Source organism: Balearica regulorum, chromosome 2 (assembly GCF_011004875.1).
Source record: "Balearica regulorum gibbericeps isolate bBalReg1 chromosome 2, bBalReg1.pri, whole genome shotgun sequence".
In the NCBI taxonomy this organism is placed as follows: domain Eukaryota; kingdom Metazoa; phylum Chordata; class Aves; order Gruiformes; family Gruidae; genus Balearica; species Balearica regulorum.
Genome location: NC_046185.1, coordinates 164,768,007 through 164,837,942, shown reverse-complemented (window position 1 = coordinate 164,837,942; position 69,936 = coordinate 164,768,007). Strand labels below are relative to the sequence as shown.

The 69,936-nt window shown below is 40.7% G+C and overlaps 1 protein-coding gene across 8 annotated transcripts; it reads right to left on the bottom strand.

Annotated features, from left to right (window-relative positions):
- Positions 1-13,784: 13,784 nt before the first annotated feature.
- Positions 13,785-57,465, bottom strand: NKTR (natural killer cell triggering receptor). Of its 8 annotated transcripts, none has more exons than XM_075746819.1 (17): positions 57,350-57,465; positions 56,862-56,950; positions 48,545-48,619; positions 42,457-42,564; positions 40,858-40,902; positions 39,003-39,090; positions 29,900-29,929; positions 28,866-29,011; positions 27,403-27,625; positions 26,674-26,829; positions 25,431-25,518; positions 22,317-22,462; positions 18,360-21,299; positions 18,025-18,120; positions 17,637-17,696; positions 16,967-17,065; positions 13,785-15,357 (listed from the first exon to the last, which is right to left on the bottom strand). In XM_075746819.1, exons 2-17 carry the CDS (start codon positions 56,917-56,919, stop codon positions 15,279-15,281), a joined length of 4,437 nt encoding a protein of 1,478 aa, XP_075602934.1. In that variant the 5' UTR covers positions 56,920-56,950; positions 57,350-57,465; the 3' UTR covers positions 13,785-15,278. The 8 variants fall into 8 exon arrangements, with proteins under 8 accessions (XP_075602934.1, XP_075602939.1, XP_075602937.1 ...); XM_075746824.1 differs by lacking the exon at positions 57,350-57,465 and adding an exon at positions 40,518-40,545 and having other exon boundaries at positions 56,862-57,263; XM_075746822.1 differs by lacking the exon at positions 57,350-57,465 and having other exon boundaries at positions 16,967-17,062; positions 26,674-26,826; positions 56,862-57,027.
- Positions 57,466-69,936: the final 12,471 nt, after the last annotated feature.

The following is a 69,936-nucleotide window of genomic DNA, read 5'->3' as shown; positions in this document are numbered from 1 at the left end:
ACAGGCTCTTCCCGCCGGCGCTGGGCTCCACCAGGGCAGGAGAAGACCCATGAGGTGCCCAGCCGAGGCTCATCGGGACGGTGACCACCTCCGAGACCCACTTCTGCCCCCACCATTCGTGCAGACCCCATCCAAAATGTCAAGGGCAAACGAATTCCTTTCTACCGCCCCAAAAGCAGAGGAACACAACGGCTCCAAAGGCCACGGCCAGCGGGGCTGGGGGTGTCCCCGGAACCCCCAGGCTGCTCCATCCCACCTTCCCGACTCTTTTCTAACCACTCCCTTTTGCAGACATAAATGTGGTAACGTCTTGCACTTGTTTAGACTCTGCTTCGGTTGCCGTGCGCAGTAACTTCTTCCAGATGTGTACGGCTCTTTGCATAATGTTGCCGTAGCCACGTCCTGCCTGCGCTGGATTTATTCAATTTTTTTTTTATTTTTTTTTTTATTTTTTTTTTTAAAGCCCTTTTTTGCTCTCAACCCTGCTCTGCTCTATAGGAAAAAATCCTGGCCGATGCCGCCAGCACCTCTCCCCTATCAGAAAGCTTTTTGTGAGATGAGTGTTTGGCCCATCCAGCATGTCTCCTACCCTGGAAACACTTCCAAAAGCTACATAAGCTCCTGGAAAAGACCCGGCTGACACGCAGCCAGTGCCGGGGTGAGGGTGAGATGAGGCCAGAGGTGGGAGCCAGGGATTTAAGCTCTGCCCAAATCCCTGCAGCACCTTCGTGGATGTGGCAGAGGGGACCAGGGAGCTCCAGAGCTTGGAGCCCTTGTAGCTCTGAAGCACGCAGGTCTGGGAGGGTCAAAGCCCTGATGCTCCTCGGTGGGCTCACCATGAGGTCCTTGCCCTTTGGGAGATGCCGAGCCCACCCCTCACGTGGAGACCTGGCCTTTGCCATCCGCAGTTTTTCCTTCCTGGTATGGAAGAAGCTGTTCCCGTGGTGGCCATTGCCACCAACGCAAGGGGGAATGTCCTCGAAGGGGAAGGGGCACAACAAATCACACATTTGGGTGAAACACTTTGTTTTGACGAGGGCGGCTACAGCAACGTTCCTAAGAGATGAAACGTGATGTTTTGTTGGCCACAACTACCCACGGGCTCACGGGGAATTTGCCGAAACAACTTCCCAAAGCTCGCAGCAAATCCCACCCAATCCGCTTTGGTAGGATCCCACCCAACCTGGTTTGGTGGCTTCGTTGTATAGGACAGGCAAGTTGGTCTTGCATGTGACCCATGCAGTGCAGGGGCTGTCCTAACCCACTTAAACCACCTCTTCTGCTCCTCATCCCACCGTGCAAAGGCCAACCAGGGTGAGACGTGAGACGCTTCCATGTAGGTCAAGGTTAATGGGTATCTCTGCACTGGCACGCGGACAACTGATCTTTCGTGGGAGCTTTTTTTCTTCAACTCCTGGGATTTCTGGAAGGGGGTAACTCCAAAGTCTCGGTGCAAAGATCTGCAATGTCTGGATTCTTCCTGGGAGGGTGTGGGCTGGGAGATGGCTCTGCCATATCTTTCACAACATCATCAACCAAAGAAAAGGGAATGACCAAGGAGAGGGTAATGGGGTCCAGCTGACCACAGAGGGATCTGGAGGTCTGGAGTTCAGTTGCTCTTGGGGAATGGGTGGGTTCTCCAGCAAGAGCTCTGGAGAAACTAGTAAATGAGGAGCACATGGAGGGAGGCCCTGGTGACACAGGACAAGTGTTAGGTCTCCTCCCTGCCTCTTTCCAGCAGTGTGGTGCCCACAAAAGGGTTATCTCCTGCAGCTTTCCCTCTTCCTTTCTTTTGCTGGGCCATGAGATAGCAACCCAGTGACTCCACAAGGTCATAAGGGGTCTTAAAATGAAGGGCCAGCCACAACCATACAGGGACTGGAAAATGTTTAGGGAAACTAGGAGAGGTTCATATTTCCTTGGTATAACTGATCCCTGATATTTCAATTTGCATTTCCATAGCTTCAGTCTTCTCCCAGAGAAGCGTCAGCAAAGACAAGGGACGAGAAAGCTGATACCCTGCAATAGCTCACACAGCTTTTGAGTTTGTGAGGACCCACGCAAGAGCTGGGAGGTATTTAAGACATGTAGACATGGTGCTTAGGGACATGGTTTAATGGCGGACTTGGTAGTGTTAGGTTAACGGTGATCTCAAAGACCTTCTCCAACCTGAATTATTCTATGATTCTATGTAGAATCAAGTGGACCTGGAAGGGTATCTCTGAGGTGGTACCATGCCCTCTCACTGGCTCTGCCTGCCGGCGCTGGATTCACTGCTTTAAGTGCACCAACCATGCTCTGCTGAGCATCTTCTACAGGCTGGAAGTCCCATGGATAGATGCTCCAGGAGACGGTGAGATGCGCTTCCTTGATGTCGACCCTTCCTGAGCCAGCGCTGAGCCCCCAGCATGTCAGGGCATGCAATTGCCTGGGTAAAGCAGGAGGTGGAAGGGCCCTTCAGGTTGCCATGGCCTCACCCGTGGGACGTAGGATGGAGGCTGGGGACATGGTCAACCCTTTGGGCTTGGCAGCTGGTTTCCATTTAGCAGCTGCTTTTCTGAGCAGGCGTATGGGTCATGGAAAAGAAGGGATCAAATCAGGCCAAGAGAGAGAGAAAGGAAAAAAAAGAAAAAAGGGAAAGCAAGAACATTCCTGGAGGCTCTCTGGCCTCTCTCCCTCCAACCTCCTGAGAGGAGGAGGAGGACGAGGAGAGAGACAAAACAAAAGGCACCAGAAAAGAATGAGCCAAAGCTTTAACACGAGGGTTGCGAGGTCCAAAGCAAGCAGCGTCGTGATGCAACAGGGCAGGCCCCTTCCCAAAAGCCCGTCAGCTTTCGGAGGACGTGGGGGTCCTGCAGAAGATGCTGCCCTTTTATGGCCAGGCGAGGAGGGCCGTGGCACGGGAGCCTGCCCTACTAAGGGAAAACGTCTCCCGCTTAGTGTTTGCAACGAGAACACCCACAGCGTGAGCACAGACAAGCTCTCAAAGGAAGACTGAAATACTGCTGCTTCATGTTGACCCCAATTCTTCTTTTTTTTTTTTTAATTTCCCCCCCCCCCCCCCTTTGATTTATCACTTCTGCCTCCAAACTGGGAAAGAAAGAATACATTTAAAGAAAAAAAAAAAACCCACAACAAAAAAGAAAAGCGGTTATTCAGGCAGGGCTGGCTGGTTTCAGGTGACACCCTCACATCATGGTGTGGGGATCAGGTTCAGAAAGGTCGTCTGAGGACACGGGTGAAGTCCCCCGCGCAGGCAGACCTTCGCACAGAGGATGGTCTCCTTCCCGCAGGCAGCTGCCGGCAGGCGAGCGGCGGCCGTGCCGGTGTTTATCCTCCCCTGCGTGGTGGAAGGGCTGGGATCCAAGCCGGGGAAGACGTCGTTACTCTACTCTTAAAACGCGACGGCGCGTGCCAAGTTCATCCATCCGCCGCTGCAAATCACGGGGCCCGGGCTGACCCGGCGTCTTGCTGCCCGAGAGGGAACCACCGCCCCCCAAAGCTGCGAAATACGCCTCATCCCAAGTCAGACGGTATCTGCCTTTTGCGGGACCGCAGTTCCACCGGGAATAGCTTTTTCTCTTTGGTGGGCAGAGGCAGGGAGAGGAACACACGTTGCAATAAGACCCTGACCCATCAGAACGGCCAGGGAAGCTCCTGAATTTGTTTTTTCCGTATTTTTTTCACGCACCTAGTAATTTGCCCACCCGCAGGTATCTGCTGGATCCAGCAGGAGCCAGGTTTTAATTCTCAGAGGACCTCGTATTGGATTCCAGGTCCTGTTTTCTACCAATTTTGTAGTAATCAGGTTTAATTCTATTTGTGGTAATACAAACATTAGGAAGTTCACTTACAACCCTTGAATTATAGCACAGTGATGAGAAGATCCAAGTATTAAAGAAAAATTACTCGGAGGAGGAAGGCGGAGACACCACACACACCCTTCCAGATTCCCTGCAAAATATTTAGCTTAATTTACCCCTAGAAAAGAATTTATTATGGATTTAGGGTGGGAGGGCTCTCCAGAGCTCACAGGGTTCAGTGTCTTGCTCAAAGCAGGGGGTTTCTCATCTTTGTATTTCCTCGCTGCTTTCCCAGTACTCAATCCAAGGACGTGAACCGAAGAGGAGCCTTAACGCGTGTCGTTCACAGCCCAAACATCTGCCCTGCTGCTGAACATCGAGAAATAGTTACCAGGTACCAAAACCCATAGCGAGGTGAGGCTGTGCTGTGGCTCTTCACGCCGCCTGGCTCAGCGCGGCTTTAACGTCTCCGCATCCCTTGCGCGATGTCGGTGTTGATAGACGTCAGCTCATTAGCAGTGGGACTCGTTAGAATCGGTGCTGCAAAAACCCACGGCGCCAGAACTGGTGCCTTGGGGTATTTTTTCCAGGTGGGTCACCTAAATGTGTTATAAAGGAGGAGAGCGTGGTGCAGTTGACATTATCCTGGGTTTTTTTAGCTGGTCCTACTTGTCCCTGGGATGAGTTACAGCGCAGGAACAGGTCTTTGTTTTGGGGGAAAAAGGGCTTATTTTGAGTGTTCCTTAACAGCAGGCTTTAAGATCGAGGCCTTTGCACTGGATGCATCAAGCAAGTCCAGCCAAGCAACCCAAGCCAAGTTGTCCTCACTGCTGTTGCGTTGGAGAAACAATCTCTATTAACAACTTGACTTGGCAGTTTCAACATTTTGGGGAAAGAAATATTTTTACTCTCCCACCAGGCCTTTCTCCAGCCATTATTGGCTACCGCTTTCCTGCATGAACAATTTAACTCCTGTTATGTTCAGGGCACCGGACAAAAGTAAATTCAATATAATTTAACCTTTTCCATGAAAAAGCACGTGGATTCTGTGTTCTAGGTAGGAAAACCACAGGATTTCATAAATACTTTTGCTTTTTGGTGGTTTTTTTTTAAAGCCCTTGACAAGATCATTAAAGAAACTGAGGTGTGACAGGACTGGAGGATAGATCTTTTTACTGCTCAAGAACTGGTTAAAAGACCAATAGCAAAAGGTATGTCTTTAACGGTCACTTTTCAGGATGGAAAACGGTCCGAGAGACCGAGTCTAGCGTTTTTCAACATCCTCATTGGCCATCTGGAGGAGCAAGAGCAGACCCACGCCTCTGCGTTCGCAGGTTAGCTCTTCCAAGCAACTCCAAGGGTCTCAAAAAAAAAAAAAAAAAGAAAAAGCAGAGAAGAAAGTTTCAAATGAGCTTTGGTATAGGAATATATAGAGTCTGGAGGAAAAAGGTCTAAACCACACTTGTGCGATGCTGAGGTCGGAACCAGCAGCTAGGGCCGAGATCTTGGATTGCCACCAGCAGCTCTGAAATCGCTGGCTCACTGTGCGGCCAAGGTGCATTCAAGGTGGCAGCCAAAAAAAAAAAAAAGCCAAGAAATTGTTATTTCTCTGCCTTCCCTGAACACATCCAACGCTCAGGGCATCACTTTGCTGCTGCAGAAAACCCTGGTGCATCCGCATTTTGAGTACAACGTAGTCCTGATGTCCAAGAGGAGTACGATGGTGCTGGAGAAGCAGAAAGAACTAAAATGACTAGTGGGATGGGGCAGCTTTACCAGGCGAGATGCGAAGATCAGGACCCTTCAACCTGGAGAAGGGAAGGCTGTTGGGAGCTTACGAGCAAGGTGCAGCAAATCATGAAGGCAATGAATACGGTAAATGCAAAACTATCACGCAAATGAGTAGCAGATCAGTTTGAAGGACTTTTTGTTTTAGTCTGGCAGCTCACCCCAAGAGCCAAATACATTAGTGGATTCAAAGAAAGGCTGAAGAAATTCCCGGGCAGTAGGTCTGCCAACGGGTGTTAGAGGGAAGCGGCAGGCTGGTTCCCACCACCACCCACGATGCAATGGTTGCTGATGCTGGGAGAGCAGAGGGGAACAAACCGAAGAGATTTTGCCTTGCATATTCTCCTGAAATAGTATCTCCTGTCGTTGCTGGAGAAGACTATTAGGCTAGATAAACTTACAGGCAAATGGGGCAGTTTACTGGACCAGATTCTCTCAAATTCCATGAGAAGTACTTAGATTACTACTTATTGCCTCTAGACTTCATCAAGAACAAACGCTAAGTTTCGCTCCGTATCCAACCCATAGTAAAACTTATGTTAAGGGGCTCCTGCATTGCGTCGTGCAAAGTTAAGGACCGAATTTCGGCGATAGCTCAGGAATGCTTCGGTGTCACCTACAAGTCACATTCGCAGCCCAGTGATGGGTTTGCTTGTTGACGAGCCAGGTGTGAAAGCTGCATGGGTCTTCCCAGCACGGGGCTTGAAGTTCAAAGGCATCTTTACATATCAAAGGATAACGCGGCAAGAAACAGCATTTCATTAGTCAGGAAGTGATAAATTGATATCTTGATTGAAATAATTATCAAGAATTACAGGAAATACCTGGAGATGCATTTATATTCAAGAGAGTCTTCAGGGAGTAGGGGAAACTTTGCCCCAAATAGGAGTTTCTGTTCAGGGATGCCGCACATCAAAATGAAGTCCCGCCTTTCAGACCCACCACATCAGTCCTGCCTTTTACCTATTTTCTTAGAACAAACCAGATTCTTACTTTTTTCCCTTAGGTAATCTTGGGTAAGGAGTGATTTTTGAGACTGCTGGGGAAATGCTGGTACTCGGTGGAGTTGCAAAGCAGATAACGTGTGAACCGCACTGATTTCAAAGGATCTTCGCTCCCCTCCAGCTTTTAGGTCCCTGGAATCCACAGGAATCTTTCCATCCCGATTGGGGTATAAATTGGTAATGTGAAAGACAAGAAACCATCTTATTTAGTAAATACTGATACACAGAATAAACGGGGAATTTTCCTCCCCTGTGTAAGCCATAGAAAACAACCCCCCAAACAACAACAACAACAAAAAATCCAGGGTGAAGATCACGTAGAAATAGTCTGATTTATATTAGTGCTACAGTATTAGATGCTGGTATCTGCGCTGGTATCCTCAATTCAAGGAGGATGCAGAAAGATACTCAGCAGAGAAGATCGCAGGAGTAAGGTGGAAGCCTGGAAAAGATGTCTGGGGGTGAAAAGCTCAGAGAGCGTGCGCCGCCGCTCTGTTTTTCAAAGATAAAGTTACAGGGGGGGATTAGAAACACAGTCTCCAAGGGCAACTATGGAAAACAAGCAACGGGCACCTTCAGCCAAGGTTTTGTAAGGCTCAACATCCAGAAGCTCAATCAGACAAGCTGAAGTTCAAATTAAATTAAGACGCCAGCCCCTTCACACATCGCCGCGTCCCCAGCGCGCTGGCGTGGCTGGAGGAGGAAAGATGGCAGGGACAGATGACACGAAGCCGGAGGAAAGCAGTGCTGGAAAGAGGGAACATTGCTCGGAGGCATTATTTATGATCCGCTGGGAAACCAGAGAGATACACAGCCTGGGAGTCCCTGGGGATCTGTCCCAGGCCTGGTACTGCTCAAAATATTTTTTTAATAATTACTTGCATGAAAAGAAAATGTGCTTCTTACAGCTGCAAATGATACCAAGCCGGGAGGGACTTCAAGTACTTGGGAGGATGGGCTGGAACTTCAAAACAATCTTGACACATTAGAGAAATAGCCTGAAAAAAAAAAAAAAAAAAAGGCTGCAATTTAGTAGAAACAAAGGGAAAACTTGCTGCTTGTGTAAGAAGAGCCGAGCTGCAGAGCACGGTGCGGGCAGGGAGCGCGTGAGCCGGGATGCGGCAGCGCATCCCTGCCTGGACGCGAGCGGCCCTCCTCACGCTGCTGCAAAAGCAGCAAAGCACAGGCAGGGACACGTAAACATTGTCTGCAGGACACGTGGAGCGACGCTTTAGATCCATGTAGCACCGTGAGGCCTCGGCTGGAGCATGTTGTCCTCTGGGTATGGTGATTTGGGGAGGTTACGGGTCGGTGGCAGAGTGCAGGAGATGGTCAGATATAAGAAGTTGCAAAAAAACCCCACGACAAACCCCAACCAAAGCCCAGACCCCCCCAAACCCCCCCAAGAAACCAAAGGACTTGGAGCTATTTAGTCCAGAGAAGACTAGATTTCGACAAGAGTTAGGACAACCCCTTTTCAAAAATATTTAAGGTGGCCTTTTCCCTTCTACTTAAACGTTTTAGTAGAAGGAAAAAAAAAAAAAAAGTAATTCTCTTCCTCAGTAACTACGAGAAGTAATGATGGGCTTAAGTCGCAGCAAAGGAGCTTTAGCTTAGCCATCAGAAAATATATTTATTTTTCTAATAGAGTGGATAGTTCAGGCAATTTTGATTTTGGCACTTGAACTGCTGAATCTCAGCGCTGGCAATTTTTTTTACAGGTAGGTTGGATAAGAACTACTGTGATTTATACGGATAGAGTTGATCCTGCCTCTGGGAAGGAGGAAACTGTGCTGAAAAGGTTCCCTTTTGCTCTGTTTTCTGGCAAAAATGTTTTCTGAAAGGTGTTGGTTCGAAGCTATTGATAGAAATGAAAGATGATGGTGGAATCTGTGCAGTTTCCTGCAGGAAGTCTACGGGAACTCCATCACTAATGCTGGGTTTGGGGTTTTTTTTTGCAGATAGGGCTGTTTCAATTAAAAAAAAAATTAATTTTTTTTTGGCTTTGTTTCCCTCCTGGTTTGAAGGAAAGAGAGGCGTGTATCACACTGCGCAGGAAATCTAAAATCAGACTGAGTAGCAGAGGAGCCGGAGCAGGGAGGCGCAGCGAGGCAGCCCGTGTTTTACGTGATCGGCTCGTGTTCCCCGAATTCGCTGCTGGTGACCAAATTACCCCCAGACGGCTCTCATTTCTCTCATAATCAATCCTGCCGAGCTCAGTAGGGAAACGCACCTTCGCGTGAGCTCTTGAGAGCGCAGAGCTGCCCCAGAGGACGCAAGAAGGCTGTGGTGGTACAGAGAAACCAACGTCCACCTCAAAGTCTTAGATAAGGCTCTGCTCACCGCAGCGTCTCCCCACAGACTAGAACATCAAGTACTCGATATCCTCCTCCCCCTTGGTGGTGTTTGGGGTTGGTTTTTTTTTTTGACGCCTTAAAATGAACAACTGCCTGTCATGAGGAAGAGATTTACCCTTTGAAGAAGGGAGAGATAAGGTCCAAGGACAAGAGAGCTTCGGAGCACAGGCTGAAGGGTCTTGTTGTTCAGCTGGAGTTGCAGGTCCTAGCAAAGTCAGTGGAATATGAGATCTCTAGCGTGTTCCCCCAAATTATGTCTACACCTCGGTGCCAAAAGGCAATGCTGCTTGCAGAGCAGCCGCTGCTTTTACCTTTGCGCCAGTGACTTGAGCGGCCGACGCGGAGGACCCCCAGGCAGCACCGGTCATGGTACGCTAAGGACTGAGCCATCTCTACAGGGAAGACATTGAAAATGAGTGAAATGAGGTGACCGGGGAATCATGACTTGCTATTTCTCTCAAAATGAGAGCTAAGGACACTCAGTGAAATTACCAAACTGCACGTTATAGTAGAAAAATTGAGTTCCCCATCCCCAGTGTTATTTCTTTCAAAGGTGGAAGCCATCATGCTGCAGACCTCAGAAGCCTAAAGCAATTAAAAAATACAAACAAATCCACAACTACTTCTACAACCATTATTAAACACAGTGGTTCACACGCAGCCCTTGCAAAAGCCTGCTAAGTTTACTGAGGAAGGATCGTGGATTTGTCCTCTGGTTTTTTCTTTTCTTTGTGCACCTGAATCTTGGTTCTAACCACCACTACGCTACTTTTATTCTGGGACCTCACTTCCGTACCGGAAAAGCTTCGCGGCTGGTTCTGCCGGAGCCCGTGGAGCACCCGAAACAGCAGTGTTCCGGGCGTGAGGCCACCCCTCCGCCCGAGCGGGTTTTCTGACAGGAAGGCTCGTCAGGATATTGCTTTAACGCCAAACGAGCGGTCCTTGGTTGGGCCATGCGGAGGGGCCACAGAGGGTGGGGCTTTGCCAGGGCAGCACTCGCCTCCCTTTCCCTTGAAGTTCTGTGACAGCGAGTGTAAACACCTAAAATGGACATAGAACCACAGAACAGTTTGGGTGGGAAGGGACCTCAAAGCCCATCTAGTTCCAACCCCCTGCCATGGGCAGGGACACCCTCCACTAGCCCAGGTTGCCCAAAGCCCCATCCAACCTGGCCTTGACCACTGCCAGGGAGCCAGGGGCAGCCACAGCTTCTCTGGGCAACCTGGGCCAGGGCCTCACCGCCCTCACAGGGAAGGATTTCTGCCTCCCATCCCATCTCCATCTCCCCTCCTGCAGCTTCAGGCCATTCCCCTTGGCCTGTCACATAGCCACGCTGGTTTTAAGAGAGAAAAGGGTTTCTTCATGCCAAATATCAAGCCTTCTCAATAGAATGGGTTTGCTTTTTCATTTTTCCATAAACATACTTCTTCCAGCAGCACCTCACGACCCAAACGCCTCTGTTGAGCGATTCATCTCCCTGGGACGTTCCCGAGTGTGGGGCGTAGCACCCAGCCCCATCGCCCCTTCCCAATCCTCCTCAGGCTTTTCACAGCTCATTTTCCAAAACCCATCAGGGAAGACGTTAGGCAGATGCTGCCCGAATGACAGGCCGGGCGGCTGAGGCACGAGGAGAGGAGGAGAACTCTTCCTCCTCCTCCCAGGCTGCACGATGAGCTGGAAGGAAAAGCAAGCCCAAGAGGAAGGGCAGTCGCAGCCCCTTCCTGACTGAATTAAGGAATTAATTAAGGAATTAATTAAGTAATTTTGCAGCTTAAGGCCAGGACTAGGACACACGGCCAGGGCGGGGGGGGGGGGGGGTCGGAAGCTGCGCGGAGCTCAGCACCCTCCTGTCGGCCCGTCCTTTGGGCAAGGCCGGTGGTTTTCTTGGGCTGCACCGCGCTCTTTTGAGGACAGATACACATCACAGCAGAAATTATCAATTAATACCAAATTAATGCCCACCCCCTCTTTGTGCATCTGCTGCGAGTCTGAAATCTAACCTTCATTAAAAAAAACCAACCCAGAACTGCCTGATTTCCCGCAAGCGATCCTCTCGACTTCAGAGGGATTACCCGGACATTATTAAATTCAAGACTGGGTCCCTTTAATTGTTCGTGTAATTTTTACACAGTTTTAAGAGTTAAGCAGCTAAAGCATGTTAAAACCAGGTGGGAAATCATCACTGTTTCACAACCATATTAAAAAAAAAAAATATTTATATGGCAGTTAAGTAGGGGCGGAGCACACAAAGCTTTATCTTCTCATGATTTAAATCCCAGGCAGCGTTCAGTTTGGAAATTACACCAGATGGATTGCAGAGTGCAGCTCAAGGTCATCTAAATACTGTGTTCTGCTCCAAACTGTAAGCATGATCATCACGAACCACACAAAGCCATCAACAGAAATTTAATACGCTGTCAGATACTCGGTGATCTTCTGAAAGAGCACTTTAAATGCTTCTTACCCTCGAGTGCAAGGACACAAATAGCCGTTGTTTAAAAGCGATACAGTAGGAAGGAAAAGTCTCTGCGTGGCGGTATCGTAGGAAAAGCGCTTTTACGCCGTTGCTTTGTAAATACGTGCTTTAGAGGAACGAGCGGGTGGGTGGCCAGATGGTTCATTTAATATTGCCTTATCCTGGACACGTCAGGTCACTCACCTGCCGCCGGACGCAGAACGCTTGCTCTTACCCTTTCCTGTGCGCTACGCGGTGGGTCAGCTATTGCCAAAACAACCCAAGACAGACAGACCCAACCCGATTTAAACCCCCCCTCCTTTTTTTTTTTTCTTCCTCTGATAAAACCATGTACTCAAGTAATTTTTTTACTATATGGCAGGATTTAAAATTTAATAGAAACATATTGCTAATGAGTAACACACAACCGGGCATCAGCCGCTCTTATTTTTAAGCGCGTGCTCCAGCACAGCACCCCGGCTCAGCACCCCCTGCCCTCCGGCACCCTGCTCAAGGGGACACGGCCGGACCTCTGCGACAGCAGCCCCGAGCACCTGAGCACAGCCCCCTGATCCCACCTTTAACTTCTAGCACAGGATATGGCTTTTTAAGCACAGAAAAAGAAAAAAAAAAGCAACATTGTGCACTTAGAAGGCAGGTTGTTGACTACCCCTAACAACACAGAGTGGTTTACACTACAGTGCAACGCAGAGGTTGTCCAACATTTCTTAATACTATTATTTTTGTCTCCTTCCCCTAAATTACCATTTTTTTTTATACTTTTCATCACTCCACCTGGAGTTCCTGTTTTTCTTGCCTGGGATTTCTCGTGCCTCCTCCTCGAAGGCAGTGCTCCCACATTTGGGAAGTGCCAGGTTAGCTGGATCACACTCAAGACCCAATCGAACAACAAGGAAACACTTCCACGTGTCCTTTTTACCTTCGACCGAGGCAATTAGCTTTTCCATTAGGACAAAGCTGGTATTTTCCAATGAAATTCAGTTTTTCTGGAACAGAAGGGCTAAAAGACTAATGGATTAGACTGCTGAGCCATTACATCTGCTGACTCCAACTAATACCGCGTTTCCAATATGCTACGGAAATGATGTGGGAATGTGTATTTGGGAAAAAATATTTAGCAAAGCAGTTAAACTCAGCACATTTAGAGATTTCCACGTAGATCTGTTAAGTGTATCTTTTCACAAAGGATAGGAACCTTTTCTATGTCTTGAGGAAATGGCAAGACCTCAAATCACTTGGAAATTTCAAAATATTTGTTCCTCCAACGACTACTATGTAAACCCAGTACAGCGTCTTGCTGAGGAATCATTCTCTATGTAGGTCAGGAAAAGGAAAGGCAACTCGTATGTAAGTCTTGCAGGGGACAAAAGCGGATGCAGAAATTGAACTATATTTTTAATTTTCCTGCCCATTTCCCCTCAAGCAGCAACAGATTTTTCCAGATGTAGAGAAAACAGCATTCGCAGATATGTACAAAAGTTTATTTTACAAATAGCAACTGCTTTTGAATAACAAAATTGCAAAAATGTAGACCAACATTGGAAAACCTGCCCAGGGGTGGTGTGGGTTTTTTTTTTTAAATCTGAAGCACAATTTAACAGAATTTACTAAGTAAAAATATTCCCCCCCCACCCTTCCCTCACACCCTTCCCCAACCATCTCCCAGATGGAACTTCTTTATAAAGCTTTAATTTGAGATACGAAATAGATATTACTGCAATGTCACCGATTTTGGACAACTTAAATTAATTCATTGACCATATTTCTATCACCTTTTCCCAGTCTTAAAAATAAAAGTCAACTCAGATCTGAAATATGACAAAGTCCGATTCCGGAACAGTATTTTCTCTAAAAAGTGTTGAATGGCAATGCTTGTATCTGTGTATTTTGTTACACCACTAACCCACTAGTTCTATTTTCTCAGGGGAAAAAAATCAAGTTACATTTGTACTTAAAACTATGAAACTGCAACAAACATTATCTTGAGTTAGCAATGAAATCTTTGTTCAGGGCTCTGAAATGGCTGCTACTGTTAAAAACGTGTCTGTAACTGTATACTGACTTGAGTAATAAATGTACTTAATGCGAAAAAAACATCAGAAGCTTACAAAGTAATTGATTTGAAAGAATTACATGCACACACTTTTTCATTGAACTACAGGAGTAGGAAGGGTGTAAGTCCAGAATTTTGGGTTCTTATAGAAAGTGAACAACCTGAACACAGATTCCTTAAACTGAATTTGTTGTACAAATGCCTTATTCAGCTGTTCATGAACAGAAATGGAGGGCATCATTACAGTCTTCAAACTTCACTTTGAACTTCCTTTTCATGTTTCACAAGTGTACCAAAAGCTAATTTGGGATAGCTTAATTCAATCAAAGAGACAGTATGAATCAACGTCTAAGCAAGAAATTACCACTTTTAATTTTCAAAGCTGTTGGGTCCTGATGAGATTTAAAAAAAAAATCATTTTCAATATTTGAAAACATTTGAGAAAATGAAAGCATCTCAAGATATTACAGAAAGTCAGTAATGAAAACTATTATAATACAACAGTACTCATTAGCTGTAATAAAGCTACGTTAGTCTGTTTTTTCACTACAGACCCCACTTTTCAGGTTACATTATACCATTAAAAAAATGTTTCTTAGTACACAACTTTCTAAACACTGAAAAACTTTACAAATTATTTTAAATCAACTCAGAGTATTGCAAAAATTACTCAATGCTCTTCAGCTTAAATCTATGGTTTTTTGCAAACCATTTACCTGTAACATGTAGTCAATTTTTGGTATTAAACTTTACTTTGAAAGTATTGTCCATGCTTTTTGTCAGGCATACTAGTATTTTTGTAGTTATATCACTAATAATATATAGTTTAATATCTGCAATATCAATATCCAATATTCCCTATGGCAAATGGGATACCTCTACAGATATTTTTATAAAGGAACCATTATGGTTTGGTTTCTCAAAAAATTATCATCACCTAAGTTTTTAAAAAAGCATTTTGAACAAACTCATGATATACTCAGTTTACAACATTCAACTTCAAAATATGTCGAAGTGTGCCAAGCACTGTAATACAAATTCAAAGGGAATTTCAGTTTCACTTAAGAACATTGCTGTTTATCACAAAATTCACTTTTAAGCATAAAAGTTTAGATAAGTTGGATGCTAAGATCAAAAGTAATTCATCACATTTTTGCTCACCGCTCGTCAGTTTGACAATTCCCACTGTGCATAAGCTGTCTTTTCAGCAGACTTCTGTACTATCACAGTACGGTAAGGATTAAGACAGAGTGGCAGTCTTTGTTTTCATCACCAAGTTGTTGTGTACATATGTGTATATAATGCAATAAACAAACAAGACAGCATGGAACCCATCTTCGAGCATTACAAAAAACATTTCAATACACTAGAAATGGCAGCCTTTGTAGGAAGTTTTCTTCACAGTTTTATAGTTGCTAACATATATTTAATAGTAACAGGCAGAAAGCCCTAAGGTGTTTATAAACTGAAGACAGTACTGATTGCTGCACCCAGAAAAATGGTGTCATTCATGGCTTGGAAAATCCAATTCAAGGAAATAAAACTGGTCAGATTTTTTCCTATTTTGTAAAAGTAGGATCTGACGTAAAAAAAATAATCAGTTGAGTTGAGCTCAGTACTTCTCTCTCTAAGTATACAGTCAGTCAAATGAGTTCACTGTTAAACAGTAAAAAGTTTCAGCTAACTCAGTAAACATCCTTCAACTTCACTTGTGACACTGTCAAAACAGGTTTGGTTTTTTTAAACATAACACTGAAAAAATTATTAATTACAGTTTCCATCATCAGAGAGCCATTTTCAGCTGTATCTGCTGCTTTCACTGGGACTTCGATTGTTAGAGTAACTGCGATCACTTTCACTGTCAGAGCCGTAAGATCTACAAAGAAAAGATCAGAATGCTTCAACATTGTATTTTCAGCCTCAAATTCAGAATTGTATCATGTAAAAAAAGCGTCAGACATACGCAAGACAAGAAGAAAACGTCCAAGAAGTCTTTTACAGGATCATATTTCATATAACTGAAGTATTCATTAAGGGACATTCAAAATTGAAATGTTAATATTACATAATGAAGACCCTGTGTAACTCAAATTCAAACTGGGTTTGTAACTACGAAATTTCTTGCTTTCTCTGATACAGCTAAGAAATCATCCAAAATAACTGGTTTTGTAAACACTAATAGCTGACTGAAAAGTATATGCTAACAAATATAATTTCATATTGCAAGCATTTCTCAACTCAGATAATTTCACAAATCCTTGCTTTATATATTGCAACTTTTTGTTCGAAGAAGGGTCTTAAGAATTAAGCCCCATAACAACAACAGGAGTGTGTGAGTGTCTGCAGAGTGGAAGTTGTAGATTAAAATTGTTTTGGCTTATCCAGAAGACTTCCAAGCTCAGCACCTGGCCAAACATCAAGACAGAGTCCAGATGGTTTCAGACAAGCCACAGGACATATTCAAATTACACAGAATAAACTTTCATTAGAGATTTTCTGGCCTGTAAGGAAAGCTTTCTAAAACGCAAGATGAGCATATCCTCATTCAACATTGTTTCTCTGAAGCTTCTCAACATCCTAAACCAATGATTATGTAAATCTATTTCCACACTCTTCGTTAATCTCAATTTCCCTGCAAACACAAGATGGAAGTTGTCTTACTGTCAAGACTAGATGGAGAAATGGGCGAGAGCAAAGTCCATTAAAAGCTGGTACGAATTTATGAAAAAATGAGTATGAGGACAGCTGAGGACAAAAATTTACAGTAGGCAGATCTGCCTGATTTACCACTGACTAATCTGGGACGTGAAAAAATACAAAACAAATTGTTTCTCCATCCTGTTCCACTTCCAATCTTTGTGAAGTGTGCTCATTTACACCTACATCATTCCTCTGAATCGAGCAGAATAAAATTTATCCTAAATTCATCAGAAGCATACTAAATTTGCAGGTAAAAGTGTTCTTTGAAGTTAATGTTCTACGAAGTTAAAAGTTAATTCTGGATAGCACTGCAATTTTTCATTTCCCTTTCAATTTTTTTTTTTTAAATCCATTTTTTGCAGTCTAACCAAAAAGACTTTAGCATCCAATGGAATTCTTTGCATACCAGGTAGCTTTTAATCCTTAACAGGATACTTGATTTAAATCTTGAGAGCTAGTTCATTGTTGTTTTCAAGAAAAAAATTATTAAAAAACCCCCAAACGTGCTTACTTTGAATGGATAAATACAATGAACTGGAGACTTCTCAAATCCTTCTTATCCTAGTTTCTTCCTCATCCTTTAATTTAGTATGTCAGAAATTCTGATTTCCTCACTCACACGCTTGGTCTAATTTTAATTGTTTTTAATTATTACTTTTGGTGACAACGTATTTTTTTATGCTTGGGTGGGAAAAAAAGGATTAGCCTTCATGAACATCCTAAGTATGTATCTTGTAAATTCTTTTGTATAAATATAGCGTCAAATATGCTAGCAAAAAACATACCTGGATCGCCGATCATAACTCCTAGATCTTCGATAGCTGTCACTCCTTTTACTCCTACTTCGACTTCTGCTATAGTAACTATCATAGGTATATGACCTGCTTTAAAGGGAAAAGAAAGTAATTGTAAATTTACAATGTCTTGTCTAAAATGCTATTTAAGTGTATGTTTTAAAGATTTATATTCAGAGATGAGCAGCTATATAGAAATTACTTTTGAAGAATGTGGCAAACAATAATTCTACGTTTTATAAAATTTTAAATACAAGAACAAGCATCTTCAAAACAACAGTAAAAGTCTCAAATTTATTAAATCTAGACAAGACTTACTAAGCATTTAAAAAGTTTTGTGTTTTCTCGATAAATTGTAGATGTAGTAAAAATCTCGTTTGCTAATACTTCTGAAAACAAGTAAAAAAGTTATTCCATTTGTAACTCAATTTTATTTCAACAATAAAAAGAGGAATGTGTTCACTATTACTTATCACCTAGAACTGTAATGCCAGGATGATTTGGTTATTTTTCAGCTTTTAAAAGTGTCTTATGTTGATTTTTCTTTGATTCAAGTTGCTATCTTGATACGGTGTTAAGTACCATAGACAAATGGGTATTCTAAGATATTATTATTATTATAAGTACATTATTGCAGTTTGTATAAAACTATAATCCATACCTGGATCGACTATGATGACCGTAAGAACTACTTCGGGATCTACTTCTACTGTAGGTTCGACTGACAAAAACAGAGAGACTTTTTAAGTTCATCAGAAACAAGCGCTGAAGAGAGCAGGGGGGAGAGGGGGAGCAAGAGGAGAGGAACATGTTTTGTTCAGAATTCCTTATCCATATTACAAAACATTAAACAAAATTATTTTTCCGAAACAGGAAGTTTTGAAATCTGACTATTCCAACTAGCACATTTCAAGCAGATGCTGCAGACGGCAGTATGCAATAGCTAAGCACATTTCCAACCCGCTCAGAGACTGAAGCATCAGACTGCTGCGCCTAATTTACTGGTTTTGTAATACACCCCAAGCCCACCTCCATTTACAGAAACTTACCTACGACTCTTGTAACTGTGGTAAGAACTACTTCGACTTCTTGACCGATCTCTACTATACCATCCTCTGCTTCGGCTTCTTGTGTAGCTTCGTGACCTACAATCAATGAACAACTTTGAAAAGCACAAAATAGAATGTAACTCAAGAGAAGAGCAGCAGAAAACAGGAAGCAAAAGCAGTATAAAGCTCTATCTTTTAAGCCAAATATTTATTCTATACTTGCTAAATCACACAGAGTTGTTTAAAAGAAAAACGTGACTTGAGAAAACTGCCTTAAAAATATCAGAACTTTCAAGTTAACAGAGTAGGCTGTGGGAATAGCAGAAACTTCTTACCTATAGGAATATGTAGAACTTCGGGATCGACTTCTTGAGTGGCTGTAAGATATGGACCTTGTTCTGTGTCTGGATTTAGATTCAGATTTACTTCGTGACCTAGTGAGACTCCTGGACGGGCTGTTGTCATCTCTACTTGGAGATTCTTCCTCACTAGAACTTTCTTGGTTCCTTGGCCTTCGATTTAGTCGTGCTGTTTTTCTAACTTCATCAAACAGAGATCCAGGCCTTACTTTATTTTTAGCTTTTATTTCAATTCTTAAACCTGCTGGTTTAGGCTCCGGTGCTGAAGCTACGTTCTTAACTTCTGCGGCAGTACTAATTGTTGCTGGTTGTAAGTTACCAACACCTTGCAAAGGCTTCCATTTATTATCTACTGTACTGCTTTGTGTATTTTCAGTAATTTCACTTTTTAAGCTACAGTCTTTAGCACTGGACACAGGGACAGAGTTATTTTCTTGCCTTCCTGTTTCTTTTTCTTCTTTAATATTAATAAAGTCTTTAATATTGTTTCCTAGTTTGACAGCATCCTGTTCAGGGGTCTCAACCTGTAAATCTTTGCTTACACTAGCACTTAAAGCCTGAGGTTTAGCAGAGAGAATGACAGGAGACAAAACATCCACATCGACCTTCCCTGGCGAGTTACGATCTGGAGTACAAATCTCCATGTTGTCATCTGTCTGAATAACATCTTCCAATCCGTTCTGGTTACTGTCTTCAACTTGTTTAATCTCATCCTTGCAAGTGGTCACATTTATTTCTGAGTTTAAAACACTGGTTGAAGCATTTGTTTCAATGCTGTCTTTATTAAAATTGCTGGGATCTGGTGAAGCATCACACGTAGTGGTTTTACCTAAAAGGTTTTCATCTGCACCAGACTTTCCACCATTTCCCATTTTATCTTTGACTAGTTCATCCTTTTCACAAACTTGGGTTTTATCCTTTATGTCCCTGGTAAGTTGCTTTTCTTTTTTATCATCCTTGGTAACTGGCTTTTCATTTATCTCATCATCATCTTCTTCACCAAACTCCAGGGGGGGCTGCCAGTGAAACATTTCTTTTCTTTTCTGAACTTTGTGTGTCTTCTCCTTTTTCCCTTTTGATTTTTCTTTTGTTTTTTTGGAATGTGATTTTTTAAGAGTTTTTTTTGATCCATGTTTGTGTTTTTTTGACTTTCCTCTAACATTTGTTGAGCTAGAACAAGAACTCTCAGATTCAGAAGATGACAACTGTTTGCTTGTCTTCCATGTACAATCAGAATCCAGAAAGCCTTCTGAAGAATTTGATTGTTTTTTTATCCTTTTGGTAATGCTAAGCTCTGTATCAGATCCTGACGTGGCCTCTCCTTCTTCTTTACTAGAGGAAGGTCTAGAATCTCCCCGATTATGCCTTGCCTCACCTCTCTCAGAATTTGATTCAGAGTCCCATTTACTACCCGAATAAGATTTTCGTTTAGTTTTTGCACCACCTCTAGGTTGCTCAGAAGATTTCTCCCTAACTGCTTTCTTTTTAGCATGATCAGAATCCCGCTCACACTTGGATTTCTCCTCCCCTCTCTCAGAACTTAGGCTATTTTTATCCTGTTTCTGAGTATCTCCTTCTAATTGGAAACGGCCTTCTTTTTCTTGGACTACTTTCATTTTGGCAGAACGCTCACTGTCAGTAGAGAGGTCTGAAGATGATAAACTGTCACTCTCTTTCAATCCTTGAGAAGACTCATCATAGTCTTTTGTACACTTATAAGGGTGAGTACTTTCAGAGCTTGTTTCTTGCCTCAGTTTAAGAGGACGAGCTTTTTGATCACTTGATGCGGATTTTCTTTTGTTTCTGCGTCTATCATCATCACTAAGGGAATAGTAAGATGTTGACTCACTATAACCTGACCTGTCACTGCGGTATTTACTCAGCGATGGTGATCTGCCAGAAGAACGAGATTTTGTCCTAGAGCTAGATGGACTTCTAGATCTTGTATAAGATCTTGAGTATGACCTACTTCGAGAGGACCTGCTTCTTGATCTTGGCCAACTATCTGAGCTTCTGTCACTACGATATTTGGAATAACCACTTCGATCGCTATCTGAACTCCTTTGTCGCTTACGATATGAGGAAGAAGTGTTAGCCTCTTTAATGACTACTAAATTGTAATTAGTTTGCGCAGGTATTAAATGGGTTGTTTTAGCTTTCATTTCCTGAATTCGCTCATAAGATGGTTTCCATGGTTTCTGCCCAGGTTTCCACCTTGAAGGCGGTGGACTGTCACTTAAGGGTATAACAGGGAGATTTTCTGGGACAACTGGTGGTACGATAACTTTATCACTTGGGAGTATAACTGCTCGTACAGGCTCAGCCTTGTTCAACTTATTTTCATTTAATCGCGTTGCAATATTTTGTGGAGAATTGGAAACTGTCTTTTGATGCCTAGGGTTAGAACTTGACCTTGATCTACTTCGAGAACATGATGATTTAGAGGCTGATCTTGATCTAGAACTTCTTCGGGAATAAGATCTTGATTTAGACCTAGATCTGGACCTGGACCTGTAGTATGATCGAGTCCCTCTGCTTGATAAAGTCGATGAGCTCTGGTCCTCCTTATCGGATTTAGACCAGTCTCTTCTGGATGAATGTCTAGAAGACAATGAAGAAGAACGAGATTTCCTCTCACGATCACAAGATGATTTTGTCCTCCTGAGGAAGGAATGAGAGGATTCTCTATCTGATGAGGCTGATGTTTTCTTTCTTTTCGTTTGCTTGTGCTTCTTGAAATGCTTCTGCTTTTTAGATTTCTTTTTATGTTTCACCTTCTTCTTCTCTTTTCTGTGCTTTTTGTGATGGCTAGAATATCTCACAATACTTAGATCTGAATAACCATTATGTGACCAAGATCTTGATCTCCGGGATGCACTTCTTTCGTCCCATCTGCTTGTACATGGGTCACTCAACCTAGAAAACAAGTAAGTCCCACACTAAGTGGAAATTCTTTTAAAACTTCAGATATTTTTCCCTACCTCCAATGCAATTAATTAAATTTAAACAAACAAACAAAACCCAACACACACACACACACACACACCCCCCTTTACTACCAGAAAATAGTGTTTTGACTGAGCTTGTTACACTCTTTTTAAGATATGGAATTATATCACTATCAAGAGAGCTACTTCTCTATGAGAAATTGATTAGCCAACATCAGCAAGTTTTGCTTATTGTAGAACCTGTGTAAAGAGACTTCCACGTTTTAATTACCCTAGTCCACAGAGGACTTTGACCTCTACAACTATAGGATTCTTAAACCACACCTAAATACAAATTTTTAAAACAATCATCTTATTTAGTATTCTTTTAGCTGGTACACTGCAATACAGCAATAAACTGAATGCACTCAGTATACAAAAAGAGCTATCAGAAACACCTCTGATTGTTCAATAACAATTATATACAATATTCTTCAGTTTTCCTCTTGAGGTTTATCTATTATAATTTGATAGATGATCATCTTTAGTATCAAGTCATCGGAAATTCTCCATCACAGAGTTTGCAACTGCAGGAAGAACATACATCTACAACAATATTGGATTGGTGGATTTGATTGTCTTATTTGGTATCCAAAGAAACTATATAACCAAGTTTGGGGCTAAAGGAAATCTGAAATGACTAGCTCCATGGAAAGCAACAGGAAACTGGACAGGTCAATGAATTATTTAAGAAGTATTCACAATGGCACCATCAGAAATAATTCTTTGTGACACCAGATGAACACACACTGAAAAGTGTCAATTAGCAAAGTAGAAAGGTTTTAAGAAAGTTTTCCACTTCTAATTTTTGGAATTTAAATGGAATGTGTTAACCACAAAGACATTTACATTTTTTATTTAAACATGAATGACATGATACATCTACACAATCTATTAAAGCTTGTGTAAAAACCAAGACATTTTAAGTTTGTAGTAAGGATCTTACTTATCGCCTTTACTCCACTTTTCTCCACTAGGTGGTCTATATGTTCGTAATCTCTGCATTTCTTCTTTCCAGTGAGGAGGGGTCTCACTGCTTTCGTCATCGTCGGATTCAGAACACGATCGTGATCGAGGTGGGGTGTGATACCGCTATGAAAGCGACGGAAGATAGTTGCACAATATATTTTTCTTTAAAAGAGACTTTATAATACAGAAAATATATGGTGTCTCTTCAACAGATTTTGCATGCATCTTTGTAACACAAGCCAGACAACATTATCCACACAAAGTCCATGAAGAAAACACAAATTCTAGTTTTCCTGTCAAAAATACTCACTTTTGGTATGCACATATCCTGCATGTGAGACTGGATTACATAGCTAACTATCTTTTCATACTCCGAAAGCATTTCACAATGCTCGAGAGGGGCCAGCAGCTAACCCATTTTTTCAGAACGTAAAAGGAAGAATCAAGGAAGAAGTCACGGATTCCCTTTATGTAACACCTTTTGGAATAACACAATTACTGTAGATAACCAACTTTTTTTCAGGATACTAAAGCACAGATGTTTCGCTTCAGTTAGTGGACACTGAACTGCTTGTATGAATAAATCGGAATCGTTGAATGGTTTGGGTTGGAAGGGACCTTAAAGCCCATCTAGTTCCAGCCCCCCCCTGCCGTGGGCACAGACACCCTCCACTAGACCAGGTTGCCCAAAGCCCCATCCACCTTGGCATTGAACAAGCCCTATTTCAAAAGTTACTGCTGTTCAGCTCTTCGGAAATGTGAATCCAGTTTAGGAGACACCTTCCAAGCAAAGGAGGGAAAAAAAACATATCAAAAAAAGGTGTTGCACAAAAGTGTCATTAAGCTTCATACTTAAAATTATACTTAGGCACAGCATTTAAGTAGGCAACATGAGCTACTTGTGCAGCCAAGAAAAAACTCTAATATTGCTAACTCATTATTTTCCATTACCCAGTTGGATACACACTTAGGTAAATTTTGTGAGGAAATTAGATGCTCCTTGACTCAATAAAGACAGACATCTGTATTTTACTCAATTATTTTGAGCCACTTAAAGCAAGCAATATGTGAAAAAAAAAAAAAATACTGCTCCCCAGAATAAAACCAGAAAGGTGTATGCATTGGTTTATTCAGTTAATTACAGGAAGAAGTCTTAAAGAGATCCTGTTTATATAAAAAAAGAATAAAGATAACCTGCCATGAAGATTTGGAGCTTCCCTATCCCTTGAGCTGAAGCAATGACTACTTAAAAGATAAAGCTTTTACAGGTGAATAAAATATAGCAGGTTGCAAAAGTTTCATGAACCTCCCTAATTCTCTCATATTACACTCAAGAGTCTCTCAGCACCTGAGAGGATTCAAAACTACAAATGAGTATTTTGAAAAACATCAAACAAGTTCACCCTGGATAGATATCATTGCTAATCAAGACTATTAGAGATAGCAGAAAAATGTGTTTCTCCAACTAATTGCTAGCCCTAAATTATTTCTGGTATTACTGGTTTTCATTCTTAATTTTGCCAAGAGTGTGCCAAAATTACAAAAAAAACCAAGGCAGACACCCAAATCCCTGGCAAAAGCCAATTCCACTCAGCTTTAAGCTATTTTTCCAAAAGTCTTTATTTACATAAATATTTCAAAACATTCCATTTAAAAGGCTTCCTTTAGTGGCTATCACAAGTGTCAAATGCATCTGGTGGTTTCATTTGTAGCAAAGACAGCTATCAGATCTAATATCAAGGCTGGCAAAAAATGGTAGGTCTTCAGGCAAGGCTCAAACACTACAATACCTTGCTCCACACTACGGCCATCTAAGCCATTAATTTTGTGGCTTAAATTAATTGCATCATGGGGATCAGTAGAAAAGTACTTCTCAAATCCAGTGGCTGTCACATAAGAAAATCATGCTCAGAGGAGTCTCAGTTAAGACCATTCTAATGAAAAGTGGCTTCAGCTATACAGTTATTGATCTCTCTCTCTGAATTTTTTTTTTTTTTTTTTTGAGGACTTCTATTTGCAAAACGATTTGGCAATACCAAGCCTTGGTTTGGCTTATGGTTACCCAAATGCCACCTGCTAAAGTGATCCAGGAAAACATTCTAAAGGGGAAGAATATGCTCAGTCACGGTATGCTATGATTTGAAATCTGTCAAAATCAAATGTACAATTACAAAAGCTTTTCTTACTATCTCCCTTTTCTACTGACTGAAAAACAACAGCGTAGCTATGCAGTGTTCTGAGCCCTGTATTATGGGTTATTAGAGAAAAGACAAGAAAACCTTTTGCTTCTGGCAGTCTTCGGAGAAGACAGCAGGAAAAAAAGAGGACTAAGTCTGCAAATCTGTAAAAATACTTCACTACCAGCACTGCAAAGAAGTTACTTCTTGCCCATGCAGTGTCATTATGATATTACACAGACTTGATCTCAGCCAGGACAGTTGATGAAATTTGATGAACTACATTAAGTAGCTACAAGAAAGAAATACAAGGTTGATTTAAAATATCAAAAAGCAGAACAAACAATGAAAGCAATTCTGCCAAAGTTGCCAACGAAACAGTTGTTTCTCAGCAATGTATGCACAACCATCAGAAGATGCAAATACCACAATATACATCAGAAGGGGCTGTATACACTTAGGTCATTGTAGAACAGCTTTGTCTACTGTTAAACATTACAGTCCTAATGCTTAACAGACACAGCAAGAAAATCCAACAAGTGGAGAAGAGTAAAAACTCTTGTCACTTCTCATTACTTTAGATCTGGGGGTTCACGTGGGATGAATCTGGCTGAATTAATTTCAATACTTAAAAAGAAATAATTTTATTCTTATGTTTGAAGACTTCTCATAGCTGAGAAGTAAACATTTGTTTTCCCAACCAATCTTTAAGTAACAAGATAATGGCAGGGATGGAAAAAAAGCATTATAAAATGAACTACCTGGCAACAATATTTCAATCTTCTAAGCTAGAATCTACAACATGTCAACAACAGTTAAAGTGTCACACAAAGCCTCCAAGGAAATTCAAAGCTCAAGGTCAGAAAACATACTCTGGGTCAGAGAAAAGAAAAAACAAAAAACCTGTCACATACTATTGTGCCTCTTCCTTTAATTTTTCGTCCAGATTTTGAGACCGATGGTTTCTGGTCAGTCAGAACTGGCGTAGCATCAAGAAGCTTCCTACATGAATTAATAAAATATGAGCTTACATGGAAAAAAACCCCAGAATTAACTTACACCAATTTTAAATTAATCATGCAAAATATTCATCTTATTCAATTGTTGAGATGGCAGAACTAAGCGAACTCTCCAACAAATAAAGCAAGACACACCTCCAAGGAGAGACAAATCAACATACACTTCTTTTCAACCAAACGTATAGCCTGACCTCTCTACCTGTAAATAAATGCTAGCAATGAACTTGCAAAGTACTCTGTTGAAGTGGTATGTGGCTTTCAAACCACAAAGACAACATGGACAGAATAGTTTCAGGATCTCAGCAGTTCCACAACAATGCCTTAGCGTAGGGAATGGCAATTCTCTATGGTCTGCAGGTTCTAAAGCCTTGCTTCTCACCTAAGCAAGACGAGGTCATTCAGCACTCCTTTTTACAGTTTCTGTAATATCCTCTAAAGAAGCAGTTACTAAGGCTTTGGAAACATGAGTAATGTTTCAAGAAAAGGCTTACAGGAGACTATACCATTAACTGAAATAAAAAAACCCACCAAACTAATTTTAGAGATATCTGACAGTGTAATGCATTAGCTCATCTGAGTCCAAAAGCAAAGAACTATGATAGAAAAAGAACCTAACTGCAATTTAGAAGCACAAAGCACAAATTAAAAATAACTTATGAACTCATGACTTCCTTTGCATCAAAAGAAGAGTATTTTCTGTTATTCTCAAAGTCATAGACGGGTCATGAAATTCCAGCTGACTGGTTTTGAACCAAAGTTTCTTCTTCAGTCTAAGATGAAAAAATCATCTCTCCCAATCAAGTCTATCTTGCGATCAAATATTTGCTGTGGTTTACATTGCAAAATTTCCTCTGGAACTAACAACTCTTTTTTTGCATCATCTGTAATTGAGTTTAAGGTCGTAACATGCACTATCCTTAAGGACCAATGAAACTAACTCATTAGATTTCACTGAAAAACCCTGACACAGGTTGTATGGAGTATTATAAAGAAAACTGTAAAAAAGACAATAAAACTACCTCATTTAGAATCTCTAATGCTACATCCATCATTTGCTATCAGTGCTAGTAACACAATGTTAGCAGGAAAATTCTATGCATAGCTTTCACCAAGTCAACATAGTAAGAGAGCTTCTTACGGTTCAGGTTCTGCATTGACGACAGGCACATCTCTTCTTAGCAAAAATCTGTTTTCAGGCACTGGGGGAATTTCTTCAGGACGTACCACAGGTTTGTCCCTCTTTGTGCTAACATCGAGTGCTTTTTCTGTTACATCACTCTTGTCAGAAAGGCTTCTATGGCAAAAAATAAGTTGATAAATCAAAATTAAGTGTCAACTGATACACATCGCTTTTCAAAGCGAATTCCACAACAAACCCATATGATGCTTTGAGCCTTAAGATGGCTTAACAACCAAAATGTATTTCATTAACAACTCATTTTATGCTAAAGAAAGGATGATGCATTGTTATTGGAAAGAAGATTCAGTTCTAGCTTCATAGCAAATATTTTGCTTTTAATTTGCCACTTGTCATGAAATATTTTTAAAATATAAGCAAATATAAAGCAAAGATCTCTTATTTGCCTAATGTTTCACTATAACACAGGCATAGTGAGTCCTAAATACTTTAGCATGCTGAGACTTACTTCAAAGTTGCTCTAGCTTCTATCTATCTATAAAGATCTTAAATTGTTTCATAGAAGCAGCTACCCAACAAGCTCAGCTTTTTATTTTTTGAGTTTATTAAAAAAGTCAACCATCAAAACTCAAACTTATAGAATGGAAGCACCTTCATATTCATTGCTCAAGTATTTCATGAAAAAAAGTAGAATTTCTCTGAAATTCTGAAATTTAAGAGACTAGTCACCGTCTTTGGTTTGAGATCCGCTTGCACCTTGGATCCTCTTTCTTCCTCTCCTCCTTTCTTCGTTTTCTTGATTGTTTGGTTTTAGTTCTTCTTTTACGCTTTCTTCTTCTGCTTCTTTCATTTTCAGCTGCACTTTCAGATGAAGTTTCTGAAGAGCTGGATGCACTAGAGGAGGAGTCTGAAGCTTCTGAGTCAGAACATACTTTCTTCTTCTTCTCCAAAGCTTAAGACAGATATTTTAAATTTACAGGGTGTACATGTGCATATGTGTATAGCGTGTATATACACAGCACAAAATATACAGTTTTATAGATGTATACACACACACCCGTACTGCTTCAGAGAAGCTGTGAATTTTTTCAGTGAGTTGCATTGAAGTACAATAATAAAGTCATATAATTGTTTCCAGTCTAAACTCACACCAATAATTTTCCATAGCTGTAAAAAAATTCCTTTAGTTGCTATGAAGTAAACTATAAGAACTTCCGTGCACAACTTCTACCATATAATAAAACATATGGCTGGAAAGTCAAAACATTTTTAAAATTAATACACAGTAAGTTTATAACTGAACTTGAACATTAACTTGTGCCAAGCTAATATAAAGAAAGGCTGAGGAATAAATGTAATTAAGAAGGACGATGCACTGCCCCCCCCCCCCTTTTCTGCTTTGAAAATGTATTTTAGGTTATAACACTGAATTCACACCTTTGGGTTAGAATAGAATACACGCATAAGTAAAGACCATTTATGGTAAAAAAAATTAGTTTCTTTATAAAGCAATGCACAGGCTACAAAATAAAGCTCAAGAAAGAGTTAGTCTCAGCTGTATACGTCTTATTTCTAAAACTTTGTCATTCTCTCCTTTCTACATCCTCATACTTGTACATTATCTATCCTCTTGACTTTCTCTAAAGGACATAAATAAGCACATTATCCTTAAGGAAAGTCAAAAGTGAAGTAGAAAAAACTAAAACTTGTAACACTCCACTACTTTACAGCAACTGTCCAAACATATAGTTAATTTATTCCCTATGAATTCTCATGAAAAGGAAAATTATGTTGACCACATATACTGCATGAATTAACGTTACATGATCTTAAAATAAACCTTTGGAAAATGCACAAAATTCCACTTCAAGAAAAGCTTATGTTTGTGTCTCTTTCAAACTCAGAAAAATAAGTTCTAATCACTTTTTGAATAGGTCACATTAACCTCAGACATTAATTAAGGAGAATAGGAAACAAGCATATGTTTTCCAAGGCACAAACGTTTAGGTCAGAAAACCTTTTCCCTTGCTGAGCCTTCCTCATTTACACCAAGATTTAAGTTTTAAAGGCTTGTAAGAATTAATTAGAATTCTAGAGATTCATCATATTGATTTCTAGATGTTGGCATAATTTTTATACTCTCTGAAAACAGTTCTCAACATTCAATTAACTTCAGATATATGTATGCTTACCATCTTTTGCTGATTTTGTAACAAGCACCCCACAGTCAATAACTCGTACATCTGCATAGGGCCTACTTGCAGTATCAGTTTTCAGATTTTCTATTTGTTCTATTACTTCAAAACCAGAAATAACCAGTCCAAAGACAACATGTACACTGCAGAAATAAAATATTTGGAAAGTACAAACATTTATATATTGCTGTAATTATTTCCCAATGAATTTCAGATTTAAAATGTCATTATGAAATAGAAACATTCAGCTTCACCAGTGTCATCTGGCTCTTAAGAGGTATTAAGCTTAAAACCAGGATTTTTATTACTTTTATATTTACAACAATGCTAAGATTTCATGCAGCATGAAACAGAGGTCCACTCCACTTTGATTTGAGATAGATACTTCACGTCATTCTACTCTATTGTAGATGGGCAGGGTACACAGATCATTATTTCTAATCCATCCTTATACATTTGATATTTGTGCAATAGAGAGAACAAAAGTCCATATATAAAGCTGACAAAGTGCAGTTTTCCCCAGAGAAGCAGCATTTGTAGGTCTATACAAACTCAGCATAAGAATTCCCACTGGCATTGCAGGGACAGTTGTAACTAAGGAATCCCGAAGTTTTTTTGTTCTGCTGCACCACATTTCTCTGTCCTCTTTCCGTTTGCCCCATAACTTATACTTCTAGGAACTAATATATTTTGGGGATAAAAAACATGCCACAAAAAAAGAGTACTAACCAAATACATTACACTTGACATTTCAACTTACTAATTAAAACGGGTTGCTGCCCTCAGTCCATAAAAGAAATGAATGTTAGGATTTAAGACGTTCCAAACTTTTGACTAGGTTTAGGAACTAAATTGCAACTTGAAACTTTTATAGAACTGAAAAAGTTTTGTTTTCCATCTTGTTCTGTTGTATAACCTTTCACGGAATTAAGAATTTGTTTCCCCACTGTTGTCTACTTTCAATATAACATGTGAAGACTTACAACCTGCAAATTTTAGTCATCATTGGAGACACTGTAAAGGATTCTTACCCGTCGAGATGAGGAGCAGGTTTTGTTGTTCTGTTTGACAAACAGCAAGATGGTAAGATGATAAAAAATAATCAGGGATTCAGATGAAGTAAAAGAGGAGAATGACATAGAAAAAAAAGAAAGAGGTGAAAGTAAGACAAAAAAAATAGTGAAAAAATCCAGTTACATACAAGGAATTAAAAAACTTAACAGATTATACACACAGTCTTTTTTAAACTTTTACATGAAATTTGTTTGAAGTTTAGCTAGTTGTACTTGAAAGTTGTACCAAGTATCATTTAATGCATGCAGTAAACAATCTTGAAATAAGTGTCCTTAAATACACATTCAGATATAACTCACTAGCGTTTTTAATCACGGATAAGATACATTTTGGCAATAAATATTGGGTAACTAACGGAATTTAAATGTTTCTGAAACTGTTAGGTTCTTACATTACAAGGTCACTTTAAAGAAGTCAGTTTACTTAAAAAGAGAGTTACATGTGATAGATTCTTTGCTTCCACCCCCCACCCTGCTACTTTCTTACTCTCCATTTACTTGATCGGCCTCATGACTCAGAATACAAAGCAATACTTCTATCTTTAACCATCAAGACACCAGCACTTCAGCTCATAACCTCACAGGCTTCCAAAGAGCAACCGCAGCACAATGCAAGCAGACATTATATGCTACCCTACAGTTAATTTCTGTGATAAATGCAGACCTCCTCTCTGTTTTTCAGCTTCCCACATATAGCTGTTTCTAGCCTGAAGGGAAAATGGCAACTGCATAACATTTTGTACACTATCCTAACTGGCATTTGGAGTTACACCAAATTTCTGAGTTGACTTCAAATTGGAATAGTCAAGACTGTGCATATATAATTGAACGTTAAGATTCACCTTTTTGATGATAATGCTACGTGATATCTCTCTATATCTTTTCCAAAAGGGAAAGGAAATTACTTCTACATGCAAGCCTGCATTTATGTTGCACAGGGAACTTTGCTATGCAGACAAAGTCAGTAAAGAATGTCAGAGCGTACTTATATATTGGGGGAGAAAAAAAAAAAACAAACAGAAGTCAAGATAATTTGCATTTGAAGTTATTTTAATATTTGAAAACATTCTTCCTCTCTCCTCCCCAGGCACTGTTTTGCCTTTCTAGCCTTCTTCCAATGAATTCCTCTCTCTCAAATAAATAATCAGTCCCAGATGCTTTTTCTAAATGTACAGTAACGAAGATGTGGTACAATCAAGTCAGTTTTTCATTGCTATAATAAAATACTACTTTTTAAGCACGTATCTTGACTCAAGTTTTGAACTGTTAGGTCACAAAACACTGCAGTGCTGGAACACATGCCAAAAGATGGAACTGTGACTCAGGAGTGTTTACACTCTCAACTTTTTTTTAAGCTCCAAATGCCAACCAGACCTTCCACTTCTGTAATACTAAATAATACAGAAACCTTCTAAATTCTGTGGTTTAACACAGGGAAAGAAATGCTATCAAGATGACATTTAATTTCTCAGTAGTAGGGGGTGTTCTTTGTTTTTTTCCCTCGTTAATACAGCATATTGCTACAAACAGAAAAATTCTTACAGCTTTTGAAATTCTTTAAGCAAAAGTTAACTGCATTAACAACCTGCTGTTAAGTAAACTGTTTAAGTGGGCTTAACTATAAAGCTGATTTAAAGTAGTGAAGAAAAATAGAAGAAGGTTACTTCAATGAAACCAATTATAAACAAGACAGTGCTTAGAATTAGCTAGAAACAGCAATAGGTTTGAACACACTCGATACGAATGCTGCAGCAACGTGCTCCCGCAGCACTTGAAGACCAATTGAGCAAATTACCTAAGCACGCACTTTCTATAGACTAGCCCTCAATAAGCAAAGAAAGGGATAATCGGTACTTTAAAACCCACGTAGAGGTTTCTTCCATTACACTGGCACTTTGACACAGTTAAAATGGAGAGGATTTTTCTCATTTACTTGTTCATGAAATGAAAGCACAAGGAAAAGTATTATCCAAAAAGGAAAACTTTTCAGATGCATGACAAGGAGTCGGTGACTTAACAGACTTCCCACGGGAAGCAGAAACCCAACTCCTCATTGTGCTTTAGAAAGTTTTCTCATCTCCATGTTCGGGTTGCAACATGATATTTATTCTGCAAACGTACACTTTCAAACACCACTTCAAAGTTTTCTGCATATGTTCTGCCTTTCAAATCCTTAAATATTTGTTTTGGCTTCAAAACTTATATCGGGAGAAAACCTACTTCCTGACTCTGCACTACAGAAACCTAGAGTCATGATAAGTTCCTCCCCCAAAATAATATTTTATTAAAACATTTCTATACAGAACTTTTATAATTTAGAACCTTGAAAATCTGCCTTATAATATATACTAATATCTAAGGTATTTACAGAAGGACAAATATCTTTCCTCACTCAAGTTTAAAATAAATTGTTTTTAAGATACTGATGAAGAGAAAAGCATCTTTTTTTATAAAAACATGTTATCACCCATCCCCCCAAGAACCTCAGTCCTAGCAAAGGATTCAATGCATATAACAATATGATCAGAAAAACAAGAAAGATAAAAAACAGAAAGAAAAGGAAAGGACACAGCCTTAGAGGAATGAGACATTACCTTTGGAGCGCACGATGTAACACTGTTTCTGTAAATTTTACACAAAAATGGCAGAAATAAATTGTAATACATTTTCAGACAAAACTGAGTCTATGTTTTATTAAATACAAGTTTAAAATTAATATTAATCAAGTTGTATGCAGAACAAGGATGCCTAAAAGAGGGCTCTAAATTTTCTTTAGAATACAAGGCACTTTGAAAGCTACAGTGAATTCTTCTTAAAACCGAAAAGAAACCTATAGACATAACCTGCTTGCGTACACTATTACAAAGATAAACTGTTAGAAAAGAGAATCCTCCCGCTCCCCTCTAAGTCTCAATCCAGCAAAAGCGTTAGAACACGTGCACAACTTCAAGCAGATGAATAACCGATTTCAATGGGTTTATTCACCTGCTTGCAGTCACATAGGTGTTCAAATGCTCCACCGAATCCAGTCCCAAGTATATACTTCATAGGATGGCACACCATAGCTTAAATGTTTTGATTTGCAAGTGAAATGTGTTAAGTCAGTACCTCTAAAACTTCATACATTTCATAATTAGCCCACATCTTCCTTGTATTATGAAGCTTTTCTAAAACTAAGAAAAATAGGTGGTTTGTTTTTCAAGATGTGTGCATTGCTATTAGATTGCTTGTGTTCAGAACTATAGAAACACACACTCATTGCAGATGCACGAAAGACAAAACGTGCACCGACTAATATCATGCTTTTGCTCTGGTATAATTCTGAACAGCAGCAATGTTTTCAACCTGCATGATCAGTTGAGCTTATCCATATTTTTTTTGCTCCCAAATAAGCTATTAGTTCTTAATTACGTCTCTGCATATCCGAGCATCGCAATGATCTTTTTGTTACTTCTTATACATAAAAAGCATCCTGTGAGTGCTTTCACACGGGCTGTGCTTTTTACATGAACTTTTAATCAAGCCAATGGGACCTGCTTGTGTGATAAGTGCACATATACCACTTTTGCTCAAAGATAATGCAACATCGACCCCTTTCATTTGAAGTTTTTAGGTTTTTATATTACTCTCAACTGTTCAAAAATCAGCTCAAAGGTATTTCACTCAGTAAAAAAAAAAATAATTAGCTGCTGATTAGAAAAATACCTGGGTTTGGGATACCAAAAAGACAGAAAGTGAACCACTTTTAATAAGCTGGTAACACTCAGAAATAATTTGTGAAAATCAAACCAAGAAAGTCCTCACAACTTATTTTATCCTTCATTTAGCAGACCAAAGTGGTTAGTTTGTCTGAATTTAGTAACTAAGCATGGCACCACACATTAAAAACATTTTTAAAACAAAAAAACTATTTAGTTTTGAGCAAGAAAGTAAAGCTTGAGAGACACATTAAACCAACAATACCCTCAATATGGAAGAAAAAAAATATCTACCAGTAACAGCAAAACAGCCTCAAGTTTTAAACAGCTTTGGAACACAGAGGCAAGAACTCCAAATATTTGCACTGATAAGGGACACAACCGAGGACTCCTCTTTAAATTGTAGTATGGATGTTATTACCTCAGTAAACTACACGGCTAAATAACAAGGCAATAAATTATTACACAAAACTTCCCAATGACAATAAAGAGGTCGGTTACTTTTTTTGCCTCCTATTGTTTTCTTTATGCTTAATTCTGCACAGTCACTTCTATTTTTCTAGGAATTAGAGCTTGACAGATTTTGTCTGACAACAGAAGTTAAGCCCATGCAAGCATTTGTAAGATCAGGAGTCTCATTAATTTTATAGTACTTTATCTCCTCATTTTCACAAGAGTTGCATTATTTTGCATTGCAACTTTCCTTACTAGCAGGTTGGGTATGGCCACAGCCACGATGGAGTTGCTCTAAAGAGACAAGATACTGTTATCAGAGCAGCTCGACTGAGAAGCAGAATACATTGCTCAAGAAGAACATCACCCAACAAGTAATACAGCCACTGAGCTGGAACATCGAAGAACAGGCTGACTCTCCCCCCTGCCCCCCCCCGATTTTAAATCAGGGACCTAAAGACATGGGCTATATTTGTGCAACACTCCAGATGCGCTCCCCCAATAACTAATAATAATCTTTTCAGCAGCAGTTCAAAACAGATATTGAAGTGCATAGAAAAAGGAAGGCGATTCTAGAATGGCTCCTGTCAACTTCTACCCCATCCTAGAGATTCCATATCTGAGTATCAAAATGGAAACAGGACAATTAAAAGAAGATTAACACACTCAGGTGGTATTGCTAAATAACTGATGGTTCTAAAAAGTTATTCACAGAAAAGCAGCAAATTAAATAGTCATGCTATCTGAAAATACAAATAGCTAATTTGTAAACTGGTACCTTTAAGTGTCTTCAACACAAGACTGCAGTAAAATGCTACAACAGATCCCTTCGGCTATAGGAAATTGAAATTCCAGTATTTCACAAATCCAAACGTTACCAAGGGATAGTCTCTGTAACCTTTCTACTGGATTTCAACAAGATACATTTCTTCAGACTAGGAAACGTTTCTTACAACACGTGTAAATAGACTGAGTCTATTTAAAGTACATGTGCATGAAAACCAATCCTGCCTGAGCTAAACATTCTTCTTTCAACCCAACTATGACTTCTATTCAACTAAGAGAAAAGATAAAATGGGGGAAATTAGTCAATGAGCATTAAACACAGCACTTCTAACATTTCATATATATATATACACACACACACACACTTCTGACTCTTTGTTCTACTTTTGCATCTTGCCAGTTTCTACCAGTGTTTTAATTTATGTTCATTCTTTTTAGACTGGCCTCACTGGAGCTTCCTAACAATACTTACACTGTCTTTTCCATGCCCAGTTCTCTATTGTTGCTTATAAAAGCTTCCAACTCATTCATGCCAGAGAAATTCATGATGAATCAAAGAAAGCTGATGATACTTCACGATTGGGCAGATGCTTGTTTACATTAAGATTAGCCTGGAGCTTCTATTTCAAGTAAAACTGACCACTGTTGCTCAACTTTTAACAATTTTTAGGCATTGCATAGAGTCTTGCTATGACTAGTTAGCTAGTGCAGTTTGTCCAAGAGATATTCGCTGCCTAATTACTTTCTGTAAAGACTAGTCATTCCCAATGACACTTTTCTGTGGTAAGCAGGAAAAGCACTTCTGATGAGCAAGCAGAATTGTTATAGTCAGGATTCTTGCTATTATTTTAGCCCTACTTGGACAAATATATAAAAGAAAATAATTTATTTGCACTCCTCCTCTGTTACATTAGATGTGTACAACAGAGAAATATAGAGTTCTCATCCCTGAAGTTGTCTATGAAGTTATCGATGAAAAAAAATGCAAACATATGAAGAAGTTCAGATAGAGATGAACTATTTCCCTTTCTATAAATCTAATCAATAGAATTAAACATGTTCGAACCATTTAAAAAAATAATCTAAAGATTGCCACTGAAGACTCCCTTCCACACAATTTTCAGGTTAGACATTTGAAGAACAATTTTCCTAATGATAAACTACTGAATAAGTGAGCATTCTTTTGGATGTAAGAAACATATTTTAATTTCAGCTTAAAGTAATCACTAAGGGAAACAAACATATTTTATTAAAGGAAAGCTGTATAGATGCACAGCACATTCCCTAAAGTAATCAGGCAAATGTCACCAAGCAAGACTAACTGCTTTGATATACTGCATTTTAAAGTTAAGTCAGAAAATGCCTAGATAAAGTCTTTAGCAGTTGTTTCCTACTTTGAATCTTGAAATTCAAACTCTCCATGTTATGAAGCAGAAACCAAGTTCCACCTTTAAAAAAAACTGTACAAAAAAACCAGACTGTTGAACTATGTGTTTCAGCATCCATCCTTGCCTATTCATAAACTGAGGTATCAAACATGAACCTGACTTTGCAGCTGACTCTCTACATACACACCCGCCCTTACGAGCAACCTCAGTGGCTTTCGTAGGGATTCTGTAATTGTAAATATTCGTTCCCAGGATCAGCTGCATTACTGGAGGCCAAAGGTGGGATTCAGCTTAAATGCATAAACTTGAATATAGTAAAGGCATCTAGAAACAAGGCAGACATCTCAGCTGCTGGTTAGATCTAGAGAGTATGCTCAATTGCTAACATATAGGCTTCTTGAGCTGCCTTATGGTATCCTGCCTGGCTTTCAGTGCTATTCCATGAGCACAGGGCATCTTGCAGGTGCTACATCTTCTTTGCACGACCTGCCCTGGCATTCCCAATGGTGTCTGAAACAGCATTAGATGTCTGCATGCAGTAAAATGGAAAAAGCCCCACTCAAGAGGTTCACAGAAGTCTAGAGCATCAGAGTATGCTTTCAAGACTTGGACAGCAGCCCACCTAAACCTCATCAATTATACTGGGAGTTTACCCCTGGGCTTGAATTCACTTGCCTAACTCTAGGGCAAGCTGGTGCCATAAAAGACACTACAGGACATCCAAGAAATCTGCGTGGGGCAGGCAGGCAAGACCCAAGACCTTCAGAACATCCACACCCTTCTCTCCCAAGAGCTGAAGGCCGGGTAGGATACCCCAGGACCCTAAAAATGGCTTTAGACTCCTACAGGCAGCTGAGGTGAATCTGGCTTACATGGAGACAATTATGTTTAGGCATCTTACTCTGCCTGAATTCCCATCAAATTAAAGCTTTCTCTTTACACTGATTTTATGGAAAAAAAACAACCCTGAATTTTTGAAGAAATCTCCATCTTTTAAAATACTTCTGTATTTTATGAAAGCGTCCTTCAATACTGCTCATTTTATTGACCCACGTACATTATAATTTAGCACCTAACACGACCTTAGGTTGTTTGGTGTGTGAGAAGAGACAAAGTTTTATGTCTTAAATCTGAACAAGTAAGCTGAGTCTACTAAGCATAAGGGAAAGAAGACGACTTCTGAGTCAAATGCAGGAGAAAAAAGAAACTTTAGAGCCCTCAAATGATAGCTTCTTGACTGATGTGACATCATTAAGTTTTCATGTATATTGTTCAGATAAGCTTAAAAATGGAAAATTACAATAAGAGAACCAAAAGATAAGTCCAAGTAACAAATAGTGAACCAGCATCTTGCAGTGAACTTATTAAGCCACAAGTTGTTTTTTTACATATAGATTGTTTTCCATATTAATGTGTCTATATATATCCATTCACAACATCTAAAATTTGGTTTGAAGGTAACAAAAAAAGGTTATTTTACACTTACGATTTTATCTCTACGGAAAGTCAGAACAGTGGTAACTGTGAAAGACTTCCTCTTAGGTTCCTATTTATTTTCCATTTTTAGTGCATTCTTTAGGAAGAGACCTAAAAATGTCTCTTATCTGAACTTCATCGTATCATATCGAAGATCTTTTTCAGGCAAAGAAAGAAAAAAAAAAAAAAGAAAAATTCTTGAGGACAATTTACTCCTTTACTGAAGACAGTGAAGCGCCATTCATTCTTATCCCCCAAGAAAGATGGCAAAGAAAAAACAGTTTTTCTAGTTAAGTAACTACACTAAAATTTACTTTTGAAAACACTAGTGTTATTTCACAAAGTTGTTCTCAGCACAAGCCCAAAGCTATAATCCAGATCTTTCCAAATACTAACTGCTAAACATTAACAGAAGGCAATTTTTAAAAGGGACTTAACAGGAGGAATAATCACATTAGAATTAGCAAGTTTAAAAATACTAATACTGAACCTAGAATACAACTACTTTAATCAGAAGACCCTAACATATCAGACCTGAGTATTTCTTCATGGTAGAATCTCATGCTCTTTCTACTATTTAACAGAATATGGCTACATACTAGAATGGATTTTTTTTTTTTTTAAGGTAATGAAGGAAAAATCTGATTATCAGCACATAATTTTAACATAGTGTTGGTTACAAAGTAGTTGGTATATGCGCAAGTAAAACACAACTACGCAGCAATATAGAAGAAAAGCATGTCAGAAACAAACACTTCAAAAGAAAAAAAATAAAAACCCTAAAACCAAAACCCCCACTCATCCCCCCTCAAAAAAACAACCCCAAATAAAATCATAAATTATATTTTAAAGAGCACATGCAAAACCATACAAACCACCTCTAGATCTCACTCCCTTTTGCATACAATGCTCAACATTTTAATTTGCAGATGATCTGTTAAGATTTGGTTGGTGCACACACAAAGCCAAAGAATCTATTGTCTGGATGCTAATTATTGCGTAAGCCATATTTTTTAGGGTAAAAAAAAAAGCAATGAACAAGGAACATCCATGTAGTATCAGCTTCTAACCCTAATGAATGCCACAAGCAAATTGCTATAACTAATGTTTCCTATTATAGCTCACACTGCAGGTGCCCACTCAACCCTATTTAAAATAAGGTGGATAACATTATTATAGATAATTTAGCAATACCATCTTTCTCATGAACAGCGCTTCTCTGTATAAGAAAAGCTCAACTGTCATATTACATCTACTCACATGAAAAATTGGGAACCATTGGTATGTTTCCCTCGGTTTGCCATTGACAAAAGGAACGCTCTGTCATGTTTGAGAATAAAGTTTTCATCTGTTTGAAGAAAAAATATGTTTGTCAGATTTTCCCTAACAAGGAATGCAAGTCTAATTTTCTTAGTAACTTATGGATGCTATAAGGAGAAATTCTGCTGCTGCTGCTGAAGAAATATGAACAGATTGGGGAAAAAAAAAATCAAGTTTAAACAACCCTCTCAAGAGTTACAGTAGAAGCAGTTATGAGATAGAAATTCTTTCTTAAAGAAAAAGTTCCAGATATAGTGCAAACATTTCTAATAAAAAAATGTACAGTCATTAATAACATGTCTTAAACATCAGATTCTCATAGAATTGGATTCAAATCCAGCATTGCCTGAATAAGAACAAGGTCAGCAGACTTACTGACATCCTAAAACAAGACTTAACACACATGATACTTATTTACACAGCATGCACCTCAGGTAGAAAGATCTAGAAAAAAGCCATTTCCCTGGTGTGGCATGTATAGATAGCCACCTATCAATTCAAAACTGGAAGTCGCAAAACCTACAAAGGAAAAAAAACCCTAGATGCCTGAATGAGAAACTGAAGAACATATTCTTCCTGCAATCTAAGTATAAACTCAATTAAGACTAAACTAAACATGCATTTTATATTCAAGTCAATTAAAGGGGACTTCTGGTTGTACAACATAATATAAAACCAGATCTTCTGAAGTTCATTTTCAAAGCTAAAAACAATAATTTGAGTGTACAAAGCCATTATTTTTAAAATTATGTATCAAAACACAATGCCGCATGTTTAGCACTCACCGCCTTTAGAAACAAACCCTAGTAACTTCTTAGCAAAGGGATCTATCCAAGAGTTTCTTTTGACTAAAGGCTGTAATATTCCAACACCAAACTATGTCTCTGTTTAAGACAAACTTAATGGCATGCACTTAACCACTCAGAGCTACTTGCAAAACATAAAGAACCAGGGGCTCTTACATAAATACATATAGTGCCTTTATTAACACTTGAATACCACAGTAACTACCTGGGTTTTTTTGCAAGAAAGAACTGTATGTCTTTAAAGGAGTACTCTAGAAACTCACCATTTTCCTTCCAACAATAGATTTTAAAGAGAGGTAAATGTACATTTATTTACAGATTCTTTGCAAGTAAAATAACTTGTGTAGCATATAAACAAAGTCAAACACTTTTAGAAACAAACACTAAGCATACAAACCTTGAATAGGGAAGGGGAGGAAAGGGACATTAACAAAAGAAGAAATAACTGTTTAGAGCTGGAAATTATGCCAGTATTCTTTCTCAGAATAAGTCATTATCCCTCAGAAAGGTTAGACACAGAACTCTTCATTTCTCCAAGCAACACAGATATCCATCTACAAACGGACGTATCAGTTGTCTATATATATTTACTAGGGAGGGTACAAGGGAACAGAGTTTGAATTTGTGTTACTGAGCTTTTGTCTCTTACCTTTTCATTTTGCAAAAGACCACATTCTCTATAAACAAAAGAATATGTTGACAGTTTTAGGCAGGAAGATAGGAGTTTATTCATGAATAAAGTTGCCTAACCTCCATGCTGAAAGTCATGTTTAACCAATAATGTTAGCCATAATTAATTGTCAGTTAAAGTTAAATATTATCAAAAAAATTATCTGAAAGTCATGCATATAAAAGTAATTCTCATGCAACATTAGTTTCATGCAAAAGGTGATCTATAAGTAGACCTGTTTTCATTAAGTAGCTTGGGAATCAAGACTTGTTTATCTTGGAACTGAATAAAGAATCTGCAAAGACATATTTCCTCTTACCTTTAAAATAGCCACCATAAATAGATTCACCTCCTTTTCCATTACCTACACATTAAAAAGCATGAATTAAACCTTTTGTTTCATTTATGAAAAAAAGCTGTATGTAACATTCCACCCAGTTTATAACAAACCAGGATACTCTGGCCAGGTACTAGTACCTGAGCATAAGCTCGTTAATTAAAAGTCACACCTGTACATTATCCTCTTGGCACTGAGGATATCAGGAACAAAGATTGCCTTAGTGCCCCTGAACACCGGAAAGTCTGAAGCAGGGCTCCAAAGGCTAATCCTCACTGGGATTTGCTAAAGCAGCAGCAGACACCAAAACCAACAACAGCAGGAAAAAAAAAAAAACCCAACAAAAAAACCCACAAAACCAACAGTAGGTATGACCAACAATCTTGCCTGGCTCAAAGCAGCTGAGACCACTAAAACAGATGAGGTAGGAAAGTAGCTAGCAGTTTTAAAGGCACTTCTACTTTACTCTCAAAACAAGAGATTTCCTCACCATGCCCATTTTGTAAGGTGCAAGATGTCAGGACACAGTGAAGAGGATACACATTTTGGTAAGGACAAGTATTTGAGGGAAGGACAACAGGCTAAAACTTTTTGTTGTACACATATTGCAGGGAAGGAAACAAATAAACATCCCTGACAAGTCTCCTTCTAGCTCATTTACTAAAAATAATTGTTGCCTCTGCTGTGGACACAAAGTGAAAAGCAGTAGGACTCCATTTTGGATTTGAATTTTGTTTTAGTAAGACAAGCAAGGGTTTTGTTGGGTTTTTTTCAACTTAACACATTTTTTAAATAAGTATTACTGCGGTGAAACATTTTAGAGTTTCGAAGATTAACAAAGAAATTGGGGATCTCAGCTACACTGCACAGCAAATGAAATATTTTTATGGCATTGTAATGCTTCCATGGCATTTTCTAAAATTACATTATAACCACATGTGCTGGTTTTGACTAGGATAGAGTTATTTTTCTTCATAGTAGCTGGTATGGGGCTGTGGTTTGGGTTTGTGCTGAAAACAGCATTGATAACAGAGGGGTGTTTTTGTTATTGCTGAGCAGTGCTTACGCAGAGCCAAGGCCTTTTCTGCTTCTCACACCTCCCCACCAGCGAGCGGCTGCGGGTGCACAAGGTGTTGGGAGGGAACACAGCCAGGACAGCTGACCCCAATGACCGAAGGGATATTCCATACTGTATGACATCATGCTCAGTGTATAAAGCTGGGGGAAGAAGGGGGGACCTTCAGAGTGATGGCGTTTGTCTTCCCAAGTAACAGTTACATGTGATGGAGCCCTGCTTTCCTGGAGATGGCTGAACACCCGCTTGCCATGGGAAGCGGGGAATGAATTCCTTGTTTTGCTTTGCTTGTGCACAGCTTTTGCTTTACCTATTGAAATTTCCTTATCTCAACCCACGAGTTTTCTCACTTTTACTCTTCCAAACCTCTCCCCCACCCCACCCAGGGGGAGGGAGGGAAAGGCCGCGGGGGGTTGAGTTGCCAGCTGGGGTTAAACCATGACATCATATAAGTTACAAGATTTCTGTTACACTTTTAAAACTGAAATGTTTTAAGTGGATTTTACCTTCACTGAAGTCCCCACCCTGAATCATGAAGTTTTTAACCACACGATGGAATGTAGTCCCTTTATAACACAGTTTCTTTCCAGTTGTTTTGCCAATTCCTTTTTCACCTGCAAGAAGGTTAAACAAAAAAAATCTACAGATTGTCACTGAACAAGTTCCAAGGGTTTTACCTCACTAGTGCTAATGGATGCAAGACAGCCATCAGAAGAGCACAACAATAAAAGGTAACACAGTCCTACCTGTTGCCTTTTCACTGCATTAACAGCAGAAGGGATCCATTTCCAAGGGGACTCTCAAGTGAAAATTAGGTTTCTTTAAAAAAAATTCCTCCCATGAATGAGTGTACTTATTAGTAATCCACTGAAGACAATTTATAAGAAAACAAGAGTTTGTGATAATGATGAGTTAACTATGTTCTGTTGTTATAGCTACACTGCTATGTCAGCTGAAGCTTACACTGGAGTCCTTTTCAAACCACTTATACATCTGGATGTGCCAGCTGAATCCCAGGACAGAAATCTGAGCTCAGAACAGGCTTCAACTCGGTTTCGAAGTCCATGGGACTGAGCTACTCCAAGCACGTATCACATCTTCAACTCACACACAGGGTCAGGCCAGCCCTTAATGCCAATCACCAAGCCTCATCATCTTGGTACAAAACATGCACAAAACTCCTTTTTCTGAAAACGCTGACACAACAGGGGAACAGAGTTGTGTATATAAGAACCATTCCAGGACAAACCGAATGAGAATCATAACAGAGGAAAAAAATAATCCCCCAAACCCTGAACCAGGGCCATTCTTACCCAGCAGCAGAAGCCAAACCAGGCGATGGTGCTTGTTAATCCTTTCTGAACCTGAGATTTCCTAAGACATGGCCCTCAGTGGACACCCAGTGCAGCTGCAGTTCAAGCCTACTGGTGATTTTTGAGAAAGATATCCCAGAACCTCAAGCTTCATTAACATTTCTTCCAAAATTCAGAAGAAAAACCGCACTGGGCTTGTGGATGAGGGTACTACATGAGGGATTTATACTGGTCCAGTCAGGGAACATACAAGAGACACTGACTATAGCTTCCAAGAAGAGAGGAGCTGGCAGAACACAGCAATTAATAGGTATATTATACCCTGTGCAACAGCTAAAATCTCATGTAAGCCACATCTGCAGGAGATATTCTGTAATGAAACAGGACAAATAACCTAACATTCAGTTTCATACCACCACTGGTTATGGGATAGGCACTTGACACTCCATCAGAGGATGTTTAACCAGTATATTTCATATTATGTAGTGCCCTCAGAAGTGTACATGTACTTCGTACCCAGAGCCACACACTCCCCTTTTGTGACCTATTGTTCCTCAACCCAAGATTAACTGATGGCCAAATCACCCCAAATTTGCCATTCCAAACAGCCCATTGCTGCCAGAACGAAGGCAAAGAGCAGTCTGTTGCACAAAACCCACTCATGGTGGTGTTGCAAAAGCCTTCGCTCACACAATGTAACTTATTTTCCATCACCCTGACTCTCCACACCCATAAACCTTCTCTTACCCCAAGCAAAGCTATTTATCACATACTCTTTCCCCCCCTCAAACGTGCCTCCCTCTGCTACAGCATTGGAAAACTCTCATCAATCAATACCAAGGATTATCTGCCTAAATTTTTGGTCACGCTTCAGCACACCACTCAGGCTATGGATAATCCCCTTACAGAATGGGATCCTGCAATGCAGTTTACCATGTAATTGAGCTTGTACATTAAGGTGAGAGGTGAGCTTTAGACCACGGCCAGAAGTTGTAGTCCCTTCTTTTACTTTTCTTTATGGTATTGCCCAGAAAGCATAGCCTTGATCATAATAAATGGCAATACTTGCGACGTCCCCTTCCTTTAATGCACGACACAACTGTGGGCAAAGTCATAAAACTCAACTACTTCCCCATAAGCCACAGACGCTTCAGACAATACACTTAAGTTGCTGGCCAAACAGTGGAGGGCTAAGTTCCTGCAAGAGCTGTACTGTGTCACTGATTTTCCAAAACAATCCTTGGATTCCCACTCAGGCAAGAGACAGAGACCAGTTGTTCCACTAGTTAGAGCTGCAGCACCTCCCTAAGCTCAGATACTTTTCCACGACAGCCAGTACAAAGCCCGTGGGCTGGGATTCTTTTTTGTTTATGGCCAAATACTAGCCTAATTATTTTTGCCCTAAAGATTCCTGAATTTTGTCCAAAAAAGAAGAAAAACTTGTCTTTGAGCCCCATCTACTTGCACCCTTCCTGCCTCAGCAGTTCTTGCCACGTGCTGCAAATCACTTGGAAATGGGATGCTGGAGGAGAACTTACACGGTGATTGCAAGAGAAAACCCATTAACTGAGGAGAGGACAACAGAAGGCCCTTTATCAAAGTGCCCTTTTCCCTCTGGCAAGTAAGCTTTGCTCTCATGCCCTATTAACACCCTGCACTGCCAACCCAATCTGAGGTATTTTGAATTAGGTGCCCAATAGCGGTCTCCATTTGAGATTATGAGATGGGAAGCTCCTGACAAAGCGCCGAAGAGCAGTTGGGCTCAATAGGTGGACTGACTGAAGGACCTGCAAATGTCAGTTTGCAAGTCCAGATGTTTCAATTTAAATGCAAGGAGCCTCCTGCTGTCAAGGCAGACAGCATTCTTTCATAGTAGCCAGGTCTATTTCTGACAACAGTGTCAGGCTGCAGGAAGGCAGCCAGAATCAGCCTGTCCTCCTCCATCTGTTTCTGACAAAAACATCCTGGCTTGCCTCACAGAGATTATGGAGGGAGCAGCAGGCATGATGATGGGCACAGCATTTCAAACACTGGTCTCCAGTCTCGCTCTCAGGGTGCGTCGCCTTGCCCTGAGACAAGTGAAACCACTCTTCACAGTGACATAATGGAAGCGCACAGCCCAAATCAAGCTGCTATGAGGTCTACAACAGGGTAAGTGAGGACACATGGTACCCTGAAGCCGTGATGTCTATGTGGGTACCCATATCTAAGGAAAACGGAACATGCTGGATTGGCCTTGCATGTGGAACCCTGAATTTATGCAGTACAAAAGTATACAATGCTCACAGTCTGCTGCTGAGATATTTCATTATGTAGACTATATGTACCAGAATGGGATAGCATCCCCTCTCTATTCCACAGCTATATACCTCCTTAGATGAGCACAGGCCTTGCATATGGCTACAAGATGGCAGTGCCAGAAAGGGATGCTGTATTGAGTAAATCTCCAGTGATTCAAAGACTTCTTGCAAACACCAAAAGATAAGGACAAATGATACACCTGATAGGAACTCGTACTTCTCTGATGACTGAAGTTCTAGCAATGGATCTTGCTGTGAAAAGTGGCAGGAGTCAGAGGAGCCTGACTTCTGGAAGCAAATGACATTTTTGGTCTCTGAAGGTGGTATAGCAGCTCACAATTCTAAAAATTTAAAGCAACCCTTCACATGTCAGTTCTGGTTGCCAGAGGACAAAGCAATCTTACCAGTACACCTTCTTCTCCCAGCACAGAACTGCTGCTCTTCTGCAGATAGGCTCTGTAGGTCCTCTAACATAATTTAGGCAATGACAGAAGCAATAGTTCAACTGGAATACACCAGTCCTTGGGGACAGGGAGAAAGGATGAATTGGAGAACTTCTAGATCCTACTGTGAAGAGTGTGGATGACCCTAAGCCTGGCCTGTTGCTCCTGGCCACAGTTCTCCTCTGTGGCACCACGCAGCAAACAGCATCCTTGTGCAGAGTGTTCAGTTTAGATGCTGAGGCAACAGAGGTACTGCCAGTACAAGGCAGGAGGGCAGTGAAAATGGCACACAATGCAGATAAACTAGCAGTTAACAAGTGCACTGGAAGAACTTGACAAGAAGAAGCAGAAAGGCAGACAGAACAGTTGATAGGAAAAAACCTCAGGCAAACTGAACAGTAACACAGATGTAATTACTGCAAAGAAGAAAAGAATTAATATTAGCCATGTGTCCCTAGCCTCCAAGCTCAGCCATCCTGAGTTCAAGTTCGAGAACTACCACAGCAGAAAAGAGATGGCTTCTACCAGCAAAAGAAATGAATGTAACTTAATTCTCTTAAACATTACATTCACCAGAAGAAGTGAAATTACTTCAGGTTCTTCTATATGCTCCTCTCTCCCCCTGCAGAATTTAATTATCATGTGTTTATTAGCAAATTTTTAAAGATATCTGTCAAATCATCGTTCTATTCTGTGAGTAAGCAGTAGCAAACACAATTTGCATGAACGAAACAAATGTTTCAAGTAACTTGAAGTCTGGGAGTCTGATCTCAAGACCTCCTAACTTTGTGCTTACTTTCAAATGTTCTTCCAATTAAAGACAGGTTCCAGCTGAAGATATCAATGAAACCCGTACAGCCAGCTGTAGAACAAAATTCAAACAGGGATGAAATACAAAGCAGTCAAACTAAGTTGTTCTTTTTTCTGCTTGTTTCATTCCTCATCATCTCCAACACCTTTTCCTTCCTTTATCTCCATCTAACGTTTTTCTAGCAAAGCTGCTGTAAGGATTTAAACAATCCTTCAGAGCTACAGAACATGAAGCTCAGACATTATGTTATTCAGTCTACTACTGCATTTTATTTATCTTTTGTAATCTATTCTGATTTAAGATAAACTTCAAACAAGTTCCCATTTTCTATGACAGTTGTACCATTCTCTCAGTCTATCCCTACATACCTCTTTAATAAGTGTAAATGATAAAAAAAATCAGGAAGTAGAATAAAAAGAGGAGGCATCACCACACAGATGTCAACAAGAGAGATGCGTACTGCACCTTCCACAAGTTCACAGTATTATAAAGCTCTTCTAAATCTTCCCAGAGCTTATCTAGAACGTATCACATACTGAGATTTGAGCTCTGACAAGATGAGCTTTAAAAACTCAACAATAAAGATATCCAACAAATTTGTTTCACATATCCAGTTAGCTAAAAGCTGGTTCACTAAAGCCAGATGTTGAAACGCTGCCTGGAAAGTCTTGCTGGAGCATTTTAATGATTTGGAAAAGAGTTCTTTCATATACGAGGTAGAGGTTCCACTGGCGCAGTTAATTCAAGGTATGTTGCAAGTCACTGAGCGTTCAGGTATAAAATACCAGATCACCAAGCAACACAGAATGCATTCTTCACATAAATAACACACACCGATTCCTGTAATAACCTAATCAAGATTAATCTTCAACTTACAGCTGAAAAATCCCTAAGGAACAGTGCAGACCCAAAAAACCCACCAAACTCTTACTACCCTTACTCTTCAAACCATTTTTTAAAAGTTAAGTCCTGCTTAAAAAAAAAAAATTAAAAAAATGGGTTGGAAAGTGCTACATTATACCCAGACATTCTTTTGCCAATGCTGTCCCTTTGACTTCACAGATCTCTCCTCTCTCCCACCAAACAATCCCAGGATTTCTGGGGGACCATCATATTCCGTTCTAGTCCTTTGTTTAGCTAAAAATGAAAAAGTTCTCAGATTTAACAGATATTCCTGTCCTCTGATCCCTGTGTAGCACTTCTATGAACATGAAATACACTCAAAATTATATATAATCAACATTTCATAGAAGAGAAAAAAATCATATACGTTCAAAGGTGTACGTAGTGTCTCAAGTCACCATTATACTGTGCAGGGACATTAATATTTAATGTTTCTCCTGATAAATCCTAAAGAATTGCTTGCCTTTATCACATTGGTGTAACTTCAGTCATCAATAGTTGCACCATACTCTCAGGCTTATCAATCATTTCTACCTACAGGAGTCCCTACACTAGGGAAAACATGGAGGTGTTTTTGTCCCATAATACATGATTATAGAATGCAAAACTGTGCATTTATTGCCACTATGCTAATTCAATCACAGAATACCACACTATTTCCTGGTACACATTATTCAAATACTTCTCAACACTAACAAGTCTCAGCTTTGTTTTTACCAGAAAAAAAATGATCAGCACTATAATTATGCTGAGGTTTATACTTGCATAAACAAATAACAACAGTAAGAAATATTAAAAATCTTAAATATACGCATGCTACTTACCTGAACACAAGCAAAGGAAGTTTTTGCAAGTCTTCGGGCATATGTCTGAGAAGAGCTGAAACATAATTCGACCAACTAGAAGATAAAAAAATTAAGAGTTTTATAACTCTATATAACGATATAAGAAAATACGCATACAAATCAGCATGTTTTGAAAATATACTTACCTGAGAAAGACTTATTTTATCAAGCAGAAAACATCTCAAATATGCATATATTAAAACAAGTGGCAGGAAAGGACACTACCATAATTGTGGGGAAAAAAGATTAAGTAATATCTTTACATTTTATTTATTAAAAATCCTAATGATTCCATTTTGGTTTGAACCTGGAAAGCCAAACTGATTTACTAAAATAGTTTATCCTGTCAATTCATTTATGTTTTGAAAAAAAAATAAATTGCCCTAAATACAGGTCCTCAGAGAGCTGGAATAATCACCCTCCTGGTACTATGTTTATACAAATACGTTAATAATTACATTTCCACAGCCTTCCCTGTGATCATTACCCAAGAAATCCAACTGATTTAGTCCCATATCGTGCTAAGGATTACAGATGCATTGGCACTCCTGGCCTAAAATACTTTCATTAAAAATAAATAAATAAATAATCAATGAACCAAATAACAAAGATGAAAGGCAGGCAGAGGAATAGTAGCAATTTCAGGACTAACACTCTACTTGTCAGATACTATGGACCAAATATTACTTTCTCTCTATGCAAAGGAAACAGAGTAATTCTCACTCTCAGTACAGCTACCCCTTTCTAATGGTTGTAGTTATGCTATGTACCTTGGAAAACTATTAAAATACTGCTGTAGCATGGTTTAATGTGAAGAACAACTATTTTAGAACTGATTCACATTTTCTATTTTATTTTCCAAGATATTGGGACATATATTACTAAAGAAAAAATCCCCAAAATTCACAAATGTGTGAAATATTAAAAGTTATCCCATGTAATTAGGAAAGAAAAAGTTACCTCTGTAGGTTGTGAAATAAGCCATAAAAGCCACGCTGTTGGCCAGCATTACAAGGAGACCAGTAATAGTCTGTCAATGAGCACTACCCTCTAGTGGTACACACTGGTAAGAGTTCAAAGATACTCTAAAAGACTAACTACTCCAGGAATTACTTCTCTTTTCCTTCCCTTACAAAAAGAGTAATTGAAATTCAAGTGTATTTTATTCAATATTTAGTCACCAAGAAAAATTCTGAGACGCTCCTAAGAAATTGTGTGCAATTTTAGGGCTTTGTCCAAACGTATACAATTGCCAGGAGGGTGCATTATTGGTTCAAAAAGGGGAGAAATTAATAATAGTAGTAAAAAAATCCAACAGAGAGACCACCTGTATTTTGTATTCTTAGATAAAAATTCAAGATGTAGATGTTTCAACAGCTGAAGGCATTTCATTAACTGCTGTAAGAATGTTCTCTGAGCATTCATCATTACAGCAGGAAAGTCTGAAGAAAATGGGTAGGAACAGTCTCCAAAGAATGAAGAAATAGCAAATATTCAAAGACCCCACATTAAACAGTGGTAGCTGTAATGACCACTATGAAAAGACAGCTATTTGGAAGCAAGAAACCATTATAAGCTATGTGGATTGAAGATTCATACAGAGAACACAATAGAGAAGTCAGTTTAGTAAAAGCGTTATCAATTTTCATTATAAGTATAGTAGTTCAGGAGCGCAGAAATCCCATTCGTCTGCTTGCAAAAGCGCTGAACAGCGACTAAGCGTTTTAGAAAGCCACGTCCAGATTTCCTCTTGCATTCACTACGTGAAATAACACATGGCACCTCTCAGAGAAAAAGTTGTCACTATCTCCATTCTACTAAGAGTAGAGAAATACAGACCAGCTGCTGATTTACCAAGGTGACAGCTGCCAAATAACTAATAGGTGTTAGTGCCTGTGGGCTCCAGAAGGGACTTTCACCCTCAGGCATAAATTGCAAAAGCCTTCTGGTTGCAAGTCCCTGTCCTACATACAAACCCCACCATACTTATCACCTTAAGCAGCAGACACCACCACTTCTGTTTCCTCTTGAAGAGGAAAAAGTCATCCTGAAGATGGCAAGGCAGAACATGGAAAAAAGACATTCATAACTAAGGTATCATGATTTCAACGGTATCTTTCACCAGTGCTTTCTCAGTAATGATGTCTGCTAGCTTCCCATGCCTTTCAACTCCTACAAACTGTTTGGATCTCTACACTTTTGATGTTGGATACGAGCACTACAATTTCAAAGGTAATGAAGGACACCTTTCCTCCATACAACTTAAAGTACTGCTTATGCCATTATATCCAGCTATATAAAATGTTGCCATGTGCTTATAATACACACACCACATACTGTGTATCCATCTGGTGGGTTTCTAGCTGTTTTTTACCTAAACTGCATGAACACCATCACCCCTGAAAGGTTCCATTTTCCCCTGACAAAGAGTCAATTAAATGTGCCAGAAAAAGATCAAACACATTTTCACACCTTGATCAGATGCATACGTATGAAATAACAGCTGTTAATAAAAAAATAAAAATCAGTATAAAAAGTATGTATAAAAATTATGGTTAGAACCTACGAATCTTTCTCTTACCTCTTCCCTAAAAAAAAAAAAGCCACCAACCAAAATACAAAACCAAACGAGGAACATCACATTTTACACTTGGAGCTGAGGTATATGCTGACATAACACAGATAAAAAAAGCATTTGAGATGCTACTAAATTCCTTAGGTTTAGACACCTCTTCTCTGAAATGATCCACCTTCACTGTATAGAGAAAATTTCCAATACTTTCTTCAGCTTCATTTCCCTGACACAAAGGTTAAGTTACCTGATTAGGGAACAAGCTTTCTGCAACTAACCATACTACTTGAATAAAAAATTAAAACAAAAAAAATTGCTGAGAAGAGTTATTCAAGGAGGTGAAGTCTGCTCCAAACCTACCCAGACTCCTCAGTCATCTTTAGCCAAGAATTGCGCCTGCAGAGATATCGCACTTCTAGACTAAAGCAAAAAAAGTTGGGGTTATATTGTTAACAATGAAACTCTCACTTAATTTGAGATGCAAATCTTCCAGTACCACGAGGAAGTTATACAAACTATTAAAATCTTAATTTTAATGCATCTGCAGGCAGGACATTTCTATAATTTTAATTTAGTGTTGCTCTCAATAGAACACTGATTCTCACCAGCTGACAGCTATGAAGACATGTCCGTCTGTACCACAGTGTAGATCTCACTGTACATTACTGTGGATTTTGTGCTAGCCAACACTATAGAAGTTTATCCAACCATAACTTAACATATGCTTATTATTTGTAAAACAATTCTTGGACAAAGTATTCTTATTTGTTAGCAGGCTTTTAACTTATTTTTTAAAGATACTTTTTGATAGAAATAAAAGTGGTGAAAGAAGTATTTACATTACTGGTAATTACGTGCAGTAAGCGATGCAGATGTAAAATCTATGATGTTTTGACGATTGATTTCATAAAGTACTATCTGTAGCTAATGAGCTATACCAGTTATAGAAACCAGAAGGCACAATGACCAAATAATCCAATGTCAGAGCTCTGTTTTCAAATTGAAAGATGAAAACTTTTTCTTTTGTTTTTGAACCCCTGATCAATTTTTCAGCTGAGGAAGAACTAGTACTTGATTCAATTTCAGTGGTACAAATTCAGGGTAGAAATATCCATGCTCTATTGTAATAAGGGCTCCTGCTAGCAAAGTTTATTAAAATGATCATCAATTTCCAATGTTTATCCAGTGATCTCCTCCAATTTAGCTGCTGAACTTTTCAGAAAACCTCGGGAGCCAAACACATATTGCTTGAATGTATTTTCCATGTAATACAAACTGTTTTGCTAGATTGTTATGTTTAGGCTGTAAAGGTGTTCATTTCAGATAGACATTCCAAAAATAAACTTAAGTTATTAAAAATTAAAATATATTGGTTTTATCTTTTCCCGATTTCTTAGAGCAAACCAAGTAAGAAGCCACTGCAGTACTTTTCCTAGTGTATCAACAGGAATATCCTGCTGAAGGAGAAAGCAGGGATTACAACCATTAAGACAGTGATGCACATCTCTTACAGACCGAGACCAGGAAGTCTGCCAGAGGCCTGAAGGCTTAGATAGATTTGCATGCGAGTTTAAATAACAGCTCACTAAAATGGCCACACTTTATTATTTAAATTATCCCTAAGTTTGGGAACAGTAAGTAATATGAATTTAGAAAGACTGCTTTAAAGTAGAAATGTGGCTACAGTTTTCAGAAAAAAATAAAACCTTACTGGGGAAAAGGAACAGATTTTATTTAAAACATCAGTTAAAACAATGGATGTGCCAGTTCCCCTGAGCAGGGATTAACACTTGGTTAATGCTTCCTTACCCCACCTTACACTCTTTGCCAGGAAAGCCTCCATAAACTTCCTTCCCCAGCTCTCTAAGCCCAGTCTTCCACAAATATTACCTGAAGCTCCCCCCATTCCAATCTTCCATGGTCTCCACAAAAGCAAACATATTTCGCTACTGCACAAACTTACTCTTTTCAGTTTCACAGAGATATGCAAGTGAGAGACTATGCTTTGTCTTCTAGGAGAAGACGCTGATGAGTTTGGTCTTCCATTTACTGATCCAATTTGTTCTAGAACTCAAGGTAAATCTTCAGGATTATTTCATTCTGCACTGACAACAATTCTATATGATGATTGGATTACAATTTTTATTAAACCATTTCCCTCTATATATTATCTCCCTTACACATACTCTGATAGGGGTCCCCCATATAGCATGGCCCCTTGGCTCCTGTCAAAGTGCTGATGTACCTTCTGCCAATCTACAACTTTTTGCCTTCAAAGGGCTAAAAGTTCATGGGAAGCCAGCTGAGAACAGTTTCTGTTTTCAGGCAGGGTAACAAAAACCCCATTCGGCATCCCTGGTTCTCCTAATGCAGGCACAGTACTAGAATTACTTTTGCAATGGAGCTTATTTCACATAAATTCATAGCAGCTGAAATCCCAAAATACACCAAACTTTAGGCAAAAGTGACTAGAAGGAAAGAAGTAATGAAAGAACAGACTGACTGACAAGGGAAGGGGCATATCCCAGGAAGGAAATGAAAGTGGAATGAAAAAGAGCAACCGGTCAAAACAATAACAGAAGACAGGAGACAAAAAAGTAAAAAAAAAAAAAAAAAAAGATGAGAAGGAAAATTTTTCTGTGAATAAGAATGAAACAAAGCAAAAATAAGTAAATATAACATACTTTATGATGGATAAAGCCAGTTGGGGGGGGGGCAGGGAAGGGAGATGCATGAAAAACATCTTGGATGGCCACATGAGCTGCTACAGCAGCAGACGATGTCTATGACATCCTAGTCAGACATCTGTTCTAATTATCATGGTACCTGAAAGACTGGAGCTCCATACAGATTTTGCATCACAGAGTAAAAATAGAATTATATTTAAATAGGCATCTGCTGCCATCGCAAAATTCATAGAGTACTTTAAGTAGTTTACTCCTATGTGCAGGCTGTATGTGTCTAAATCCTTTTGGGTCCCCCCCTACCAATGAAGGGAAGGGTGCTGTCTGTGCTAGTTTTCAAAATAAATGCTTATTCTTAATTTATTATCTTGTTTGTTCTTTAAAAATTATGAACCACGATGTGCATTCATAAAAAAACGCTTAACAGGCAACTTATTAAAAGCAGCCTGAATTTAGTTTTAAAAAAACACTGATCCAAAGCCTACAAAGTTTGCCCCACTGCAAGAGTCACATACAAGCAGGCATCAAGTTTTATTCCAAGATTCTGTAGCTAAAATTAAAATATAGACACAAAAGCTGTAATAAAGTTTCTAAAAGCAAAACCAAAGCTACAATATTCACTCCTGTATTTTCTAAGGGATCTAGTTAAAGAGTAAAACTAATTCAAAGTCCACAGTCCCCCTTCCCTCTCACATATGCACACATACCACTTTTTGCTGCTCCTTCTCATCTAGCCTGCGCACTGCCCTCTTGTTTTTAATTGCTACAGGTATATTGTCAAATGTTGGGTAAGCAAAGTCTGTAAGGGGAAAATTAAGAGCTGGCAGCTGTGTGTGGGCGAACATTTTTGGACTCCAAGCAACCTAGACTGTTAAAAGTGACACAGTTTTGTATTCTGCTGGCAAAGAGATGTCTCCAGTACGGTGAGAGGCATGTCCTCTTATACTGTGTTTCGTGGGGTAATATTAGTTCACCTTTTCAGTGCAGACAGGGTGGGGGCACCATCTTATTTCTTGGCTAGCAAGAAAATGCAGGGTTGTTCTTTTCCCCAGGTCTTTCTCCCTACATCTAATAAAAAAGAACAAGCAGATCAGCTTATTGTATTAAAGTCAAGTAAGCAAAATGATAATTTGGAAATCTGCTGGCAGTTTAAAAGTTAAAATTAGTACCTCACTAGTATCAGCAAGAGAATACATCTCAGAGTTAGTGCTTCATGTCAGCTGGAAGCACTGCTTTATCATTCACACTTGATTCAGCTTTTGAAGGTCATCTTACAGCTAAAAGAGCAACGTTTAAGCTTTTTAAATATAACCTTAATCCCAAGACATAGTTGCATAGCGAACTAATAAACAGACACTAGAATATAGTGTAACAAGATTACACACAAGTCCCCATACCAACATTTTTCAAATTGGCACGTTTTCCTACAACAATACAAGCCATTAGTCAGGTGCAATAAAAACACCAGGGCTCTCCATCTGATCTCAGCTCTAAGATTCCTGTTACTTTAAAGAGAAAATAAATGCAGCCAGCCACGAACAGAGCCAAAGCCCCTTGTGTCTACTCCAGGTAGCGAAAGCTCTGCACCACCAAGAACACTAACGCTGCAATTCCTCTCTGACACCGCTATCAGTCATCAAACCCAAGTAGATGTGAGGGAAAACAAGGTAATCCACTTTCACTCATGATACACAGCACAAGGCTGAGGAGGGGACAAGGCAGGCAACAAGATGTATTACGAAATGGGAACAGGAACGCACACATAAAGAAGGCGCAGAAGACGACAGCGCAGGGAGAGATTCTTCAGATGGAGAATCAAAACAAAAAACCCTAACAAAGATTAAAAGCTAATAAAATGAAGAATGAATTGTCTTTGCTATAAGTTAATCCCACCAAACTACCATTCCTAAACTGGAAGCCTATTCAACCTAATTAACAGTTAATCTGAATTTAAAGCAACAGAAAGTATTAAAGCTTCATTTACATGAACATTTTTCTCTTCAAAAAAAGTATTCAGCAAAGGCACTGTTAACAACTCAAATAGGAGTTACAATAGCAACAGATTTATACATATGCCCTACCAGGTCACAGAAGTTAGAATTGAACTTTTCTTCTGAAATTTTGGAGAAAATATAAAGTAAGCCAAATGGGTTACAGTTACATTTGAATTCAACTGAAATGTGAAAATGCAGAGATAAAGTCTTATTTCAAAGGCTTTCAAAGACATATTGAAGCAGAAAATGAAAGTGAAAGCATAATGAAGCCGTCACATTTATTCATTTTTCTGAGAGACAAGTAGTAGCAATATAAAGCACTGAGACAACCAATATTCATCAATAAATTCATATTCAAAAAGATGGGTAAGTAAATCTGTACAACCATTTTTACAGAGTGGGGAAAGCAGAAGAGGGAATCAAGTAGCTACTCCAGGATTAAAACTCAGTCTACCACTACAGGCGATTATACTTCCAATAGGGAAAATGCAAGTTAAGCTATGGATTTATTTACTTTTTTTTTTTAAACAGGCTACCTGGTCAGATATTATATGCTTCTGTGGTCAATTTTTCACTTACATTCAGAAGGCTCATTTTGAGCAGAAGGAGGAAAGATTTAGAGCAGATGACCTCCTGAAGTCCCTTTCCAGTTTTAATTACTGTATGATTAAAACCACTTCTAGGAGTGCCTCTCTGGTTTGCTCACAACTTGCCTCAAATTTCCATAGTTTATAGAATTGTAAAGGCATACTACATAACCACACAACACTTCTAATACAGAATGTTTATCTTCAGAATAGCGTTAGTCAGCCTCACTGAACCTCTCTGTATATATGCAAATAAAAATCCCAAGAGAGAAGAAAAAGCATCCAGCACCGCAGTAAGCACCAAAAGTTACTAAAAACTAAGTCGGAAATAACACATCAATGGCCAAACTCGTTGCTAGCGTTTTGAGCCAATTATTAAGGCAAAAATGAGGTAAAAAAACCCCAACAAAACAACACACACCACTTGAGACGAACGCTTGTGCCAGAGAGAAGCTTTACCTGGTTCGCGGTTGATTTCTATCTCGAAGAAGCACTGGGGCCGGTCCTGCACCCCCATGGCCGCGGGCAGCCCCGCAGCCCCTCGCCACCTGGACACAAAGAAGAGGCACCCTGGGGAGCAGCCGCGCTCCGCCGCCCCCCCCCCCCCCCCCCCGGCCTCCACCCGCCGAGCTCCTCCCGGCCGCCCGCCCTCCTTCCCTCCCCACCGAGGGGTACGATTACACCGCCGCGGCGCTGCCAGAAACTCAAGGCAACACCTTCCCCGCCCCTCAGCCCCCGGCGGAGGGGCGCGGCTGCCTGAGGGCCGCCGGTGGGGCCGGTGGAGGAGGCCGGCGAGGAAAATTCACCCTGAGGAGAATTTGTTCCTCTCGCAAACAGCCGATACGGGAGAAGAGGGGGAAGGGGTGAACCCCGTCAGCGCTGTCCGCCCTACCCATCCCCTCCCCCGAGCGGCGGGGGCGGGGGGGAGGGAGCAGCCGCGGCCTTACCTGGCAGCTCGGGCGCTTTGTCCGCTCGCCGCGCCCCCCTCAACCCCCCCCCACCCCCCGCCAGGAGGCGCCGCCGGAGCCGCCGGCCCCGATCGCCATTAACCGACGGACTCAATGGCCCGCCCCGGTGCAACCCCGCCTCCCCACGGCCCCGCCTCCCCCCGCCCCCGCCACGCTTTCCCGCCGCCCGCGGGGCTCCGTGAGGGGAGAATGGGGGGCGAAGCGGCAGGGCCGATGTCTCGCCTCAGGGCTGGCAGCTCCGCTCCCTGCGGAGCGCGGCGGGACGAACCTCTGCCGTCCCCTTGCCGTGGCGAGGGGACCGGCACCGGGAGGAGGAAGGTGCTTTATAGAATAAATAACACGGAGAGCCCCCGTAGGGGGGCATCTCCCCTCACCACCCTGTCCGTGCTGGGCCGTGCAGCTCAGCGACCACCGGCCTCCCGCCCCGGTCGGAGGCTTTGAGAAGCCTGAGTGGTTTTGTAGCGATGTCTCCCTCTGAAGGGAAAATGTATTTTGTGATAACAAAAAAAAAAAAAACCAACCCAAAAACGTCAGAAGGTTTTGTATGGGAAAATGTTCGCCGCAATGCATTCGCCAGGGCTGTGGTAGGACCGCTCTGGTTCTGCTTCAGCCTGAAAACAAGGCCATGCCAGCCTGGGGTGATCCTGTCCTTGCTGAGCCTCAACCCTGAGTAAGCTTACCCAGCTGTGGCTTAGGAGCCCAAGAAAAATTAAAGCAAAGAAATTTTAATTATTGCAGGAGGCCACAGGTTATTTTTCCCGAGTTTGGGATGTTGGACCATCCCAGAGTGTGGAAGTGGTAGCTTTAACCATTGAAGTGTCAAGGGAAAGAGTACTAAAACTGTAAGTCCTCAGCCTACTACATCCTGTGGGCCAAGTTACCTCTCGCTGAGGATGTCCAGCAGCTTAAAACAGCTTTTTGTGTAGCCCTTCCTGTTAATTTAATTTATGTAATTATTCCTGTAACAGTAACTTTGTCCTCATCTGTACAAAGATGGGTTTTCTGGGAAGACGGAGGAAGGCAGCACGTCTGCGACGGAAGACACCCTCCACACACTTCACCATCCTTACAGCCCTTACACAGTCTTGAGCTAAACCTCAGCCTCACCGCATTGTGAAGAAAAAAAAAAAAAAAAAAGTCTTGTATCACTTCCAGAATGAAGTTTTGCAGCTTTCTGAGCCGCGAGGACAGTTTTAGTAAGTCCTCACCAGTTCAGAAGCAAAACCTTTCTGAATGTTTTCCAAAAGTTGTACAAACCAGAACTCAGTAATTTTACCTGGCAGCAGTATCTGCGGTTACAGCCTTCTCTGAGGAGAAATTCAGAGGTTCTAGATTTAAAAAAAAAAAAAAAAAAAAAAGTGCTGAGACTAAAGAGTAGCAATACTGAAATCAAAGGCTATTTTAGAAGTTAGGAATGCAGCAAAGTGGGCTTGTTTTAGATGTAATTTATCTATAGCTTTAATGGCTGCTGTGACTATAGTCTTTGAGCATCTCATGGAGTTTTAACAGCCAGATCCTGTCATTCTTTATTATGTCTAATAGCACATGCTTGTCCCTAAGGAATCTTCTCTGCCGAGATGTCACATTTGGGGATACTTGCATGGTAAGCTATCACACATGAAAAAAATGTAGCACAGTCTGGCCCTAAATTATTTAGCTGTGAAATGCTCTTATAAAATAGAAGGGTATTATTTAACTCACTTTAAAACGGTAAACTGAGAAACAGAGACTGAGAAACTGACTTACGGTACATCCACAGGAAATCTTTTCCAAATTAAAATTTAAAAATGCATCTCCTTGATCTTCCCAAACAATAAATATCATGTATTTGGGGTTTTATGGTTTTGGTTTTTTTTCCTCTTTTACCTGCAGTCTCTTGCTTTTCTGTTTTCAAAACATGAACTTGCTAAAGGCAGATTAGCAAAGAAGCAAAAGACTCAAAAAAGACATGGAAATGTGCTATTTGCTTTTCATGCAAGTAGCAAAGATTGTGAGCAATAAAAAAAAAAGTTAATTACAAACCCTGATTATTTGAATAAAGAAGCAAATTAGAAAGAGGTCCTGATCCCCTGGGATATACGGTCTTAAGATCATCTCTAGGCCTAGAGCTGATAAAGATGCAGCTTGGTGGAAGAAAGACATACCCGAACAGAAAAAGTTTCCAAAGCAGACCTGAGGCCAGACTTTGGAAACATGAAACAATTAGTTACAAATGAAGATTTTTCCTAGCGTTCTGTCTGGATTGTTCTGGTAACGTCCTGTGCCCACTGTGCCCAAGTCCCCACCGATTTCAGCGACTATGGGTATAGGCTGTTTGAGGGGGATTAAGGTCTGCGTGGCAAAGCTGTATAGTTATGAATAATTGCTTCTGTGCAATACTAGTTTTTGATAAGCCGTGAATTTGTGAAACGCCCCCTTTTATAGGCCAAAATTTTCCCGGCGATGTTCCAATCCTATAGCCAACTTTCTCACATGCCAAGATCAGCTCACCCAAGTTTATTCTACCTAAAATCAACTTCAGCAATTTATTCGTGGTATATTTTATGCCTAAAAATTCACACTTACAAATCTTGGCCGAAAGTTGCATTCTTTGCTGAGATGGAGTGTGCTTGGCTACAGGAGTTTGAAAAGTAGGAGGGTACAGAAGCGACTGCTGAGCAGTTACACAACCTACATGCACATCTGGGTAAAACTGCTTAAATTGGGATGCAGCCTTTATTTTCCAAAGTGTCTTTGATTGCCCTAATAATATTAGTCTACATGTGGCCATGAACGCTTCAAGTAACCAGCTTTTGTTTAGGTATTTATAGAGGCTTTTCCTTATCGTTTTGCAAATTCCACACAGAGAACCTGAGTCTGAATTTGAAAACAAGCTTTTTTGATGAGCGATGAGTTGTTGGTCAGTTCTTTCTCATGCTATTTTAGATGTTGCTGTCACAGTTGCATTTTGTTTGTTAACCACAATACTATAGAGGGCCTGGTGTCTGAAAAACCTCTGGTCTGCTCCTCAGGTGCTGAGTGTTTCGTTACCTAATTTGTGATTTGCACACGCATTAGTTAGATAAGGAGGAGAAGGAATTTTCAACATAGCTTTTCATTCTCTGGGGCATTTTGGTCGGGGGAGCGGTGCCTAAAATACTTCTGCGAGACAAATTCAGGACTACTTATTCAAGATCTCGCTCTGTAGCTGCTCCACGCAGATTCTCATCTGGTGCGAACGGATGCGAAGGGTTGATGCCAGGCGAAGAAGTGACTCTGAGCTGTTCATGAGGGTCACTAAAGTTTTGAATATTGAGAGACAATGGATAAAAGAGCCAGAAAATTCTACAGCTGAATTTAAAAACTTGTGTTAGTGAAGAACAGATGAGCACTTGAAGGGTTTCCTTCAATCATTCATTCATGCAAAACCATTTCTTCAGTATTTTTTCTGAAGAATAAATATTGCAGACCAGAATAACCGAAAAAGGGCTTTAGTTATGAAAAGCCTCACTGCTGAGCAAACAAGAAGTTAAAAGTGAAAAGCCGACAGTTAGCCGTTAAGCAAACTTGAACAGTGAAAAGGTGCTTAATTAAAAAATACCCATGTCAGCATTTGAGTGCAGAGTTTAGCGCGTTACGGGGAAGTAAATAAGCAAGAACTGTTAAAATCTGTCTGCTCTAGGTGCTGATCAAAACCCACACCGTGTCAGTGACAGCTGACATTTCCCCACACGTTCAATGCCAAGACGACGAAGATCTGTGCACGGCTAGCAAGAAGCTCCAGTCCACGTTCCCAAAACCATTAAAACTCTGGGCTTTTATAAAGCCTTGGAAGCAGCTAATGGTTCCTCTCTTGACAGGACCGAGTAAACCGAGTGCACGGAGAGGAGAATGTTCCGAGTGCAGCAGGAGATTTGGGGGGTGTGGGCAGGTAAGACTGTCACCAGTAGCTTTCCCCTTTGGCACGGAGCGTTAACAGCTACTCAGATTGCCTAGGAAGGTTACTCGGAAATAATTTGTTACCCTTCGGCCGTCCCGGCGTCCAGCGTGAGTGGACTGGTGAGCCTGCCCATAGAAATGGAAAGCCGGATCTTTTCAAATCACTCTTTCACAGAACATGAGCATTAGGTAAAAGTAAAGTAAGATTATATTTACTGTTATTAACATACTATGTCATTAATAACTTCATAGAGACAGCAGCACAGAAGTAAGACAAAAGGAGATTATAGCCACCCATATGCTGAGCCAGCTCCAAGCCTCTCCCCGAGGAGAAGGAGTTGGGAGTGCTGATTGATGAGAAGCTCAACATGAGCCGGCAGTGTGCGCTTGCAGCCCAGAAAGCCAACCGTGTCCTGGGCTGCATCAAAAGAAGTGTGACCAGCAGGTCGAGGGAGGTGATCCTGCCCCTCTACTCCGCTCTGGTGAGACCCCACCTGCAGTGCTGTGTCCAGCTCTGGGGGTCCCCAGGAAAAGAAGGACATGGAGCTGTTGGAGAGGGTCCAGAGGAGGCCACGAAGCTGATCGGAGGGATGGAGCACCTCTCCTATGCAGACAGGCTGAGAGAGTTGGGGTTGTTCAGCCTGGAGAAGAGAAGGCTCCAGGGAGACCTTAGAGCCCCTTCCAGTCCCTAAAGGGGCTACAGGAAAGCTGGAGAGGGGCTGGTGACAAGGGCATGGAGTGATAGGGCAAGGGGGAATGGCCTGAAGCTGAAGGAGGGTAGATTTAGATTAGATTGGAACTGGACGATCTTCGAGGTCCCTTCCAACCCAAAGCAGTCTGTGATTCTATGAATAAATTTCCTTCTTTTGCTCCCTGACACTCTTTGGATGCTTACACAGCTCTCCCACTGCTGAAATTCATGTCTCAAGCAAAACCTGTTGTCCTAGGACTTGCTTTTGCTGAAAAGGAGCACTGATGTGGGGACATACGTTATAGGGATATTTGTAACCTCACACATCCAAACACTCTTCATCCACGCTTTCCTTTCCCCCAGATTTTCTGTGAACCGTAACCCAATTAATACCTGAGCTGTTAACACATTTCCTAATGGATTACTGAGCTTTCCCCCATCCTGCCCTAAAGCTTTTGGGGTGTTTCCATCCCTGGCATGAGTAGGTGGAGCCATCTGCTATCCAGACAGTAAACAGAATTTGTTAACGACTGTCCCAGCGTGACGGACATATAAGCAAACCATTAATCCATTATGTGGTACACCGCTTAATGGGGTAGGGTATATTCCTGTACGCATAGCTTCTTTAGGCCCTGACACCCATATTTCATGTGAACTAGTATATGGGACTTTAAATGGACGTGATGGACAGAGATTATTACCAGCAACTTGCTGAGATTGGAAATAAAGTCATCCAGTTGCTGAGAGGCAGGTCAGGTTTGGGAGACATGAGGTCTCCTCCTCTGCCTGCCTGTGCTCTCCCTGCATGAACAAACAGCTTCAGTCTCTCTGATACGGCGTGCATCTCAACAGTGCCAACGCCTCGTCCAGAAAACGTTCACAAGCAAATGCTGTCAAGAAACCTGAAGATGAGCGAGTTCAGAAGCTGGAGCATCATTTAATGTAGCTTTCTCTACAGTTCTCCCACCTGCTCCAGACTGATTCCTACCTCTGCAATCTTCCCATCTACCTCACTGCTTATTTGCTGCCCTTTGTAACTGAGTTCTCCCCAAATAATTTGACAAAATTTTCTCCATTTCTCTCTTCTTTCACTGCGGAGAAAGAGGTGGATGAATTTATATTTCCTTAACCAATAAATGCCAGATGTCTGACATGTTGGTCGGTGTATTGTGTAAGTCCAAACCCTAATGCAACAATTTTTTTTCCCCATTTCCTTCACGGGGTTATAACTCAGGACTATTGAAAGAAAACAAAGTCTGGCTAGTAATCAAAACTATTCTTTATCCAAGCAATCAAGCCTACTTTATATCATACTTCATTTACCCATTCAATAATACTTAAATTAGGTCTAAAAAAAAAAAAAAGAGATTATTTTATACAACACAATTAACTGATGAAACTTGGTGCCACAGGAAAGCGCAGAGGTTAATGATACGCTCTCTGGTTTTGCATGTGGAGTATTGTATGGAAACCAATGAGTGGGCCACGCTGCGTAACACCAACACGAGTGAGTTTTTATCCTCACAATAAAATTAGACTGACTGTGTTACCGTGTTCCTGCAATCTCCCATCTGTTTCTCTGTGCCTTTTGTCTCTTGTCTTGTATTAAATTATGAGCTCTTGGAATGGATGGCAACAAAGGTCTTTTGGTATGTATTTTGACAGCCTGTCTTATGTCAGTAAAAGAAATAAGGCAATTTTGCCTAAAAGTGTACCCTTATTCAGAAATGACACTGAGGTAGGGATTAGAAATAAAAACTGGTACTGAACAAGGGGAAAAAAAAGGAAAAAAATCCCGCCTAGTGCTGAAGGCAGGTAACCGACCCTGTAAGAAGCGTCGTGTGAAATGTAATATCCCCAGGATCACTCTGATTCAAACTAATGTTTAATTAACAGCTTTCTGAGGGGAAAATGGCATGATGATTCCTTTCCCCTAGGTTTTTTCCTTTCTTTTTTCCTCTAAAGCTTAGTTTACCTTTTTACCTTTGTGTTAAAGACGTACAAACCCCAGCTCACCGTTCTCGCTAAGCACCGTCTGAGAACAAACACTGTTACGCGGCACAACGTGGGTGAAATGCTTGAAACCGAGTCAGCTCAGGTACTTCAGGGCTTGTTAGTTTTAGCTCGGGCGGTTTGGACGTTTCTGCACCGTGGTTGCCAGCGCTGCGGGTTGCAGGAGGGTTTGTTAATTCAGCTGCCGTGCGAAGGTGCGCAGCCAGCAGAGGTTCGGGGCAGTGCCCGTGTTGGGAACCACGGAGCAGAGACATCAAAGTAGCTCTGCAGACCAGTCTACCACCAGCAGAGATTCATCAGAGACCATTTGCTGTGCTGAGCCAGAAAGGACTTTGCGTAGCGCTGGTGGGACACCTTGTCACCGTCCTCCCAAGTTACTGTTTCCAGCAGCGTGACATGCGGCACAGAGACGCTTGAGCTGGTTCCAGGCTGAACCAGCTGAGCTCTGGCAGGGGTTTACTAGTCCAGGCTCAAGTTTCAAGGCAGCTGCATCGCTCCTAGACCCAAACTGGCCCCAGACCAAGTACAGCTCCATTTGTACGCGCTGCCGTTCCTGAACCAGTAAATCATGCTGAAGCCAAGCTGAGTCTGCACAAAGCCATCTCAGGTACATCTAAATCCAGGCAGCTGGCAGTGCTTTAAAAATAAAGAATTCGAGTCACAACACAAAGGTAAGTGGGTGAAATGTAGTGGTCCCCGCGATCTAGGAGGTCAAACTAATTGATACAGCACTTTGTTCTGGTGTTAAAGCTGTGAATCTGCAGCTGAGGCTCCGAAGCAGAATGATAGCGATAGTGAGAACAGTGCCGATCGGGAAAAAAACACTGAGTGGTTGGCAGAGCCGTGGCCGCAGCGAGGCGGGTGATTCTCAGTAGATCTGAGAGGCAAAAGGGAACAGTTACCTGCCCCTGAAACCAGGGGAAGAAGGGAGAATCTGGTAACAAAAGAGGACCCAGGGAAATTCTGGCTTGTGGGTACGGGCAGAATGGTTGGGATGAGGGAGAGGGACGGATTCCTGCAGGGAGATCCTGCGAAGAAGTGGGAGGTTGCTATAGGAGGAACTTGCTGGGGAACGAAGGATTGCCAGAAGTCCTCGATTAGCACTGTGAGTTTAGAGAAGAATTTTAATAAAATATGCAGTGCCTCCTGGTAACAGCGTTAGTAATAACCATCAAGATAAATGTTAATGTTGATATAAATAAAGCTATATGCAATTATGATCAGCTAAGGTCAGGAAGATATTCTTTTCCTGGATTGAACAATTAAGTGCATTGTGTGCACTTACTGACAGAGAAGGTTGGAAAGGGAGGATTTATATTGTCTTCTGAAAGATTCAACGCTGACCACTGTCAGAGCCGGGTACTACATCGACCTGCTTGGGAATGACAATTTCTCCTTTCTGCAACAACCGCAGAAGATTTGTGCTGGGAGTTCAGAAGCTTTGGCCTCACTTAATTTGATACTAAAAGATCTTGGTGGGCAGAGATACGTAAAACTGCCAGCGTGATCTAGTGAGAATCTTGTTTATGCCTCTGCATAGGAAGAGTTTGTCTGAAGATAAGGCAGGAGCTTAAACTAAAACTTGAATGTAAACATATAAATAAAATGATTTGGTATTTATTTTAGACTAAATTCTAGCTCCCAAAATATAAATAAAATGGCTTGCTATCTACTCTAGCTCCCACTTGAAACGCAGGCTAGAACGCCATAGGTTTGTTGTAGTTTAGCGGCATGCTAATAATTGCAGATATACCATCAATTGTGCTGGCATATTCATTTAATGGATTGCAATTGTTGCTATAAACAAATGATAATTGCTTGGGGTTTAAAATATACTGTGACTGCACTTTTAACATTGAATTTCTGTGACATAAAGACGGTAATTGCGGCATCTTTCGGTTCGATTGGTTTAAAATACAGGGCCGAGGGCAGTTTTGCGGTGAAGACCAAGCAAAATAGGAGAATGCTTCAAGCTGGCCTCCAGTCCTGCTCCCCTTCCAGTGCGCAACAAAACTTCTCTCCCAACGCGAGCGATCGGGACTGGCCACCTATGAAACCACAGAGAGATTTCCAAAACGGACCCTTCAACTTTCTGCACAGAAATCAAGATTTCTTTTGCAATATAACCAGAGTGGATTTGCTGGTGGCGGGGGGAAAGAGAAGAGGAGAAGGCTATTAATCCTGATGCCAAGTCGGCATGATGGGAGTACGGGCGATACTGCAGCAAAAGTATAGGCAGAAGTCTCCCTGAGCACTAACCTTTCCATCGCTCAGCCTAGGTTTTATGCCAGTAAATAGCCTTTGCCCTGTTCTCTTTGTCCTGGTACATATAAGTATCCATCCTTCTAACTTTACGCGTTGAACTGAAAGCTCTCATCTCATAGTAAGGTTTCCTAAAAGAAATGAGCCCATCTATTGAGTCTCTGCTTTTCACAGTCCCAACCTCCCACTGCTTCTCCTGCTCTGCCTATGGTATTTATCTGACCCTGAATAAACAACCTAAGCTAAAAAACCTAAACCTAAGCAGAAAACTGCCCAAGCAAAAAAAAAAAAAAAAAAAGTAAAAAAAGAGACAAACCCACAAACATAAGAATGCCTCCAAACAGGTATTTTTTTGCTGGGAGTGAAGGAGGAGAGAGCAGGAGCACCAGTTTTGGCAGCAGCAAGCTAGTAGAGGCTCAGGAATTTCACAGATTCACGGAATGGCAGGGGTTGGAAGGGACCTCTGGATATCCTCTGGTCCAACCCCCCTGCTAGAGCAGGATCACCCAGAGCAGGTTGCACAGGATCACAACCAGGCAGGGTTTGAATCTCTCCAGAGAAGGAGACTCCACAACCTCTCTGGGCAGCCTGTCCCAGGGCTCGGTCACCCTCAAAGTGAAGAATTTTTTCCTCATGTTCAGCTGGAACTTCCTGTGTTCCAGTTTGTGCCCGTTGCCCCTTGTCCTGTCACTGGGCACAACTGAGAAGAGTCTGGCCCCATCCTCAATTTATAAGCGTTGATCAGATCCTGTCTCAGTCTTCTCTTCTCCAGGCTAACCAGCCCCAGCTCTCTCAGCCTTTCCTCATACAAGAGATGCTCCAGGCCCCTCATCATCCTCGCAGCCCTGCGCTGGACTCTCCCCAGTAGTTCCCTGTCTCTCTTGAACTGGGGAACCCAGAACTGGACACACAACTCCAGATGTGGCCTCACCAGGGCAGAGCAGAGGGGGAGGAGAACCTCCCTGGACCTGCTGGCCATGCTCTTCTGAATGCACCCCAGGACACCATTGGCCTTCTTGGCCATGACGGCACATTTTCATAAAACTTCACCTCTAGGTGTACCAGGCAGGTTAAGTAGGATGAACCTGAAGCACAGAGGTGTCATCTAGGTGAGGTAATGGGTACCTACAGCTTGGCAGAGCTATCCTGAGCGACTCGTGCGCGTCTGTCAGTCACCCGGAGTAAATGTTGCTGTTCTGATGGAGGATTATACGTCAGCTGGGAAATGAGTTGTGTTACGTGCTGCTACACCCTGTTAGCTTTAGTCCTGGTGCTCGATTCTGTCAAGTATTTATCTGGAGTAACTGCCTGGCCTTTGTGAGATTAATAATGAATAACTAAGCTTTTTACTGTCACAATAATAATGAAGTATTAATGGTGAATTAAGGAACAGTATGAGAGAGAATCCAGCCATGCAGCCATTGCAGCCAGTTAGTGTCTAACCGATGGCAGATGTGAAAGCGTTAATGTATCTGGGTAAATGAAGGAGTGATATAATCACACGGTATCTATAAACATAAATCAAGATCAATAAAAACACCGGCTGCAGAGATTATGAGGGTGGATTCAGCAGATTTAAGGCTACAAAACTTAATTTCCTGATCACCTGTACCTTTAGCATCCTACTTGTATATCCTAAAAATGCTTCAATATCTTCCTGTGCCAGTAGTTGCACTGAATTCCTGACAGTACGTACATGTATTCTGAGAAAAGAAACATGTAACTGCATCAAAGGTGGATTGGAAAAGGGAAAACAAAAGACTTTAGAAGCAAAAAACCCTCTTAACTCAAAATGATCTAATTAATGTTGAATTTATAACCGAACGCCACAAAAAAGAATCTGTAAATCTAGTTGTTATAAGCTTATCTAGAAGCAACTACAAACCTTTATTCCTGGGCTGCACTAGAAAACATTTCTTCCACATTCTGTAAAGTTGAGCTCCGGTGCTACTGGCCAACGTCTGCAGAGCTGGCCAAATCAACTCTCCACACAGTAGAAGAAATATTTTTAATATAATTTCTGACCCAAGCATTGGATACACTTGACCCTGGTTAAAACATATGAGCCAAGGAAAATCATCGGCAAACTTCCTTAGAGGGGATTCAATCACGGCTCGCAAACACGGCCGCGTTTTCTCCTGCGTGCCCTGCTGGCATTGACGAGATGCGGCTGAGTCAAATTCTCCTGGCACTACAGACGGGAGCAAACTGCCTGCTCTCGTTCTCAGGTGAAAACAAGTCATTTCTTGAACCAAAACTGTGTTTCTGCCTTCATTTTTTTCCTATTTTCCACTCTGCCAGAGCCCTGCATCGATCATTTTCCTTCACTAAAGACAACCGCTGCTGTTGACTTATCTCGAACGATGGTAGGATGAACTCGCGGTCAGAAATCACCTTCTGATGTTTGGCTTGACTGATCTGTCAGTGACCCATCGCATGAACTCACTCGCACTCTCTACATCATTTATTTTTTTTTGTTGTCCGGCTTATTGGGAAACGAACGAGAAAACCATAAAAATAATGAGCACATAAGCAACCCTGCCGGGGAACAAACAGCTCAGAGCAGTGAAAAGTCATACACAGCAGAGAAAGTCTCCCGAGATAAATGCAAAGATTTAGGGCAGGCAGACAGTAATTGCAGGGTTTGCAAAAGTCAGTTTGCATGCACCGCATTATTTACAGCAAACAGCGTGTTTGGTCGCCACAGCCCGTTCTCTGTGCCCGAGGCCGGTGATTGTCTTTTTTTTTTTGTTCTCTCCCTGTTTGATCAGACTTTCCAAATTATTTTCCTGACGCTTTGGCCTCTCATTTTCAGTTTTATAGGCTGTTACAAACACTGTTGAGATCTGATGTTCGAAAACTGAGACAAGTTACTTAATTTGCATTAGTCATAACAGGAGTGCTGTAGTGCCACGGTCGGATAAGCTTTACCCTAGAAGGCAAGTTTCTAGCACAAATAATATTTCTGAGCGCAGGCATCGTTCGCCGAGGGCCATGAAATGTGGGCTCTTTGGAGGAAGACTGAGAAAACAAAATTGAAACCACTTCTGAGCCTGGCTCCCTGACTTGTGGGGTTTATATAAATGCGAGTGTGTTGTCATTTTCTACGTTCTTCCCTGCTTCATACCCACCGAACATCCTCCTGCTTGGCCAGAAGTTGTTGTGCAGCATGCAGATAGCCCAGGACGTGTGGGCATCGCTCGGGGAGCAGCCCCGTTGAGCAGAATGCGCAGAGGTCTTAACCGATGCGGAAACCAGACGTGAAAGTTTCGCTCTCTGTTCATATTCAGCTTTTGGGTTGCAGAAGCAAGTTTTGGCAGAAAAGATCTGGTGAAATAGTGATGTCGAAGAACAATACATTTACAGCAAATCAAGAATCCAGTATAGTATCTGTACTCGTGATTTTTTTTTTTTCAAGAAAATCTGTTTGTGAGTGGTTTAACCTGTATTATCTCATTGTTTAGAGCATATTTCTCACGCATTCTTTTACATGTTTTTATTAAGACGAGTCATTCCGTAAACTGGATGCAAGGCTTCTCCTTTTCCCCACCAGCGAAGGTAGTAACTGGGCAGCAAATGCAGCAGATGACTCACGTTCTCCTGATGCACCACTCCCAGCGTACACTGTGATACCATCATCGCCAGATGCTCATCTCCTGAGTCCAGCTCCAAATAATCCTAA

Excerpts from the sequence above, each read along its gene's own strand:
- NKTR (XM_075746819.1), bottom strand. The coding sequence starts at position 56,919 with ATGGGGGTGCAGGACCGGCCCCAGTGCTTCTTCGAGATAGAAATCAAC. Across the intron at positions 48,620-56,861 it reads AGAAATCAACCGCGAACCAG|TTGGTCGAATTATGTTTCAG; the intron begins GTAAAGCTTCTC and ends TTTATCTTCTAG. Across the intron at positions 39,091-40,857 it reads TTATGGTGGCTATTTTAAAG|ATGAAAACTTTATTCTCAAA; the intron begins GTAAGAGGAAAT and ends TTCTTCAAACAG.